This window comes from Chiloscyllium plagiosum, unplaced genomic scaffold (genome assembly GCF_037043375.1).
Source record: "Chiloscyllium plagiosum isolate Xiang-an unplaced genomic scaffold, Cpla_swu_hap1 HiC_scaffold_122, whole genome shotgun sequence".
NCBI classification, from domain to species: domain Eukaryota; kingdom Metazoa; phylum Chordata; class Chondrichthyes; order Orectolobiformes; family Hemiscylliidae; genus Chiloscyllium; species Chiloscyllium plagiosum.
The window spans coordinates 15,647-87,735 of record NW_028270261.1 but is presented as its reverse complement, the minus strand read 5'-3'; the positions used below and the strand labels follow the sequence as shown (position 1 = coordinate 87,735).

The 72,089-nt window shown below is 41.1% G+C and overlaps 1 gene segment (V, D, J or C); it reads right to left on the bottom strand.

Annotated features, from left to right (window-relative positions):
* Positions 1 to 18,820: 18,820 nt before the first annotated feature.
* Positions 18,821 to 41,789, bottom strand: LOC122547013 (Ig heavy chain C region, membrane-bound form-like). The segment is given in 9 exon segments: positions 18,821 to 19,265; positions 19,406 to 19,533; positions 22,365 to 22,694; positions 23,150 to 23,458; positions 25,400 to 25,711; positions 28,793 to 29,098; positions 39,992 to 40,082; positions 41,178 to 41,561; positions 41,689 to 41,789. Coding segments are annotated over 7 exon segments (1,413 nt in total).
* Between the last annotated feature and the right edge of the window lie 30,300 nt (positions 41,790 to 72,089).

The following is a 72,089-nucleotide window of genomic DNA, read 5'->3' as shown; positions in this document are numbered from 1 at the left end:
TTCAGGAAACATCACACAGCAGCGCAGGGAACACCACTCCAGGCAAGAGCATTTGCATTACTGTCTCTCTGTTATCTGCATTAGAATTAGGGCTTCAGAATTTTGGTTCAAAAATATTGTATTAGGAGAGGACATCAAAGACACTTCATTATAAGTTTGCTTTCATTTTGTTATTGAAGTTTCCAAACTCTGAATATGAATACATTCAAGAACTTGATATCCCCTTTCTGTCGCTAATCGTTATCACTAGCAACAAAGGTTTTTAAGAACAAATTCACCATCTATTGCAGTCACCCATCTGGAGTGTGGCCAGTTTCACTCAAACGGCTGAATGCAGGCTGCAGTCCTGAATCCAGAATCTTCAGTCTTTCCAACAGCTGGCACACAATTGTGGGATGGAGCCAAATGCTCATTTGAATAACTTCATTTATCTTTTATGACCAATTGCAGGCATGGTAAGTGCGACAATCCAAACTGCGATGGAAATGAAACCTATAGTTCGTCAGGAACAACTGAAGAAATTAAAGAGTCAGTTTGATCCAAAGTGCAATTTAATTACTGATTAATATTGTATTTGGAATAAAGGTTATTGCTGGAGAACCAGCGATTCCCGTGAAGTTATGTAGATATTTCCTTCTGCATACATCCGAGAACAATGTAAAATACGCTATTCCAGGCCATAGTTAGCACATGACAGAAACTGCTGGGCTCTGCCTCCCAAGTGTGTATTTTTTCTAGAAGTTAGATTGTGGTGGTTTTTCTTAAACACAAGCCATTTGCAGTAATAATGTTGTGAATTGTGGTGGAGCCCTGCTGCTTGGACTGAGAGCTGGACCCAGCGCTGCTGTGAATGATGGTACCACTAATGTTGGCATGCTGCTGATGTGGACTGTTGCGGGGTCACTATCCCAAGAAGGAAACGGCCAAATCTAAAGAGCTGATGGATCAATTGGAGCAATAGCAGAGTGGCAAACCTTTCTGTGCCACTATTAATGTTTGCAATTGCTGAGCCAATACCCATTGATGAGGAAAGGTCGATCCTGTATGTAGAACCAGAATCCAAAGCTCTTAAATGGAGAAATTGGACAGTTAGTTGCCCTTCTCTAATTGCCCTAAGCTCTTTATTTGAGACTCTTCTAGACTGTGCAACACGTGTAAAGTATTGATGAAATGGGTTTGTCACATCCTTCATTTCCATGTTCCAGCCCACTGTCAGTGGCTTGAAATCCTGACACTCCTATTAAAGTTTCTAAAAATATTTTTATTCTGAACGTAAATGTTTGCTTCAATTGACTTAATGGCACTTGATGACCATTTGCAGCTCTGAAAACATTAACTGCTGAAAGTGCAAGGGAGCTGGTGTTTCTGCTTCTCCAGAAACTAAGAAGGTCATTGAAAAGTAAGCTGAACACAATGTGTGACTGTCTACTAACAGCAAGCAGATCTGGCTGCATTTGTGGAGTGAAAGCAGAGTTAATGTTTTTCGTTGAATGACTCATGTTCACAACTTCAGATCTCTCTGAAGAAGGTTCACTTGACTCCAGGTGAACTCTGCTTTCTCTCCGCAGATGCTGCAAAATATGTTGAGTTTCTCCAGCAACTTCTGTATTTCTTTCAGATTGTCAACTTCCACAGTTTGTTATTTTACATTAAAGAAATTATTGACTGGCATATAATCTTTGCTCTATCGTTAGTCTTGTAAAAAAACATTTTAGGTGAAGCTTGCAGTGAATGCTGCAGACCTGATGCTGGGACTGAAACCTGGAGGTTTAGGCGTATGTTAAGGATGGTATATTGCCAGCAGTGACCAATGAAGAGATTCTTCATTGATGAAGGGCTTTTGCCCGAAACGGCGATTTTCCTGCTTCTCAGATGCTGCCTGATCTGCTGTCCTTTTCCAGCTCCATTTTAATCTAAAATGAAGAGATTCTTGCCAGGGTTACTCATCAGTTGACAGCGCAGCTTAGTTTCAAGAGTTGCTACTCCAGTAAGAGGGAGGACAGATCAACACATTTCTGAGACCTACTGTTCATACTGATCATTGCTGAGGCTGCAAAGGTGGGCACAATCAGGGAAATGAGGGAGGAAGGCTTGAGAGATCATGGAGAGTCAAGATGTCAAAGAGAACTGGTCTATGTCAGCATGGCTTAGCAATGAGAATGTGCCAGAGTCCCTACCTGCCATTTTCTAAATCCTACCACCTCCCAGTTCAAAGCCAGTGAATAATTGAGCATGCATTCACACAAAGTCGTTCAATAATCATTTCCAGACCTTCAATGTTCAGGCCTTCAGTTGTTCACTTCTAAGCACTGGACTGTGCAATGAGGCTAAACATATTGAAAACACATTGACTACCTAACTCTCTGCTTCCCAATACTATAACATCGGCCACCTCCCCTCATCCCCATCTCTTCAAAAAGAACTGACCATGGTGTCCTGTAAACCTCTGTGCAAGTTGAAAATAAGGCAACATATATTGCAGTCATAGCTTTTGAAAGTGGCCTTTTTTAAGAGAATGTAATGTGAACAGGAATTTCTGGAAAGCAGGAATTTCTGTAAGATTCCTCTTGACAACATCTCCCAGTGTTATAGCAAACACCCCCATTCCAGACTACAGTCCCTCCCAATATTTGCATTACTCCTGGTGAGTAGAGTGATTCCTCTTTTTTTAAAAAAAATGTTGTATCAGCTCAATAGAGCCTTTTGATCTTCAGGGTTTATTTCCAAATGTTTGCAAATTGTTTATAGGTGTAAGCCTTTTGCTTCATTTGTGCTTCATGATGACTTGTGACTGGGGACGTTTTGACAGACCAGATTGTCAGGAGGATGGGAATCAAAGTTTGCCAGACGTGAGGGCAACCATGAGGAAGCAAGTTTGATTTGATCTGATTTTGATGTGGTTTAATTATGCTTCATTTGGAATACAACAATGTGAAAAGGGAATGTTGGAGAACCACTGATTCCTTTAAAATGTTTTGTGCAATGCGACAAATGCCAGTTCAGACAACAGCAGCTACATTAAAGAGGCTGCTAGACTGCCTCCCAAGGAATTTAATATTAGTGACAGAGTTGTCTTAAACAGTAGTACCACCACCCTAAATGCTGAGACAGGAAATTACTTGCTGATCAATATTGAGTTTCTGTCTCTGGCCATTGGAGCTATAGTGAAAATACTGAAGAATTGGGTTCCTCTCCTTCACCCCACCTCATCGCTTCTCTTTGTTTCTCTTTCCTGCTCATCCTCACTCCCCCACCCACCATTCCACACTCCCTCCAAAATCATTGCCATGGCCTCCAGACTTTGGTGAAATATGGCTATGGATTGGGACCAGCTCCTGGTCTCCTCGCCTTGTCTATCTCCCATACAATGTCGCCATTGAATGCTTCGCACTTTTTATAATTTAAGTTGACCAGAGGCCATGTGTATCCACGGAGTCAGGCACATTCCCTAGTAATAGTTATTTGTTTGAATCAAGCTTATAAAGTGCTTTCATGGTGAATTCAATACAGGCAGCATCACATCCACACCATTTCACTGATGGCATCAATTAATCGAAGCCTAAATACTGAGGTCATTACACTGCTCTGGGTCAGAGACCTGTAATTATTTCTGGGTTCATTATGGTCAGATCTTGCAGTAAACTCCGAATGGATGAAGGAGCAGGAAAGGAAAAGGAATAAAATTGTCTTTTCAACAATACAGCCAATACTGACTAAAATGACATGAACCTTCAGTGAATTTGAAAAATGAGAAATTACTATATTCGGATTCTGAATCAAACATTGAGTTACAAATTGTGCTTGTAAGGGTTAAATTAGCAATAGTATGTGAAGAGCTTGAGTTTCTTTTTCAAAGATCAGGAAGTTAAACTTAAATCCTTGCATTTGGGATGTTTTCCCTCTGTCCCAGTGCAGAAAGTCTTTATTTGACCTCTTTACTCCCCAACCACCAGCTCCTGCCCTCACAGCCAAAACTCTCGATGTTGATAAGAAGTGCCAAATATTAACTTGGTGATCATGCACATATTTAAAATGATCTAACTGGTACTTTATGATGAGTTGCGGCTGTGAAAATGTTGAAACCTCAAACTGTGAATTAGGTGGAAACCGAAGTTTGTCAGAAACAAAAGGAAATAGATTGGCAAGTAAGTATGGTATAATGTCAGATTTAAAACTGCTATGTTAGGGATCCAATATTGCGAAAGGGAAGTGCTGGCAGTTGTTGTAAGATTATGTCAGGGTTGCCTCACGAAGGCATCCAATGGCAGTGTGGTGAACACTAACACAGATGAGAACAATCACAGAAAACAACTGCTTGACTGGTTCAGAAATGCTTGGCTTATTTTGAGAGACCAATCTTGAATCAGCATAAAACATCCAAAGTTTTTCAATGGTCGGTTGAATTTTGCTTGTTTTTTAGTATGAAGGTCTTGCATAGCCCAGAAATGGCTATAAACAATGGTGACATACTAAATAAATGGTTTTCTCTTCTTTTCACCCTGTACTGACTCTTCCATACCCCGACCCCAGCATTCCCTCATTGTGGTGTACTGTAGACATCCTGTGGAAGTCAAAAGAACCACATACCAACACGACCACGATGGTTCATGATGCATCTTGAAAACAAATAAAGTCCCAGCAACATTTTCCAGATCATAGGACAGCATTGCCAATACACTCCAGGGGGATGGGTGGTGATAGCAGCAAAACTAATAACATTAGAAAGATTACAAGACTGGGATTCAGGGTATACTGCTTTGTCATTACCCCCTCATTAAATTCATCCTTACAAGGGTAAAATCGGGAGCATTGGAATCTTCACTGCTCACCTGGTAATTGGTTTAATTGCAACAATAGTCAAGAAGCTCAATATGATCAAAGAGATTGGCTGGCAAAAGAACTAACATAACTAATTTCCACTCCCTTCACCATCACTGAGCTACAATGTTGGGCTACCTAGCACTTGCACTCCACGGAATGGACTACAGCAACTCATTAGACTTACACTGAAAGGATATTTCCTGTCTATAATCTCTATTTCTGAAGAGAACAACGATCAGCTAAAGGCCTGTTACACCTGATTCTGACTTTGCATGGATATCTCTGTTCTTTTATTATCACTATGGCAAATAATGCGATTTATTAAAATTGCACAGTCATTGACTAACTTAAGAAAACTAGTCGATCAGGCTTGGAATATTGAATCTCAAGTCTGCGATTTTTTTTGTTAAATTGCTTTGGACTTGATTCTGGATAAGGTTACTGATGTTAAATGACTGAATTTGTGCTCTTTGATGAATTGCAGTTCTGGAAACATTGTCAGTGCGAACAGTGAGGGAAATGGGAATGCAGGTTCTCCTGGATCAAGTGAAGTAATTGCAAAGTAAGTTTAGTTGCAGGCATGACTAAGTTAGTCATTATATCAGAATATGACAAACCATTAGGAAATAACTGGTGAGCTGGTAGTTTGTGCAATGTTATACAACGATCAATGGTAACAGATCGGACACAATGATTTAATCAGCTCTCAAAGAGGAACTTGCCTATGTTCACTCCCAAGTCCGTTTACTATGTGATACTGCAAAACCTCTCCTTATGGAAATTGTAGATTCCTTTTGAAGACCTCAGTTGAAGCTGCCTCCTCCACTATACCATTAGGCAGAACATTCCAGTTTCCGATCTATGCTGTTTTTTGTTTAAAGGTTTCCTTGTCACCATTGATTTATTTTGTTGATCATCTTAAATCAGTATCCTTTTCTTCTCAAGCCTTTTTTAAATAGAATTCCCACAGTATGGAAACAGGCCACATGACCCAATAAGTCCACACCAACCCTCCACAGAGTAACAAATCCAGATGCATTCTCCTACCCTTTTACTCTACTCTATGCAAATCCCTCTTGATTTTGAACACTTGTAAAATGTCTTATTTATCTTCAGTTCTCCAAAAAGAGCAGCCCGAGCTTCTTCAAACTATTCAAATAGTTGCCCAGTTGCTCATCTCTGGTACCAATTTTGTGTACCTTTTGTGCACCATCGCAAATCCCTTCCTGAAGCGTGCTGCATAAATACTAGACATGAGGGAAAAGCAGGACTGTTTATAACCATTTGGCATTATTTCGTTATTTTGCATGCCACGGTCCTATTTATAATGTTCATAATCCTAATGATATCTTCAATCTGCACTGCCAACTTCATAATTTGTGTGCATACACACAATATGTATAAAATGCATTAAATATTAGACTGCGATCATTTAAGGAAGCATTGATACTTGTATAGAAAGAATTTAGCTTGTGTATAAAATGAACAAGGAACAATCCAGAATAATTCTGAGCTGGAGGAGAGCTGAATTCAATGGGCCAAGAGGGCATTTGAGCACAAATCTGGGCAATGTTCAGCTTCAGCTGTACAGTACAGCTTAACATTTCCACAAGCAGGAAATGGTGGCAAAAACAATACTCTAATTCCCTGCATGATGTTGCAAAGAATATGGATTATTGTTAACCCCAGTGAGAATCATACTAAATATAGACACTTCAGAGGAGAAATAAAGAGTAAGGGAGACTGGCAGCTAACTTTAAAACGGAATCTAAAAGTCATCATTAGTCACAAACAGTGAAAGGGTGGCAAAAGAATGAGTGGGGCCAATGATCATGAATCCCCTGTTTAAAATTCACAGGTGCAGGGGCCTGGCTGTGGTATTATGAAGAGGAAGTTCATGCCCAGTTCATGGCGAAAAAAAGTAGTTGAGACTTGGATGAGATGAAGTTTGACAGAATTTTAGTAAGGCTAAAATAAAGCAAAATTGCAGATGCTGGAAATCTGAAACAAAAATGAAACTGCTGGAGTATCTCAGCAGGTTTGGCAGCATCTGTGGCGGGAAAGCAGCGTTAATGTTTTTGAGTCCTGTGACACTTGAGCATCTCCAGCTGTTTCTGCTTCATTTAGAAAGGCTGATTGTCATTGAGTGTTGGTAACTGACAACAACTGAATTGGAGCCACCTGAGGGTACAGAGAAGAGGAGCATTTAAGCTGCAGCGGTAATATCCACAACAACCTAATCCTGTCCAAATAGAGGCATGGAATCAGAGACTGGAGAATCACAACATTTAAAATATTTTTGTTCAAAATTGTCTGGATAAATCCAGCAACCAGATTCATCTTAGTGGTGGGAAAGCTTCTAATGAACTGTAATCTCAGCCTCAAGCAACAATACTGGGAGATCATATGGACTAACTTTATATGCTGACTAGAAAATCTAATGTGTAACCTGTTTACCTAAATCATCTGATGACGGCTTATAATTCTGAATCTTCAGTTTTCTTGGATATTTAAGCCGGTTTAGAAACGTAGAAAATAGGAGCAGGAGGAGGCCATGCAATCTTTCGAGCTTGCTCTGCCGTTCATCATGATCATGGCTGATTGTCCAACTCAATAGCCTAATCATGCTTTCTCCCCATGACATTCGATCCCATTTGCCCCAAGTGCTATATCAATCTGCCGCTTTAATTGTAGTTGAAAGTGCTTGCTTGAAGTGTCTTAATTTGTCCTTACGTTCAATTGAAGCTGAGAAACAAACATGGAGTCCAAACTCTGTCCAAAGTCTGAGGAAGTTGACAATTTAAGTTCACGAGAAAAGACAGTGACAGTCAAAAAGTAAGTTTGATCCAATGTACGACCATGTTATGCTTCAGCATGTGTTCAGTCTCTTTCTGAACCTGTGCCAATCTTCAAAGTTTAAGTCCGTAGGATGTTGCTTGATTGGAACAGCATTTCCTCAATCAATATTATGTGTAGTGAGATTAGCAATTCCCAGGTTATTCCCACATATCTCCCCATGTGATTATACCAACTCTGTCAGGTCATTTCGATTTTCATCTGGAAGTAACTCAGCAGTTTATCCCAGTTTTCCAGAACTTCCTCATTGTTCAATTTAATTTGAGGAATGTCTAATTCACAATCATCTTGATTAGCTTTTGAAACAAAATCCATCTCTTCAAGCCACAGAATGGTCACAGAAATAGGTGGAGCAGTAAGCCATTCAGCCCCTTAAGCATGCGCTGCTGTTCAAAATGATGATGGCTGATTATCCAACTCAGTACTCTGTTCTATCATTCTTTGATCCCTTTAGTCCGAAAAAAAATCTATTATGTTTTGGACTCAATCAATTTCTATGACACTGAATTCTAAAGTGTCACCACTGTCAGGGTGAAGAAATATATCCTCATCTCAGTCCAAAATGCCCGAGCCAGTCTCCTTAGACCGTGAGCCCTGGTTCGGGACTCCCCAGCCATGGAGAACATCCTTCCTGGTTATCTAATTCTGGACAGAAACACTGGCTTGTGCTGCATTTTGTGATCTTCGCCTGGGTCATGTATGGGGAGGGTTGTTCTCTGTATTGCCACACTTTGACAGTGCAAGTTAACCTCTTGCTGATAGCAGGCTGGAAGCAGGGTAGCCATTTGTTGCTAAAAAAGAGATAGGACTGAGTGCTCACTGCCCATATTCAAAAAGGAAGAATGACCTACTGAGGAGAGATATTACAGAACTTTTTGTAGCTTTAACGGGTGGACACTGATAGAAATTACTGACTCCAGTAGAACACACAGGGAATCAGCAAAGGTGACCCAAAGTACTGATTCCTAATTACACATGTTGCACTTTCCAAATGACAACAGCCCATTTTCCTTTTTTAAAAATTAAAATGTTCAGCGATGTATGACACACCTCTGGAGTAGGTGGGACAGGAATCCAAATCTACTAAATCTAATTTAGGAACTTAAGCCTACTGACCAAGGGTAGGGAGACTATCATTCTATCATCAGAGGTCTGTTTTGCATCTCATACAGAATTGATGCAATTGCCCTTAATTGCTTCATTAATCCCTGGGGATGTAAATAATAAGCCACTTGTCAGAGCATTGTCTGTTGCTCAGGTGCCACTGAGTATAATGCTGATCTTTGAGTCGGAGGGTTCAAGATCTACCCTCGGGGTTAGAATACACCAACTGATACTGCCACTGAAGTGCAATCCTGAGATAATCCTGCACATCAAACATGTATGAGGCATTAAACCAAAGCAACTCTGCCCTCTAATGGGACCCTTGTTATTTTGAATTAAAGTGAGATTATATCTGGTGTCCCGGCCAATATTTATCGCTCAATCCCGATGAGCAGACCATCTGGTCATCATCTCCTTTCTTCTTTTCTCACGGTACACAAATTAGATATCACATTTCTGACATGTGACTACATGATCAAAAGTACTTCGGTTGTTGTATAGAACATCTCTGATTGAGAATTGGCTTTGTCAGAACCTGCATGTATTATTACTGAACTTGTCCGTTCATTTTTCACTCTCTTGACCCTCTGTTGTAAGAAAGCACTCCTTTCCAACTTCCACCAAAGGAGAATGAGACAAAGCTCAGTGCTGTAATATTCCACTTTATACTAACATCTGGATCAAACTGAAATACCATTCAATGCAAATATAAAACGAACTGAACCAGTTTTAAAGGATTAAAACAAATCATATTTGTCACCAAAGGAGTGTATTGAAATATTTCAATAGTTCTCATTGTGTCAAGTACAAGCAAACAGTGGAGTCTGTTGCAATCTATTTTATCTTGTCTAAAGAATAGGCTGAGGAAAAGCATTGCAAGCTCTTTAAATTCGAGAATGAGGAAAGGAATACAGTGTGGAACAGTGACTAACAACAGGAAAATTATTCTTCAGATTAGAATAGATATGTAGTAGAATATACTAAAATGATAGAATGAGAGAAGCTAAAGTGGGATATTGTCAGCGGAATGTTTTATAAGCTTGTTAATATCGGGTCAGTGAGGATCTTATTGAATGGTGGAACAGGCTCGAAGCGCCAAGTGACATATTCTCATTTACTGTTCATACCTCGAAAAAATTTTGTTAGTTACTCGAACGGATGTGTTAAACACATTTTAAACTGTTACATGGGCACATGCTGATATTTCCGTCTATGATTCCTTGGGTTTGATAGTATGTAGTTGACAGTGTCCCCAGGGGTTCTGCACTTGTTTCAGAGATCTGGAAAGAGATGTTTAGGATACTCTGAGGTGGCATTAAGATGTTATATAAATGCGCAACTTTTCTACTCTGCTAGGGTAGAGAGGATTTTGCTCTCTATCAAACCTGTGCATCATTTGACTTCAATCTGCTTTTCTTTGTTGCATTATTGTATGGAGTTTATTCTCTTAAGTCAATAGCCTGGGATTTGCCAAAGTTTAAGAGATTTTTACTCACATTGGTGAGTTTATGTATCCCATGAGGTAGATTCATTGCAATCAGTAATGGGAAATATAGCAGATCAAATATAATGTTGTTAATTATTATTACATCTTTTAACATGGATAACTATGTGCTGTTCCATGAACCTCAAGATTTAAAAGCCTTTTCAGTGGAGCCACTGCTGATTTAACCAATGCGCTATACTGGTGAACTCACTGATGCTGAAACATCTCTCATCTGGGACAATGATGAAATAGAAACTGACTGGAACTGCAACTTATCAAGAAAACTAGGGATCAGCGAGAGGTTGGGGCCGAAGCTCAGAATACAGAGGCACTGCAAACCCAAACACCCACTGACACAGTTTCTCAAGGTGAATTATGATGTGGTTCTGCACTATTCGGTTCTGATCTCTGTGGTTTGTGGAAAAAAATGATATCTGCTAGAAGACAACTACAAAGCTCTCTTGCGATAATGTGACACAGAATCAAGTCAAATTTGGAGTTCCCCTTATGGGGCTTCTTTCATTCTTTCAAGTGGCAGCTGAATTTGGTGATCAGGTATCAGTTACTATCAAATTGTATGAAATCTTGATAGTGATTCCTTTATTTACATTTCCCTATCTCTGAGGTTTGCCCCATTTCTTTATTAAAGAGACAATGGGGGTGAAATCTCTTTAGTGCTGTCCATAGGATAGCCGTGCTCCTGCCACTGTGCAACTTCATATTGATATCTGCCTTTAAAAACAATCTGAATCTATGGTCAAATACTGGTGTCGGAACTAACCAGGGTTCATAATAGAATGACTAATTATTCAACTGCTGCAAACCAATATGGGCTAGATTTTCAAACTGTCATTATCACAAAGGTGATTTTAGTGCTACATTCAGTATTCAGAATGACAATTAGGTTTTCTGTCAGTGCAGATTTCTCGCTATTACTTTAAATAATAGTGTGCTGTGTGTATGTGCATTTATTTATTCTGTTTCTATTTATTTCTGTTCCTCAATGGCTTTGAAATTGTTGTTGTATAGTATCAAAGGCAAAGTAATGTCTCCACAAGGACATTGTTGCTGGTTTTCCTCTGAGACCAGTGCAGAACTTTACCAGTTTATTGTAGGCCTGTTACATTATAGTTAAGTTTCACCTCTGCCAGCTGGTACAACATGGAAATGTGAGTATTGATGAAAATAAAGTTTTTTTAATTTTAGTCTTTAATATTGTACTTAGCAGGACACTCTCAAGAATTCCAATGGGAAGGGAGAAAGCATTTAATCTGTCTGGGTAATGAGTGCTGATTGATAAAGGCATGGAGAGTGGACCAGGTGATGGTTGGCAGTTAACTGCCAATGCTTGTTGTGATTCGACTAAATTGGTGATGGCCATTCTCTGCCTCATTTGGCATGACATTACCGTGACCACTCAGGCAACCTGCCAATTGAAAACATAACAGAGTTCAGTTGTCAACGTCCATCACCATCTGACCAGGCCATTTTTCCATTGGGAACATCTCGATCAATTATTGTGCACTTTCCAAAGCATCAGAACTCTTTTCTTGTTCAGTTTAAAATGTTGTTTCCCTTTATGTCAAAATATTTCTGTATTTGCAAACAATTGTTTGAATTTGGGAAACTTTTGTTAATGGAGTATCCAACATCCAGCTGATATGATTAAAATAGAATCTAGTTTTTGAATTTGAAATGATTTAACCCCCTGACAAGCCCACTTTGTTCATGAAGATCCTCTTTGTATATTGTATCAGTCTGGTTGTTGAAAGACAGCTTTTGAAAGTTGTTTACTTCGGTCAATTTCTATTTAATGAATTGCTGAAATGGTGCAAAATGCATTCTATTGCATTTACAAAACTAAGATATCTTGTGAAAGCAGGAGATGTGCACAGTGCAAATAAAAATCCCATTTACTGCTGGCCTGGACAAGACTGATAAACTTAAACTTGTGATCATAGAGAAAGGACTGAGATCTTCACAGGCTCATTATTATCTAATGTATTGAGTTTAAACTTATGTCGATCTCTAAATTCTTCAAAGCCTTGATCCACGCTGTCTCTTGTACCCCTTATATACACAATCTGTTCTTTGGTTCTCTGATTGCTTCATATCTTTTTGTCCATGAGTATGGCCAAGCCCCCTTAATTAGCTGTACTTTACTGATAAACTTCCTCAGATGCCATCTGGTACTGATTCCCTCTTTGAAAGCTTGCTTAAAAGCCGAATTCATGTTTTTGGTCTTGGTCCTAACTCTTCTGATACATGCCAATAAACTTCTCCTGTTTGTCATTTGGTGCATCCTTTTCTAGTTTGGAAGGTCGAACTCGAATAAATATAAGGCTAAAGACAGGATTCTTGTGGAGTGACAGAGGGATTTGGGTGTGCAGTACATATATCCCTCAAAGTTACCACCAAATGGATGGGTTGTTAAGAAAGCATTTGGTGTTTTGGCTTTCATTAACAGGGGGATCGAGTTTGAGAGCCGTGAGGGTTTGCGACAGCTCTACAAGTCCCTGGTGAGACCACACTTGGAATATTGTGTCCAGTTCTGGTCGCCCCACTATAAGAAAGATGTAGAGGCTTTGGAGACCATGCATAGAAGGTTTACCAGGATTCTGCCTGGACTGGAGGGCTTGCCTTATGAAGGAAGGCTGAATAAGCTCAGAAGTTTCTCTCTGGAGAGAAGGAGGAAAAGAGGAGACCTGATTGAGGTATACAAGATAATGAGAGGAGTAGATAAAGTCAATAGCTAGACACTTTTCCCCAGGGCAGGATTGACTGGTACAAGGGGTCATATTTTTAAGATATTAGTAGAAAGGTATAGAGGAGACGTCAGAGGTAGGTTCTTTCCGTAGAGAGTTGTGAATGCATGGAACGCATTGCCAGTGGTGGTGGTGGAAGCAGAGTCATTAGGGACTTTTAAGCGACTGCTGGACATGCACATGTTTAGCAGTGAATTGAGGGGTGTGTAGGTTGTTATTATATTTTACATTAGGATTAAACCTTGGCCAAAGGGCCTGTTCTGTGCTGTACTTTTCTATGTTCTATGTTAAAGCATCTCATAAATGTGAGTATTTAATGTCCACTTTGGCAGATTTAATTGATTCTAATTGGAATGTATCTGCCAAAGCTTTAGCAAAACTGAATCAGCAAACAGCTTCAAACTGTGCACACATCCATCATATAACATTGCTGCTCCACATTAACGTTTCAAATGCACTGCTCCATTCCAAATAGCGGACCACCCGTTCCCTTCATAGAAATGTGTTTCTGATGGATGGAAGTGGTTGTTTCGGTACTTCTGCCATTTTTATGGAACTCATCTCAATTTACACTTTAGAATTTAACACTCAGGACAAGACTGTTTGTGTTAAGCTTTATCAATTTTGACCAGTTTGCCAGCTCGTCATGTTTTTGAATATTGGAATGGGATTGGGTTCTATGAGCCCTCTAGGGACAGGCTGCAAGGTCATTAGGTGGATAATAATAAGGGAAGGAAGGAGTTTCAGTGGCTCTCATATTTCCACCTCCGTAGTATTTTATTGATCCCAAATTAGGGAAAGGATGGCCACTCAGGTGGTCAATGTAGAGTCTGTTCCCGCCAATGCCGGCAGTTTGTTAGCAGTAGGTGGGTCCTCCATTGTGTGGGAGACCTCCTCCTGCATCCTAGAGACACGCCTGCAGGATGTCCCTCCTAATGAAGTACCTTATGGCTCATAACAGGGTATCCCATCTGCATACTGGAACAGTCTCCTGTCCATGGTGGCGATCATTACGGGAACTGGAAATCAGAGTAAGTGAGTGAAAGAAGCTGTGAGGGCTAGAGTGTTCACAACATTCCCAGGACCAGGTTGGCAGGTCCTACTGAGACCATTAATAAGTCATTAAGATCCCCCAATTGGTGCATGGACACTGGGTTACTCCTACTCCTAGTAAGAGTACTGTGATTACTGCTGTTTCAGTGCTAGCAAGCAAATAGTGAAGTGTGGCCATGTGATAAAATCATTTATATTCAATGCTGAATATTTGAGACTTTTTTGTGAGAAACTTTATAATTCTTCTCGATGTTCTTAATACACTTTTTGTTTCATATAATGGTGATTTTCTACATAGGATTACAGAGGAAATACAGACCATTTGGCACAATCAGTTCATGCCAGCGCTTATGTTCCACTCAAGGTGTTTCACATCTTTTCTCATCTAAATCGCCCATTGTAATTCTCGATTCCCATCCCTTCCAAGTGCTTGCCTAGTTTCCTTGAAATACATCTCAACTATTGATTTCAACTATTCCGTCTGGTCACATATTCCCCATTCTCATCATTCTTTCAGTGAAGAGGTCTCTTCTGAATTCCCACTTGGATTTCTTGAGGTACCGTCTTATATTGACAACCTCTTGTTATGTTCTACACCATACTGAAATGTTTTCTCTGTACCTTCTCTTTTCAAAATCTTTCATAATTTTAGAACTGTCATCCTTCTTTTCAAGAGAGAAGTGAACAGCACAACAATTCTTCCTTGATATACACAGCCAGAAACTTGTGTAGCATTCTTATAAATCTTCTCTTCACTCTCTCTCATACATTCTATAATATGTCAACTCGAACTGCAGGCAATACTCTTAATTATAGTCAACCAAATTTCTATAGTGACCCTACTTTCAAATCTATCCCTTTAGAGATAAAGCTTAGAGCCTTGTTTGCAGTTTTATGGCCTTTGGAACCTGTGGTGAAATTGTTAGTGACTGATGTAATTGGCTGAAATCCCTTTGTTTGTCTCCCTCACTTAGACGTGCATCTTTGAATAAATGACCTGCATATTATTCCTACCAAGATCTAACACATTTCGTTTATCTGTATGGTTCTTCATTTGCTAATTATTTGAACATACCGTAAATTAATTAATGATCTCTTGCAACTTCTTGTAGTCCTCAGAATTGGCTACATTTCAGCATTCCTTTCCAATTTGGTGTCATTGAATTGCTAATTTTTTTTTCGTAATTAGATGCAATATTAGTTTGCAGTTTTACTTTATTTTGTTTTGAATTTTTAGAGAGGTGCAGTAATCCACACGGTAACTATAACAACTAAATGTAGAATGACAGATAGATGAAAATTATTACACACACAGGACTAATTCATAGACTCTATTAACTTCAAGGTCAAAGCAGGGAATTATTTTTTACACGAATGATATGGTGAGATTATCCGTCGTGCAATCATTTTTGTCCATTTCTTTTTTGTTGCAGTTTATTTCCCCAGGTCGTTCTGTGCTACTGATATGAAATTGAAAAGGCACCCATCCTCCATTTTAAACTAAACGATAATAAAAAAAAAACAGCGTTTATATAAAATGTAACATGATTTATGAAACCATCCCTCCAGGCTTTTCCATATTCACAGCCATGTAGAGTTATATAGCGAGAGGCTGAATGAGCTGGGGCTGATTTCCCTGGAGCGTTGGAGGCTGAGGGTGACTTTATAAGGGTTTATAAAATCATCAGAGGCATGGATACAGTGAATAGACAAGGTATTTTTCCCTGGGGTGGGTGGAGTCTCGTCTAAACCTATACTCGTGAGTATAGGTTTAGAGTGAGAGGGGAAAAAGTTGAAAGTACCTAAGGAGTAACTTTTTCATGCAGAGGATAGTGTGTATGGAATGAACTGTCACAGGAAGCAGTGGAGGCTGGTGCAATTTCAACATTTAAAAGGAATCTGAGTGTGTAGACGAATAGGAGGGTTCAGAGGGATATGGGCCCAGTACCAGCAAATGGGACTAGATTAGTTTAGGATATCTGGTCAGCATGGGCGAGTGAGACTGAAAGATCTGTTTCCAAGTTGTACATCTCTATGACTGTAAGATCTCCCCCTTTGCTCTTAATGTACGAGTCGAATCTCTTTGGATTATCTTTAACATTATCTCATTTTCCTTTCTTGCCCTCCTCATTTCCCTCTTTACAATGTCCCTGCACCTCTTGTACTCTTCGGGATTCACTTGATCCCATTTCTCTATATCGAATATACGATTCATTCTTAATCTGAACCAGAGCCTCAATACCTTTATTCCTCCAGTGTTCCCTCGTCTTACCAGCCTTATCTTCACACTAACGGAACATCATGCCTCCGAACTCTCGTTATCTCACTTCTGAAAGCTTCACTCTTGCCGGCCGTCCCTTGAGCTGCAAACAGTCTACTCCAATCAACCCTTGAAAATTTTTGTCTCATACTATCAAAATTTGCCCTCGTCCAATTAAGAACTTTAACTTATATATAATGCCAATCCTTTCCATAAATATTTTACAACTAATCGAATTATGACCCCGGCCCCAAAAAGCTCCCCTACTAACCATTCAGTCACTTGCCCTGCCTTATATCAGAAGAGTAGGTCAGGTTTGCTCCTTCTGTGATAGTTACATCTGCATATTAATGAAGAAAATTGACTTTAGCACTTTCCAAATTCCTCACCATCCAAGCTCTTAAGACCATGGCTGTCCCACTTTATGTTTGGAAGGTTAAAATTTGCTATTACTACAATCCTATTATTCTTACATATAAATAAGATCTTTCGACATATTTGCTACTCAATTTCACTCTGAGGGGGGACTATTACAATCGCATCAAAGTAATCATGCTTTTCTTATTCCTGAGTTCCATCCACATAGCTTCACTAGACCATCCCTCAGAAATGCCTTGTGTTAGAACAGTAGTAATGTTTCACCACAAGAAAAATTGATTCCAATCTCCTTCTAGCTCCTCCTACTTCTGCCGTACCTTTGATGATGGAAGGGGCTTTGAACATAAATTATTCAACTTACTGGTGATGGTTAGTAGCTGAAAATAAAGATACAATGGGTGACTTGGGTGATGGGAAATAAAAGGTTACATTGTGTGGAAGGAAAATTCTGGATAGAAACAAGAATTTTAAAAGAACGAACTCCATTCTGTCTGCCCAGGTTTGCCTACACCGCTATACCTCCAGAGTACTTTCCTTTTATTTTGATGAGTTCAAGTTAATCTCGGCCGCTGTTTTGTACTTGTTAACCATTTGTTAACGGGTGTTTGCCGTTTCAGAATGTAGATTGCCTTATTATGTACGTTCTCAGAGTTCAGTGTTTGGAGTCCTTGTTGGTTCAACCTGTGCTTTGGTCTATAATGCTAAATTACAGAAAAATATTAATAGCAATTTAAAATAAAATGTTAGGATATTGGAAGAACAGCTAAGAGCTTCAAAGCGTGACAGAGGGGTTGTGGGAAAGGACATGGACAGCAGCAGGGTTTCCAGAACTTCTAATCTCTGCCTTCCCTGATCGAAATCAACCTGTGATTTATAATTGTTGAGGATTGTTATTCATTAATATCGGTGTGTCAGATAGATCTCAGTCTCAGGGAGGTGTCACGTGCTTCTTTGTTTTGTGATGAACTCAGGGGAACATACAATAGTAAGGGTGTAAACCCAAAGGGGTGAAGGAGCAGAGGTTCATCCGCGTGTATGTGCACAAATCAGGAAATGTACCATGAAACATGGACAGAAGAGCAAATAAACCCAGCTTCATCACCCTACGCTGTAGAGAACAAACACAAAGCAATTATGTTAAACTGAAATAAAACAGTCTCTTGTCTCACCTGGAATGTTGCATCTAGCTTCAGGTGCCAAGTTTTTGAAAAGAAATGCAAATTTATGAGATTGGGTGCGTGACTGATTCACAACACTATTCCCGGGATGATACACCTCACCAACTCTGAGAAATTGAGAATGTTCTCCTCTGCTGATAGTTTCCAGACTCTGTGAACAGTTGCTATGATTGGTTCTCAATTCCGTCTTGCGTTATATGGATCTCAATGGCCTAATATTTCAAGTACTCATGAGCTGTGCCTTGCCTGATCACAGCCACCTCTGATTTATTATTTTTGAGGTTTGCTGTTCAGTAATATGTCTGTATCAGACGGATCTCAGTCTCATTCCCTGGGATCTGACAGGTGTGGTGTGTCAAGTAGATCCCAGGAATTGTGGTCCATGAGATTTATGTGTGAGAAAAACTCCAGTTCTGAGAATCCGCCCTTGGATTGTGCAAGTGTTGTTGTCTGAATACCTAACAGAACGTTGACATTTTTGGCTGATGAATGTTTCGTCGGGCGCTTTAGGTGGCGATTTCTGCATTACTAACCCAGGCTGCCCTGACATTGGGAGTACTTTTAGGTTAGACAGTGCAGAGTAAACTTTCAAACTCCGTTGTCTGCCTTTTTTCGGCTTCTGGTGGAGCCTATAAAATTATCATGAGTTGACCCGAGGCCGTGACCCTTGGTGCATAAGCGGAAATGTTCTCTAATCATTCTGCCTCTGGAGTGTTCCATCAGGCATATCGTGTGAAAGATGTATTTACATTAGTGGGCTGCATGGTAGCGCAGCATTAAACTAAATGACTGGATGAAACACAACCAAACAGAACAAGTGAAAGTATTTGGCTGGGAAAGGAGTAGAATGTGGGAAAATGTATTATTACTGACTGGCCTTGAAGAAAGAATTAAGCAAACTCAAGGTTAGTGCATATTCATTCGAGGTTTATTAACTATTTCATAAAACATCTTTCTCCAAAAGATTGATGTAAAAGCTAACAGAAGTGAATATAATGGCTGGATGCCACATTGAGACGAGAACACATGCGCTGTGAGCTGGAAATTTTCTGTACATCAGTAACAGTCACAAGAAAGGGAATACAAAGGCTCATCAGAAAGGGTAGGCAACCATTCTGAGTAAGGAACAAATAAAAACAAAACAAATGGGCTTCAAACAACTGGGAAGCTACAAATTCTTCCAACCACAACCATCTCAAAGATATCAAAGTAAAAAGGAAAATCCATCAATAATTGTCTCAGTTACAGGCTGATAAACTGAAGTCATCTCACTGTTAGAGTCAGCAACAGGACAGATTGGGAATTCAGAGACCTTGATAAGCAGATCAGGAAAATCAAAGGGGTCCACAACTCATTCACTTAATCTGGAAAAAGAGAGAGAAAGCAATGACGCAGATATTTATGCTCAGGGACTTTCAGATTTAATGTTTATTCAATGGCACACTTAGAGATTTCACAAAACATATTGGGCTGCTTGGCATGAGAAAGATGTGATTATTCTCACATTCTCCAGACTGACGGCAGCGCTGTAGAAAATACTCAGGAAGAACAAGGTGATGAACGTGGAAGCAGTTGTCCAGATGTTGCTGTTATCATCCTCATAGTCTTCAATCCAAGTGTGATCTATTGAATCTATGAATATAAAGCCGAGAGAGCGCATTTAGATTGTGTATTGATCCAGATCAATCTATCTGCATCCAAGTCATGTAATTGGAGACCATCACATCTTCATAAAGCAGTCAGGTATTTCTCAAGTGTGACTCTTATCTGTATCTATTAGTGCATTATTGACTCAGCAAGAAATTACAAATACCAACTACACATGTTCTTTCTTCATTGTCCATGTCAGAACGTTTTAAATTATTTTTCTTTTCATCTATTATTTAAGGATATTATTATTTAAGGAATGCTTATTACGAATGATGATTTTAATTATATCATTGTATTATAAATATAGGCTGTGACAGCACTTTAGTTGAAAATTGTAGCCATCACTGAATAAAAGTTCAAATGTGATTCTCATCTTTTATATTGGTGACCAATTGCTTGGCAAATCATGAATATAAGTGACTTCACAGTCAGGACATTGCTTCACATTTTAGTTTGTAGGATCTGTATATTTAGGAATAAGTTTTAGTACGTGTGTCCCTTAATTTATTTGATCTACTGCTTGGTGTGTTTGTTTTCCCTTTAATGTTTGTGTATGTGGTTATAAGAGTCTCTTACTTCACTCTAGCCCATGTTGGAGTCTGTGCATGAATAAACATATTTCTGTTCCTTTACTACTGGTGTGCTCATGTGTTTGTGCACCTAAATTTTGGTCTTTTCCCAGTGTGTAAGCATCATCATGCTAATATGCAATTTCGTTGCTGCCTATGCTTATCTTGTAATGTCTTTGTGAGTGTTCACTTTTCATTAGTGCTATCTAAAATGTGTGCTTATGTGTCTGTTTCAGATCCTACCTACACTGGGTTATTTTCATGTTTATGCTTAATAAATGTTAGCATGCAATGTTATGTTTTGATGGATGGTTGTATTTATATGATGATGATTGCTTGTGTGGCAATCTTTCCCAAACTATCTCCTGATAAGCTTGTTTGTGCTATTGTTTGTGGATACTTGCTGATCCTTGTGCCCATTACCCTTATTGAATAAACACTCCTCTATTTGTTCATCTATGCACTTGTGTGTCTGCATGTGAGACTCTGAATTTGTGTCTGCGTGTGATATTGTATACATGCTGATCAATGTGGTTTAAAAAATAACTAATTAAGCTGCCTCTGACATCGTATGTTTGTGATTCTGAAAATGGGAAAATAATGATATTAATGTTTATCTCTGTGCACTTACGTGCCTGTGTGAGTTGACATGTGGGAGGACATTTTTCGGAATTTGTACCTGTGTGTTCATGTGTGTATGTCTGTACGCATTGTGCTGTATGAATGTATATGTATTCATGCCCATTTGTGTGTTACCGTGTGTCGATGTTTCTCATGGTTATGTGTGAGTACTCCTGTTCATTTGTGCAAATGATTTTCTTTCGGTGTATGTGAGTTTTTGTATGAGCTTAGGTGGGTGTTCAAGTACCACTTGCATGTGTGGCTCTGTGTGAGTATGTGTGTGTGACATCTTATCTATATGCACATTTGAGTGTGCACATAAATATGTGTCTTTAGGTGAGAGCCCGTATATGTGACATTACGTGTGTATTTGCGATCATCTCTCTGTATCTGTTCTTATACCAGACTGCAATCTTTATTATTCTAATTTATTGTTCTAATTTTAATGCATTGCCCATAATTGGATTTGACCTTGGTGTTGCAGGAAACATTTCCCATCGTCGTGCAGAGATAAGCGTTTTATGAGCAACTCTTCTGTTGCAGTGAGAGAACTTCTGTCTCTGAGAGAAAAGGCGTGAGTTCAAATCCCCACAGCCCCAGAGATAACATTTCTGAATATGTTTATTAGAAAATGTCTACTTGTGTTCTGTATGTGAAACAAAATGATATCAGGTATTCGAATACCAGAATTGATCCCATGTGCTCCAGAAAACTGAGACAAAACTATGGAATTCAAATTGGGACGATGCAAACATCAGTTTTGGATTATGGGAATCAATGTTAATCATTTGTTAACAGAGCCAAGTGTGTCTAACATGCTTCAAAGGTATTGTTTTGCATGGAAATGTTAAACCTTTGGACAGTAAGCAAGAAGCTGACTGTTCCTGTTAGTAACTGGGTTACATTACAGAGGACATCCACCATGAAAACTCTGCACAGGGAGCAAGAGGACAGACCATTCATCGTTCCCCTCCCCTCTGCTCCACAACAACTTATCTGTTGATTCTTGTTGGTGTGAAAGTGAAGATACATTCTGTCAACTCATGCGCTGGCGCAAGATCCCTGGCAGTTCCCCAGAAACAAAGGTTGCATTCAAACTGTTCGGCACTATTTACGATTGGTATGTTCCAATCAAATTTAATTTTAAAGTGTCTTAAATTTACATTTCCAATTGGTGTAATTTGGCAGTTTAAAACTGGCATGAATTTTGTTAGAATGTCCAATTGGGGGAATCAAAAACACCAAGTTCAAAACTCGTGCCCTACCCTTGACATAAAATGGACATTGTCAGATTTTGTCACAGAGGGATTTAGGATGAATAAGGTACTTGGTGGAATCCTGCAATGAGTGAGCTTTACTCTGTCACTGACCCAGGGTGTATCTGAGCAGAGAACATTAACTGCACAAGACACTCATCCTAGACCTGCTAATAATCCACTTTAACTACACAGATGGAATGTAAGTCAGAGTGAGAAACAACTAATTCAGTATTTAACTCACAACTGGAGGAAAAAAAAACTTCATTACTTCTGTTAAATTAATAAATGCAACTTTGAGATTTTTATTGACATGAATTAACAGTGTCCATCAGTGCAAGTGAAATGTTTACAAAACTCGGTTTACCGCTGGATTTATCGACTGTTCTGTTGATGATCTTCAATGGAATCGCTTCATGTCCCACCACACAGGAGTAAGAAGCACCGCTGGTCCACTCCTCCACTGTAATGGATAACAGGCTGCAGATGAAGAAGGAGGTGTTGTCGCTCTCCGCCATCACCTCAGTGTTCTTGTAGTTACTGGGATTCACCGGCTTGTCATTGCTTGTCCATTTGACGAAGATCTCTCGGGGGGAGAAACCTCTCACTAAACAGGTGAGGGAGAGAAACCTCTGAGCGGAGATTTCTTCTGTTGGTGGCAGGAGGACCGACACTGACGGCTCCAGCGGATTAATCACTGCAGAATATTTGAGACAAATATAAATCAACCAAAAAAATCCTGAACCAATATCAAAATTTCACTAAATATTAAAATACGCCATGTTTAATTTGAGATTTATTCACTTTTTTTTTGTAAAGGAGCAGTATGTTACACATTCTGTTCAGTAAAAAAAGGAAAGTTTAATGTGAAAGTTGCCTCCATGTTTCCATCCCACAACGAGGACATTCTGGCAATTTGTCATTGCTGATGATGACGTCACAACCCAGGTTTCTTCCCACTATATCTGACTTAATCAGAATACAATATCCTTTGGTCCATCTTTTCCTTAATCAACTACTTAGCTATCCTGCCTTCAGATGCATCATTAATGCTCCCAACGGTGTTGGTTCATTTCCAATCAAAGCCTGCCATTGATGTAACTGGATCTGGATTACACATGGGATCCTTTGTGCTTTAATCTCACCGCTCACCTTTCTCCTTGTGGATGGAGTCTCTCAGCGGAGTCGGTAGATTCTGATGGTACACCACACATTCAAAAGTAACGCCACTCAGCCAGGCTTCAGTAGAAATGTCTAATTTGCTGATCACACTGTCGGGATTCTGTCCAGCCTGCTCAGCAAACTCTGATTTCAGAGGCTTCTTTTCTTGTCTCCAGGTCACATTGACTCCAGAAGGAAGATTGGACACAACGCAGGTTACCGTCACCGTCGCCTCCAGTAAGACTTGTTCTACTGGCGGTGGGAGGATTTTCACGGTGTTAGGGTGGCACTCGGTATCTTCTATGAAACAAAAATCAAAGTCAATGAAAAATGCCCCTTTCTGATACAAACAGCCAATCTTCAGATTACTCCTTCACAGGGTGAAGACACCACCTTCAAAATGGCAACTCCAACTATTGCTGAAACGATGCTTACTATTGTTGATGTATTTGATCTGTGAAACATTTGTGATTACCTATAACATACCCTGTGTAATTATTCCTAAAGAACACTGGCTTTGTAACAAGTGAAACCTGTGAAAAAAGTAAAATCATCGAAGATACCATCATGTAACCCATGGAATTATCTTTCTTTCGGAGTTTGTCTCTCACTTAAGACCATCCATTGATACTTGTGACAAGAGTAATCTGAATATAATGAGTTCATTTCCATGTTCATAACCTTTAGGTGCAAGTGCTGCTGGTCACACTGACTGCCAAATCACATCCCAAATTTTGGACAGATTATAATAAATAATAATTATTCTCTTTGCAGAGTTCTAAAGTGTTACAGGAGCAGTGAACAGCCATGGGTATTCTGTTCATTATATTTAACATGATTAAAAATACTTTGCGTTATTGGTGTGATGTCATTCTCTAAGTTATGTCATTGTTCCTCGTGGGCTGTGTTTGGAATAGATCTGAAAACAAGACATTGAGTACAGCATTGGATATCGAGAAGGACACCCATCTCCTTAAGTCTTTCCCTCCATTCAGTTAGTTCATAACTGGTCTGTCCTTTCACTTTATTTACCAAGCTGCACTTTTTAATTTCTTCATAGAGCAGGGGAGGAAAAAAACAAACAAAAGAGTCTTAAATTAATCTACAAACGCGATGGAAATGTCACTAATTTTATAGACATCCACTACTCACTGTGTAAACATCGCCACCCCAAACAGGCTAAATCAGCCTGTCTCGAGTTCCGAGTTCATTCATCCCTATTGGAGCATTCCCACCAGAATTTATTCTCCTGCCTCATCCACTAATTACAGAGAGCATCTTAAAGAAGCTCAGTGAGGTCACATTTATCCCAGTTCATCAAATGTGACAGCCACTTGGTCTGTGGTCTGATCCCATAAATGAAGTTAAAGATCTCAGTACCAGATAAAAATCGATGTCATACAATGTCCAACCAACAGGTCATTCCTGAGCAGGGAATGAAGCATTGAACGCATTTTGATTTATTTTCAAGTAAGGGTCACTGCATATGTTAACCATGTCAGTTTGATAGAGCATCAGAATAAGGCTGTTCAGCCAATCCAGAGTTTAGATCAGAATGATGCTGGAAAAGCACAGCAGGTCAGGCAGAATCCGACGAGCAGGAAAATCGACATTTCAGGCTAAAGCCATTCTCCTGCCTTCTCCCCGTACTAAACAAGAGCCGATCTATCTCTGGCTTGAGTACACACAATGGCCTGGCCCCCACAGCCCCCTGCAGCAACATGTTCCACAGACTCATCACCCTCTGGCTGAAGAAACCCTCCCATCTCAGTTCTAAACGGTGCCCCTTTGACCCTGAGACTGTGCCCTTGGGTCCTAGTCTCGCCTACCAGTCAAAGCATCTATTCCACATTCACTCGACCTCAGTCTCTCAGTATTTTCTATGTTTCAATCAGATATCTCTCCAATATCCCCCTCCAACCCAAACTTATCCTTGAAGCAGCTACCAGGCAAGCATTCAGCACTCTGAATGCCTCTCCCAGCATGGTCAGGCAACAAACTATTTAACAAAGCTCACTGTCGAGATATCTATCTTCAATAGAGAGGAAACATGCTTTTCTGACTTGCCTAAAGGTTGAATTATGAGCAATGCTAATGTATCACTCAAACTGAAATGAGATACGTGGCATGTTGGGAAACGAGAAGCTGTACTGTGCTGTTTACTCCGCCTGATAAATTAGTGTGTTTGATTCACATCCGAGTTCAGAATGATTTGTAGCTCTCTCAGTCTGTGTCTCTTACCCTGGAGTGCGGTGATGTTTTTACTTTGAGTGTTCTCTCCACGAGTGACCTGGCAGGTATAGACTGCGCTGTTGAACCATTCACCATAAGGGACCATCAGCCGACTCGTCACCGAGAAGTTCCCGTTCGCCTCACACACGGGAGACGTGAAGAAGGCAGAATCCAAGGGTCGGCCATTTTTCAACCAACTCACGGAGATTGACTTCGGATGGAACTCGATGATTGAACAGACGACGGTTGCAAACTTGCTGCTTGCGATGTCTTCGCTGGAGCTCACAGTTAGGAGAAGAGTTGGTTGCAGAATATCTGGACCTTTAGGAAACACATCGCATACATTATCCGACGAATTTCATAACAAATACAATCAGTTCTCATATATCAAGGTTTCTCGTGGTTAATGTATACAAGAATCATAATTGTGCAGAGTGCTGGAGAAGCTGGGATCCACACAGAAAGATCAGGGCAATGTGAAAGGCTAAACTTAGAGGACACAGCAAGGGAGTCAAGGAGGCATAGAAACTATAGGCCGGTAACATCAGAAGGGAGATAGCAACGTTGGATGGTATTCGTTTTAATGACAGAGTCTGATGAACAAGGCAGACGAATTACTGGCATAAATGAAGAAATGATGCCGTTGCTATCACTGAGACATATTGAGAGCCGGGCAGGAGTGGCTATTCAATATTCCAGGATTTAGTGCCTTCAGGCAAGACAGGGAAAGATAGAAAATGATGGGGGTGGGGGTATGCGGTACAGAATGTTGTTTCTGTTGCAATTCTGACAAGAGTATTTTAGGCTGTAAAGAGAAATGAAATCATGGATACCTCCTTGAACAAAGGCAAATGGACAGTACTTCAAAACCAAAACACAGCAAACATAACTATTGGGAGAGCACGATAGACCTTACTATTGGTCCAAAATACCAAGTGCAAATACATGGGCAAATTTCAGAGACATGTAAATTAAATAGGGGAATGAGAAAAGAGGTTTTTAACTTCCTCAGCATAGGCTTGGATATTCATTTTATCAAAGATTTAGAGGGAGCACAATTCTGAAAATGCCTCCAGGAGAATATTTGAACAAAGTATGTGTTTAATACAGAGAATTTTAATCCAGACCTTGCAAGAGAGGGGTGAACCTGAACTTAACTTTAGGGAATGAAGTCGACCCAGTGAGTAAAACACCAATGGTGGAGCACTTTGCAGACAGTGATCGGAAATCAGTTGGATTTCAGATTGTACTGCAAAGGAATAGAAATTGGCCCAAAGTTCTGAAAAGGGGAAGGACAGTTTTAGTAAGATCAGGTAATGACTTGACCAGAGTGGACTGGAAGCTGACACTTATTGGTAAATCTGAGTTAGAGCAGTGTGACACATTTAAGAAAGTGATAGGAAAATCACAGGGAGGGCATTTCCCAGGAAGCCACTGCGTGGGACCAAGAATGCAGCGGGCTCTGGACACCAAAGGGCATGGAGGGGGAGATAAAGAGAAACAAGGGAGGCTTCCGGTCTACACTGAAATCTCAAAACAATAGAAACTAATATGGAGTACAGAACGTGCAAGGGGGAGTTTGAAAGACAAAGGAATTAGAAGAGCAAAAGAGACCATGAGAAAATAATAGCAGTCAAAATAAAGGAAAATATTTTTAAAAGTTACAGACTCATTCATAATAAAAGAATTATTCGGGAAACAGTATTGCCCATTAAGTGTTATTATTGGAGTGGAGCCGGAGGATTAGTTTGTGGTCAAAACGAATGTGTTGTGTCAGTGTTCACTAGTAAGAGTGACAATGTGGGGACAGAAATCATGGAGGGGTGTTGTGATGGACTTTCAGAAATTAGGACACATGACGTGATGTTCTGTGTTGTCTTGCTGAATGAAAAGTGGTTGTATTTCCAGGGCAGATGAAAAATATACCAAGCGGTTGAGCAATGCAAAGGATGAAATAGTTGGGTCGCTGACAATAATTTAGAATTCCTGTCTGGCCACAGCAGTTGTGCCGAGTGAGTGCAGATCAGCCAACGTTGCACTGTTATGCAGGACGAAGGAAGGGATAAATAATGAAAACACAGATCTGTCAAGCTAGTCTCAGTGGTAAGGAAACTATTGAGAAGTGAAATTAGTCTTCATTTGCAAGATAAATCAACAATTTTCAGCACGATTTTATTGAGAGGAAGTCATGTGTAACAATTTGATAGTAGTTTTCATAGAGATAACTCGATGTCCAGATGATAGCAATAATCAGAGCCAATGGGATCCGAGTTAATTTGGCAGATTGGATCTAGAACTGGCTGAGTGATGGGAGCTGGCGATAATAGTCATCGGGTGTCTGCGTGACAGGAAATCTATGTCTCCTGGTGTTCTGTAGGGATTGGTGTTGATTTCCTTGCTATTTCTCTTACATACCAATGATGGAGACTCAAATTTAGGAGGATTAACCAGGGAATTCACAGATGAAATGAAAACTGTCATGTTGGTAAGTCATGAGCACAATGGCTTTAGATTGCAGGAGGATATGAAAGAGTTGGTTGTATGTGAAGAGAAAAGTTACAAATGGAAATTATTCTGAATAAATGTAAGGTGATGTAATTCGGCAGAAGAATCTGTGAGGTATGACGTTTTGAATGGTGGAACCATGGAAAGGCCTGAGGATCTTTGGTGCATGTACCCACCGATCCCCTATAGTACTGTGTCGTCTGGATAAAGAGGCTAAGAAAGTGGGAGGATATTTGCTTTTATTAGCCTTGACATTGACAATGAAGGGTGGTGAGATGATACTGGAACTTAATAAAACACTGGTTAGGCCATACGGAAGCGTTGTGTGCATGTTATCGAAGGAATGTGATTACACTGAAGGCAGTATTGATGAGATTTGCCAGGGTCTTGCCTGGGTTGGAGGGTTTTAGTTAAGAAACTAGTTTAGATAGACAGGGGTTTTCCTTGGAGCAGAGGAGAATTAGGGAGAAGATTATCATGATATCTAGAATTATTTTAGGCATAGACAGGGTAAACTGGATGAAACCTTTCCCCTTGATGGAGAGATCAATGCCTCAGGGGCACAAGGTGAAGGTAAGGCCAAGAGGTTCCAAGTGGATCTCATGGGAAAACAAAATCAAACAGAGGGTGGTGTTAGCCTGGAGCTCAGCACCTACAAGTCATGGAGAGACTGAGCCCCTCATTATAAGTAGGAAGTATCCTTGCAAGGGCAAGTCACACAAGGCAATGGATCGTGTGCTGGCACATGAGACTGGAATAGTTAGGTGGCTGTTATTGATAGATGTGAATTGGATGGATCAAAGGGCCTATTTCCTGTGCTATATAAGGTGATTCTGTGAAAACCTTCTTCATGTTAATCACAGATGATCTGTTTATCTCAGTTCCCACAACACTTACCTGGACATGGCATTACTTTTCTCTTGTGTGTCCCGCTGTGTTGATCCTCACAGGAGATTTTGCTGGGGCAATCCACCGCTGACCCGGGCAGGGTTAACTGGCTGCTCAGGGTATAGGTTCCCTTCTTGTTTCTCACTGATGGGTAAGTCTTCAATCCAGTCGTGATTAGCTCCCCACCTTTCTTCCAGGTTACCTTGGTGACGTCAGGGGAATAGTCCATCGCCAAACAACCAAAGATCACAGAACCGGTGTTGTGCTCCTGACAGGAGGAGACCAGGCCATAAAGCGTGGGGGGAGACGGTGTCTCTACAACAGAATGACCAATTGAGCATGTTAGTTTCTGTTAATTTGACCTTACCAGTTACTCAAATGTATCCTCAGCTGTAAACGTTTGCCAGTACGCTCCCGCTGAAGTCGACAGCATAACTGGGGTTTATTTTTGTTTCCTATCAGTTGCTGATCATGATCATTGGTTCCCTCTTTAGAAACATGCCCTCGACCTTGACCATTGCCATATAATTTCGGAAGAAGAACATCCTGATGCCACCCCAGTAATTGTTTGAAGATCTCACCAACTGACACTTTCACTGGATTGCTGTGAAGAGCAGAGACATTTCACAAAATACAAACCAAGGAAATGCAGATTCATCGAATTTCTACAGTGTGTGCAAACAGGCCATTTGGCCCAACAACTCCACACCCACCCTCTGAAAAGTAACGCATCCAGACCCATTCCCCTACCCTATTATGCTGCAGTTAACCCTGACTAATGCACCTAAACTCCCAATCACTGAACACAACATTTGCAATTCCCAGAACTTGCACATCTTTGGAGTGTGGGAGGAAACACACACAGACATGGGGAGAAAGTGCCAACTCCACACAGACAGTCACCCGAGGCTGGAATGGAACCTGAGTCCCTCGCACTGTGAGGCAGCAGCACAAACCACGGAATCAACTTCTGCTCCACGAGGTGCCGTGCTGCTGGAAATACCCAACAGCTGGTAGTACCCCCGGAGAGAAGTCAGAGTGAATCATAGAACATAGAACATGACAGCGCAGTACAGGCCCTTCGGCCCTCGATGTTGCGCTGCCCTGTCATACTAATCTGAAGCCCATCCCACCTACACTATCCCATGTACGTCCATATGTTAGCCCAATGACGACTTAAATGTACTTAAACTTGGCGAATCTACTACTGTTGCAGGCAAAGCATTCCATACCCTTATTACTCAATGAGTAAAGAAACTACCTCTGACATCTGTCTTATACCTATCTCCCCTCACTTTAAAATTGTGTCTCCCCGTGTTTGCCGTCCCCATACTTGGAAATCAGGTCCAGTGAGCCTTCCTCACTTATCAATGCAAGGCAGAATGTTCTCTCTGGGAGGGAGGTCACTGCAGCAGCAGCACAGGCAGGAGCTGAGCACTGGGATTAGGAGGATGGCTGTCACGGCTGAACTCATGCCAATTGGCTGGAAGTTGAAACATCTCATTTACAATTATCTGAATTCTGGAGGCCTCTGAAAATTGGAGGACCATTAAGGTTCAGCGACTTTGGAGTGTTACAGCTGAGTATTTACGTAAATATGATTTGAGAAACGAACAAGTAATCTTTAGCTTTAATAACTATCAAACTGACACACAGTTCACCACCAAACCTCATGTCGCAGACTAACCACTGCACTTATTCTGTCTCGACCTAAATTCCCACTCACATTGACAAACCCTACCCTGCTATACACCCATTCATGCCCGGAACACACAACCCCTATCACACGAAACACATCCAAGGCAATCCATATTGGTAGTGTAGCTGAGCAGAGAGATCTCGGTGTCCATGTACATAGATCCCTAAAAGTTGCCAGCCAGTTTGATAGAGTTGTTAAGAAGGCATACTTTGTGTTGGCTTTCATCGATAGAGGGAATGAGTTTCAGAACCACGAGGTTAGGCTGCGGCTGTACAAAACTCTGGTGTGGCTGCACTTGGGAGTATTGTGTACTGTTCTGGTCACCACATTATAGGGAGAATGTGGAAGCTTTGCAAGAGTTCAGAGGAGGTTTACCAGGATGTTGCTTGGTATGGTGGGAAGGTTTAATGAGGAAAGGATGAGGGTCTTGAGGCTGTTTTTATTTGAGAGAAGAAGGTTGAGAGGTTACTTAATTGAGACATAAAAGATAAACAGAGGGTGGACAGTGAAAGTCTTTTTCCTAGAATAGTGATGGCTAGCAGGAGAGGACATAGATGACAGATGTCAGAGGTTGTTTCTTAACTCAGAGAGTAGTAGGGCCATGGAACGCACTGCCTGCAACAATAGTACACTCGCCAACTTTAAGGGCATTTAAAAGGTCATTGGATAAACATATGGATGAAAATGGAATCGTGTAGGATAGATAGGCTTCAGATTGGTTCCACAGGTCAGCGCAATATCGAGGGCTGAAGGGCCTGTACTGCACTGTAATGTTCTGTATTCTATGTTCCAGATGGACATATGATCACAATCCCTTTCACTCATTTACACTCCTGCCGCCCTGCACCTGGCCCATGGTGATTCTGGCCCTGACTGGATCTGGCACCATCATTTTCACAACCTCAGACAAAAGCCCACTACCCAAGACATGACCTCAGTCCATGATCACTGACCTCTCACCTTACCCAAGTCAACTTGTGCACATTGCATCCCAGCTCCTTTCACATCTGTCATTTACCACCCACCATTTTGCCAGACTCCGAGCTTTGCATTTTGACAACACGTCCCCCTGTCACTTCATTACAGTGACCTTCCACCCCCGAAACATCCTGGCACACTGCCCACCTCAACACTAACCAGCCTGGCACACTGCCCACCTCTACACTAACCAGCCCGGCACATTGCCCACCTCTACACTAACCAGCCCGGCACACTGCCCACCTCTACACTAACCAGCCTGGCACTCTGCCCACCTCTACACTAACCAGCCTGGCACTCTGCCCACCTCTACACTAACCAGCCCGGCACACTGCCCACCTCTGCACTAACCAGCCAGACACTCTGCCCACCTCAACACTAATCAGCCTGGCACTCTGCCCACCTCTGCACTAACCAGTCTGGCACTCTACCCACCTCTACACTAACCAGCCCGGCACACTGCCCACCTCTACACTAATCAGCCTGGCACTCTGCCCACCTCTGCACTAACCAGCCTGGCACTCTACCCACCTCTACACTAACCAGCCCGGCACACTGCCCACCTCTACACTAACCAGCCTGGTACACTGCCCACCTCTACACTAACCAGCCCGGCACACTGCCCACCTCGACACTAACCAGCCTGGCACACTGCCCACCTCTGCACTAACCAGTCCGGCACTCTACCCACCTCTACACTAAGCAGCCTGGCACTCTGCCCACCTCTACACTAACCAGCCTGGCACACTGCCCACCTCTGCACTAACCAGCCTGGCACTCTGCCCACCTCTACAATAACCAGCCTGGCACTCTGCCCACCTCTACACTAACCAGCCTGGCATCCTGCCCACATCTCCATAGACCAGCCTGGCAAAGACAGACCTCCCGCATTTCAGCTCAAACTACCCCTCACCTACCAAGCACAATTCGACCAAATTATCCTGCGACCATTACCATTTACCTTGATGCCACCTTGCCAGACAGAGTGCATGCAAGCTTACCCAGCAGCCAACACCTCACAGCCTACCAGCCCAAACTCTCCCACATGCCCAATCTAGCCCCTCACTTGCTCACCACCTTCCAACTTTGAGCCTACTCCACCATAATGTCAGTGAGTCATAAAGTCATACAGCACAGAAACAGTTCCCTTGGTCCAGCTCATCCATGCTGACCAGAGTTCCCAAATTAAACTAATTCCACTTGCCTGCCTTTGGCCCATATCCATCCAGAACTATCCAGTTCATGGAGCTGTTCAAATGTCTTCTAAATGTTGGACCTATCTCTGCATTTCCCACTTCCTCTGGCAGTTCATTCCAATGTTTTGGACAGTTACAACATGAAGCCCTAACTCCTGCACTCAGTGCTCTGACCAATGAAGGTACATGTGCCAAACACCTTCAACACACTAGCTACTTGAGACAACGCTTTCAAGAATCTATGAGTCTGCACCCTCAGGGTCCTCAGTTTTCAATATTACTACCCAGTGCCTTACCATGAACTCTGTAAGACTCTATGAGTCTGGACCCTCAGGGCCCTGTGTTCAACATCACTATCCAGTGCCCTACCATTAACTCTGTAAGTTGTGACCTGATTTGACTTCTCAAAAAGCAACACGTCGTATTCATTTAAATTACACTCCATCTGCCACTCCTCAGCCCATTGGCCCAGCTCAGCAAGATCTCATTGTACGTTTGGATAACTTTCACTGCCAATTATAACACCAATGTTGGTGTTACGTGCAAACTTACAAACCATGTCCCATTCAATATTTTCATGGCTTTCAACCAATATTGTACCCTGTTTGCCTTTCTCCATATATCCGGAGCATTTTTTTAAGGATTGAAGGAATCTATCTCCTTATTGAAATCATTTAATGTTTTGTCCTGAATCAATTTCTGTGGTGGAGAATTCCAAAGGTTCACCATTCTTTTGCTGAACAGCAAACAATCAGGTTCAATGTTATTGGTGTGTTGGGAAGACTGGTGAGCAGCATGATTAATGTTGATCCCATGATTGGAATAGCATTCTAGAGGGGCCGAGGGGCCTTCTTCAGCTTCCAGATTGCATGCCGACATGTCCCTTTGACAGCATGTTCCAAAGCTGTGATCCTTGAGGATAAGGCCGCACATGCATGTAAATGCTTCACCTGAAAGCTCTCCTCCAAATTAGACTTCAACTTGACTCTCAACTATTTCGCTGCCCGTTTCCTCTTCCTCAATCACAGCCATGGGACTCACTTCCTAACAGCGGTGTGAATGTGCTAATGCCACACAAACTTCAGCAATTCAAATAGGCTGATGATAACTGGTTTCTCAAGGCGATATAAAAAGTCTGACACTTCCACACCTGTCTAGAGATTCAAACAACCACTGGAAGAATTGAAAATTATGTGAGGCACTTGTGTGTCTGCACAAGATGACGTGGTTTCCTTTTGTGTGATTTGACTGTGTTTTCACTGAATGAACAGAGCTATTTCTTAATCATGTATTGGGAAGGAAGCTTCCCTCATTTTTAGCAAGGCAATCACACATTATATTTCTTTATTCCAGGGAAGTATAGTGTTAAGTTAATGAAATATGATGATTGGGATGTTTCAATTGGAAATTGTCAGAGATTGAAAGTTTACTTTCATGAGCAATTAATTCCAGCCTCATTGTGTCACAGTACTCACAGGAATGTCTTTCAGAAATGGTGTCTCCCTTTGTTGCGGGCAGTCAAATCAGTAAATCTGGGATAGTTTTTGCTTGTTAATAAAAGGGGTTGAAGAGTTTTAGCCAAAGGGAGACCTGTGGATTTAGCTCACAGATGCACCATGATCTAAGTAAGTGGTGGAACAGCTCGAGGGGCTGAGTGGCCTCCTCTTGCTCCTACCTTCCTATCATTGTGTCATTCATTAAGCTAGCACTGGTGGTGAACACTTTTTATTAAAATATTTCAACAAATTAATTGTTTCACACATGCTGCAAAAAAACGTTCTGTTGATTATTTGGAACGTGATCATTGACATTCTCTATCTGAGTGATCAAAATAACTTCCACCCAATTACAGCAGCCACTGCGCTCTGGAGTGTGTTGTTACTTCATCATAGTTTCTTGTGAAACTACAGCTCGAGATCAGGGCGCTCCAATTCAATGATTCTCTGATATTTAATATCTCTGAACATTCGCAATTTGTTCAAATGCATCTTTTCTCTGAAGAACGTGCTTCATCGAACACAACTTTTTTCAATGAAACAACAAACTTTAAATGCTAGAAAACGAAAATAAAGACAGAAACTTCTGAAGAAACTCAGCAGGTCTAGCAGCTCCTGGGGAGAGAAGGCAAGGTTAACCTTTCGCATCCAGAGACCCCCTCCCCCCCCCCTTCACCAAATTGTTTTCATGTTTTTGGCACAAGAGCTCACACCTGTTGAGATAAACAGTGATTACGTTGGCTTGACTCCTGTTGGAAAAAGAATTCTTAGCAGAGATACTGGATGGTCTGAGATAGCAATTGAAGACCAACTGAAAAGCTTTCACCATCTGCAGCAAGTGTTGGATTCAGCGGAACTCCCACCGTACTGAACAATCAAATTCAGCTCCAGCACTGGTTTAATATAAAGTAAAACAGCCGAAGCATAATCTCATCAAATATGCTGCGAAAATGATCTATTCTGGATTAGTTATAAATGATATTGTTCGAACAGCAAGTCAAAAGCTGGGATTTCTTTGAGCACTTACTCCATTAACACCATCTAGCGATGCCCAAAAGCTTGTGAACAAATATTGATCTGGAAAAAGCTGCTAACCACCAAACTTCTGTTTAATATCTAAGAGACACAAGTCAGGACAGCGATTGAATAGATTTCATTGGCCTCTGTGAGTGGAATTCCAACAAACACCCAGACATGTCAATCTGCTTTCTTGCACTGAAGTAACCTGATAAGAGATTGTGTTACATACCTCTCTAACAGGTTGTAAGTGAACACAGGCCACCTGGCACAGAATCAGGGACTCTACTACAACATCACAACAGACCTGAACACAATGAGCTTGACACTATCACGGAGAACACAGCCCACATGTTTTGACAGTACATAAACCATGTTAGTTATTATCACCTTCCAACAACCAGGGATTGCTCCAGAATGTTTTTACAATGAAAGTAACATTTCAACATTTATCGAAGAATGCTTTGACAGCAGCACCAAATTGTTCAAACTCTATGGGAACTACAGAGGAATAAATCTAGGAATTACATTGCCATCAATTCACTGTCACTGGATTCCAACCTAGAACTCCCTTCCTCTTTCCCCTGTGGATGTTGCTGCACCAGACGGTCTACTTAGTTTGGAAAAGATTAAAATGTTTTGAAGTGTAATATGACCGTTTCCAGTGACATTAAAAGCTGATAATAGGTTTTCAAATAATAAGATGCAAAAAAATTCTGATTCTACATTGTGCCTCGAAACATGTCCTGCATAACTGAGGCACAAAGAAAATATACAGCATATTTCCCTCTGCCTCTCTCAATCAAATATCTCTTGTTGCCAACAACCAATTTCAAAACTCTTGCTATCTGCCTGTTGTTCCTGAAACGTTCATTCTGATTGGAACAACTTAGTCAGGGCTCTCAATTCTGAGGCACCTAATCGAATATTGTATTTCTGGCAGATAAAAGTGGTTTTGAAGCTCAAGATAAAATTGAACTGTCTGAGATTCAGGTATCCGAACTGGACAATTTACAAATGGTCAGGACCATTGACAAGTTAGTCAGACATAGCACTGAAATAAACTGCACAACAGACTTAATCCTAGAGGATAGATTGCTCAACTCCTCACGTCAAATATATTCACTGTAATTGAACATTCATCAGAGGAACTAACCAGAGGATTAATGTGAACAAGAATGTGTTCACAATGAACATAAATAACCACTGAGTTAATAAACTTAATAAGTCATTGTATTTAACAAAATTATTGAGGTGGGAAATATCGCCAATTAAAGCACAGATCCGGAGGAAATGGATTATTCTCTAAATTGTTTTTACATATTCTTAAAACGTTCCTTGAACTGTGGAGATTTTGCATGCACTGCATAAAGTCAATACTGCATTCCAGTGTGGAAAGCATTTCTGTTGAAGGAATTAGGGCAAGGTCATTTTTTTGTTAACTCCTTTAATGAACGAAAATGTTTCAAAAGGTATGAATTGAAAACATGCTTCTGTCTGGAGTTGCCCGCTTTATCGGATGTCTAAGTAAATGTGGGCACTGCTGCCTCACAGATCCAGGTACCCAGGCTCGGTTCCAGCCTCGGGTGACTGCGTATGTGGAGTTTACACAATCTCCCCTGTGTCTGTGTGGATTTCCTCCCACAATCCAAAGATGTGCATGTCAGGTGAACTGGTCATGCTGTATCGTCCATAGTGTTAGGTGCATTAGTCAGGGGTAAATATAGGGAAGGGGAATGGGTCTGGGTGGGTTACTTTTCAGAGGGTCGGTGTGGACTTGTTGGGCCAAATGGCCCGATACATACTGCAGGAAATCTAATCTAAATGATTGTCACACTTAACTAATGTGAGCAGATTCCTTCCGATCGCGACATTGCAATAAATCGGTCAAGTATATTAATTAAAATAAATATTACTCTATTTTCAGTGTCTGAATAAACCATGTGCTCTGTTATCCACTAGTTCATGTCTTCTGCAAATTTGTGAACACTGCATCCGTCTGAACACATCGATGTAAAATGAATTCTCTGCGTTTGCAGCAAGCACTCCCATGGTTTTAAGAGTAGGGTTCCTACAGTATAGAAACAGGCCATTTGGCCCAACAATTCCACACTGACCCTCTGAACAATAAGTAGTCCAGCCAGACTCATTCCCCCTAATTTATATTTACCCCTGACTAATGCACCCTAACCTACACATCCCTGAACACTATGTGCAATTTAGCACAGCCAATCACCTGACCTGCACATCTTTTGGACTGTGGTAGGAAACCAGAGTGCCCGAAGGAAACCCACGCAGACACGGGGAGAATGTGCAAACTCCACACAGACAGTCACCCGAGGGTGGGATCGAATTTGGGTCCCTGACACTGTGAGGCAGCAGTGCCAACCACTGAGCCCCATGCTGCCCTGCGAGGTCATGAATGGATTATTTTAATTAATTTGAAATTTGGCCTTGGTCACATAATTCATTATAGCAGTTGCTCCGAAAGAATGACTCTTCAGTTGATATTTTGTTGTAAAATGTAACTATTTATTTAAAATGCACAGATTGGGAACACCTAAAGCACTGTGCAGATTAAATAATTCAATTAATGTTTTATTTTATCCAGTAAATCCAGTTTAATCAGGGACATAATTAATTAACTCAAGTTACATGTGAAACTGATCAAAGCAGTGAAACTGTCCTGTTCTTCATAGAATTGAGCAGAATTTCCAAATGGTCTTTGCCAATGATCTTTTCCAGCCAGAAAAATATGTATGTAGTGTACAGCGGAATTGAAAGGTGTGTGTTGATCAATTATAACACAGTCATGGCATTTTTGCTCAAGAGCAAGAACTATTAGAACATTAGACTTTTGGAATTCTATTTATATTTCTCTATGACTTGTAAACTGTTAAAAAACACACCTTGTGATTGAACTAGATAGTGGAGTTCTGAATTTGGATTGTAAAGCATGGATTAGATTAATCCTTAATTATTACTTTTAAGTAAAAATGGCGCCCGAAGGTATCTGTTTTCCTTTCATTTCTAAAACCTTTGCGATTTGACTTTCACTTAATAATAGGCTTTATGAAATTTCACCTCGCATGCTGATTGCATTGAATGAGGAACCTGGAGCGGTTCACTGTCACCAAACATGTTAACATTGCAAAAACAATGTAGAAACCAGAAACGGTTTCCCAATTATAACATATTTAATGTTACCCAAGCACAGTCCCTCCTCAACTGATCATCGATCACCAGATCACAACACGGTGTGTTTGCAGCAGAACTAGCTCTGCAAACATTTTCAACAGAACCAAGAACATGATGTAACCTCACAAAAAAAAATATAAATTGAAGTCTAACAAAGCTGCTCAGAATCCAGCAAACTAATGATTAAATTGAATAGAAATAGCAAGTCATAACAGCAGCCTTGTTTGTGAGGGGACTTAACACTTAAAGCTGTAACGTTTCTGGCAACAGTTCAATTTATTTCCAACCTGTACACACTTCTTGATCGTGACAATCTTGTGCAGCGCACAGTAGAGCGGTTGAAGGCATATATTGATTAATCACTTAATGATCAAAACAAAATTACTGAATGGACAAATATTACCACATTATAATTTTAAGTTAGTTTCAATTACATAATCTGATCAATTCTGCAGTTTCAGATTTTAGTCCCAAATTTTATTTTGAATGAGGCTACTCAAAACAAAATTCAGTTAGTTTACAATTAGAACTGAGTTTTTTTTAAAGTCAATGCATTAAAAACTCGTTTTTTTTTCATTTCTCACACTTCCGGGTTTCTGCCTTAAGTTGTTTTTCAGACCGTTACAAATGGATGTAATGTTTTCAATCAAGCAGAGAAAAATGTGTCATATAATTTTAACAAATGCAGAAATGATTCATGAAAAACCAAAGAACTTCACAAATATTGGTAATGAAAAGTAATCCAAAGAGTCAATCTCCTCACCAGAAAGAAAACACCGATTACAGAAAGCATGAAAACGCTGATCAATTTCACAAACTGAATAAGATCCAATCAACTCAATTCAACAGAATCAAGGAAAATAAAATCAGAATCCAATCAACTCAGAACAACAGATTTGAATGAAACATAATCAGAATCCAAACAATTCAATTCAACAGAATCAAATAAACAATTTCAAAAGCCAATCAACACAATTCAACAAAACCAAGTAATACCAAAGTCAGAATCCAATCAACACAGTTCAAACCGAATCAACTAAAACAAAGCCAAAATCCAATCAACTCAATTCAACAGAATCAAGTAAAACAAACTCAGAATCTAATCAACAGAATGCAATATAGCACCGCAAGAAAATTTTATGACAGTTTCTAACCTGCTTGTCATCAACAAAATTAACAAAATAAATGCGAAAATAAAAATAGGGTAAGAACATATATTCACGAAGTGAATAATGATATTTTAGCATATTTTAATCATGTTTAGTAATATCTCGAACATCTTTGAATTCTTAGCGTTTGTTGTTGATAATAAAACTCACAGTCAGGGTGTCACTGACATTAAACATTATTTATAGCTGACTGATTAAGAGACATTAGGTGTTTCAAGTAACCCAGCCACACAGAATGCCCATCTGATCAAAAAAAGCGATACAACGAGCAACTGACTCCATTATCCCCACTGTAACTATTTGCTGAGCCTTAACTGAAGTCCGTAATCAGTCTGAACAAAAATCAATCCGAACCAAACCAAACTCAGCACAGAATCTGAGTTTCATTTAATTCAGAAATTAGTAACATGAATAGAAAGTTTTTAAAAAGTCACTAAAAAGTTCAAGGGTCTTACCTGAAGTCACTGTCACCATGGTCCCTTGGCCCCAGTAATCAAGATAGTCACAGTGTTACATTCTCTGGACTGGGTCACACAATAACTAGCTCTGCATAAAACAAATCAAAAATCTGCCATCATTTTAAATTTTCAGAACCACAGGCAAAATAAAGTCACGATAAATCTTCATCACATAATTGCGCTAGTGAATTCTGATCATTCTTGATAAATTTTAATACTGTTTTATACTTCACAGAGTAACACATGAGCTGATTCTCAAAATCCCCAACTGGTGTATCAATAATTACCCAAACACTTTCACAAATTAAATAGTGATACTGGCATTAAACCGCACAGAACTAATACTGACTGCAAGTTAAGACGGTTTGTAGAAGTAATCACTGACTAGTTTCAAACAATGGAGGCTGAATAGGTTTTTGTATTGGTCATAATTGCAGTGTCACTCCAGCTATATCACTGTGAGACACGTTGTCTCAAATACTATGACAGACTGTAAACTGTAAAATGCAGAGAATTTCTTCACTTCCTAGAAAGCAGTGATTCAGACTCCTCTAAAAATGATTCAGTGTGTTATTCCAGCTTTTACGATCCATTGTATTTTGAAAGCTTGGAATACTTTTCCAGGTTTGGTCTGCATTGAACTTGACAATCAACACGAAGAAGGTAGAAAAATTATACATTTGTACAAACTAGCACTACTGGATTGCGATTAAATTGCATCTCACATTATTTCTCGCTCCTGCCATGGTAGAAATCACCAATTTGAGATAAACACTTGTCAGTGGTTTTTGTATGAGGATGTCGCTGTGCACAACACTGTGACCCACTGTAGTATCACAATGATGTAGACCAGTACACTCATTCTCTGTTCTTTACTCCAGGTCTCAATTTTCATTTGAAAGAGCCATTTAGTACTGATCATGTTTAGAATTGATGCCATAGTTGACATAACAATGAGCAGTGATTTCCTGAGCTGTCAGATATATTAAAAGGAACATTTTGTCCGAGCATTTAATTGATGGAAGTGTTAGCAGTACATATGACATGCCCAAAACATTGTCCCATTGTGTCACCAGTTTGCTAGTTTGAATGGTACATTTCCTCTTTGATAGTTTTGTAAGAGGCAGCCTGAGGTCTGCTTCAGATCGCAGTTGGTATAATTGCATTTAAAACTCGTACTGACCGTCAGTTTATGATGGAATTGACAAAATGTTCCCTCGAGCTGTTTTTGAACGGGTCCAGCCCTGGTTCCTCTCGCTGTGGTATCTTGCACAGTAATAGATGGCGGTGTCTTCGATCTTCAGGTTCCCCATGTCCAACGCGAAAATGTTGTTTGAAGTGTCTTTGGACGCAGTAAATCGACCCTTAATCGCTGGCGCATAGCTATTGTCCGATGAACGAGAGTACTACAGCAGCCACTCCAGACCCTGTCCGGGAACCTGTCGGACCCAGTGCATGTAGTAGCTGCCAAGATCGAACCCGCTGGTTTTACAGGTCAGTTTCAGGCTGCCTGCGGGACGGCTAGTCTCTGCCTCTGGCTGGGTCAAAACAACCTCCGACTGGACACCTTTAAAAAGAAAACAAACAAACCATGAGCATTAATGTTGGTGAAATGATGTCTGAGTCTTTTACATTCCTGCCGTAGACTAACATTGAGACAGTCACAAAGAGAGACTTGAACAACAAACACTCACATGATTAGAAAGTCAGTAACAAACTGAGAAAAAGTGTCGACACAATCATTCTGATAACTTGTGGGAAGCGGTTCTGCTAAGATCTTTCTAAACAGAGCCGACCCAGGAGTGTTGAATTACGGTCCAGTGCCCAGGATTTATATGGCCATCGGAAGGGGCAGGCTTACAGCTTCCGCAGGTTGGTTTCCTGCTGGAGGCTCAGACTGGATCCTGGTATCAGCTTGTACAGCCCGAACACATGGGGTCATGTCTTTACATGAGATTCTGCTTAAACATGGACACATACACATCTTGGGATATTGGTTTTGCTGAATAGCTTCTTTGGAAGTAAATTTGAGTAGCTTCAGGTCTGTTTCACATGATAGTTGCATGTATTTTGTTTAAAAAAAAAACAAATTCAACTGGAAGTTAGCTCAATTTATTTCTACATTCATTCACAAGCAGATAAAACTAAAATCAAAGTTCAAACATATAACTAGCTAATAAAACAGTTGAGCTTTTCTTCTCTGGATACTGCAAGTCTCTGTCGCACTCAAAATAACATGTAATTCATACTAAACATTTCAAAATTCAATTTAGGCAACGGAATACAGAGCGTGTCCAAAGTGATTATATTAAGAATATTCAATTAGAAGTTAACTCCCTTTAATCCTACATTCCACCACAAGCAGATAAAGCTAAAAAGAACTTCAATAATATTATTAGCCAACAAAATGAATGACTTTATTTTTGCTGTCACTCAAAGTCTCTCTCACATTACAAAATAACATACCATTTCTAATCTGCGTTTCTAAATTCAGTTTAGGCAACCTAATATGGAGCATGTCGATAGTGATTATGTTCAGAATGTGAGTGTATGTCACTAAACAGTTTGGACCCGGAGATTAGAAGCACCTCCTTACATTGCAGAATGTCTCTCCCTGCATCTATTTTTTCAAATTGCTCCGACACTAAAATGCACAGTAAAGGAAAGCTGTGTGCCTGAGAAACAAAATGTGAGTCCGCAGTGATACATAACACCGAGGTAAACTTTTGAAAGAGCATCTAATGAACTAGAACAAGACAGTCCATAAGTTTTTTTTTTAAAAATCCTCAACGTCTAAATCATTGCATGTAACAGTCTGGGTACATCAGGAATGTTTGGTTAAATTAGAGAGTATTACAGTAATAATTACCACGAATGTAGGTTATAAACAGTACATTTCTCTGCTCACTGATATCTCTGACAGGGCAGTTAACTCATAAAAATAAGCAAAAATTCACTGTTACACTATGGCAGTGTTAACCATGTATAAAGGGCCCACTCAGTTTTAATGAGATGCATGAATCAGGGAATGTAACAAGTGATGTGAGTTTGAACCAATTCAATTTTGTTAATTTACTTTGAGATGATAACAAATGTTACTGCAATGTGGGATTTTGGATCCATTAACTTCATTTTCAGGAGCTTTAAAGATACTCAATAAACAGACTGAACTAACCAGAACGTCACTGCATTCAATGTCCTGTTTTCTGATAGTCATACAGTGAATGCTGTATTCAGTGACTTTCCTTTTAAAGGGAGAAATACCAAGTGAAATGCATCCATTGTGAGTTAATGGGAAAATATAGTTTGTTTGGTAGGATTTTACTTTAGTTGATTCATTTTCCCTTTAATCGGCCGGATACAGTAGTTGGCAGCAATTAAGCTGACTACAGAAAAGGTCCTTGAGTTCCCAGTTTCATTTACTGGAAGCAGGTGGAGTTTCTGCAGTGGATCAAAGATATTTTGTCGCACGGTTGACCAGTTGGTGGAAAGCCAACTGCAAACTATGACCACCGCCTCTGCAGAAACAAAACAACTCAGCAACAATGCTGGAGAAAAGTTTATTTTCAGTTGTGTAACTTGGAGAACTAGTCACTCCTCTCATTGAAGGAAATATTCGCAGAGTCTCAGACACAACCGAAACATCAACAGTTCATTCAAGGATCACTACAGCACTGTTTAGTATTGAGAAAAACTGATCAATAGTCAGAGAGTCATGTAGTGATACAGCATGGAAACAGACCCCTCGGTCCACCCAGTCCATGCCAGCCCTCATCCCAAACTAAACTAATCCCACCTGTGTGTACTTGGCCCATATCCATCCAAACATTTGATATTCATTTACTTATCCAAATATCTTCTAAAGGTTGTAAGTATCCACCACCAAATCATCCCACACACAAACCATTCTCTGTGTCTCTGATATCCTTTTTAAAATTTTTCTCCTCTCATTTGAAAAACGTGTTCCCTATTGTTGAAATCCCCCACCATAGGGAAAATACACCAATGTCTGGGTCAAAAATTGAAAACAATCCCAGCTCCAAACATTTACAAAATATCACTGTTTATATTCCTCGAATCCAAAAAAGATTGTCCCCTTTGATCAATGATTTATAAAATTTACTCGTGTATCTACTGTGATAGACGTTTTCAAATAACGTCTTAGGTGCAATTTTTTTTTCACATCAATCGGATTAAAGTAACATTTCATGCGCTACGCCCACACACAAAAAAACAAGTTTGTTGACATAAATTGCTCTGAGGAAGTCTACGATGGATTCTTTTATCAAACAAAATCATTTCCAATGTTGTGAGAGCTCGTCTATCTTCTGTGCAATGGTCTGAATTTTAAGTTGTGTCTGACTGCAGATGAAATTGGCTGAAGTGGGTAAAAGTACAGTTTGTGCCTTTCACATTGTGAATGTATATTGCTGACTTTAGTTGAGTAAAGTGATGCTGTTCTGGCATCGTCTGGCACCATTAATTATACCATTAATTTCCACATCACTAACCGTAGGGTCAGGTGTAGTTTATTGATATGTGATATTTTTGAAACGAAAGCTTCGTACATTCCCAGTATGAATCATGTCAATTAGAGCCATTCACCTTTCCACTCATGGTTTTATAAACTTATATGAGGTCACCCCCCCCGCCACCCCGCCGAACTCTCACCCTCCAGTGAAACAAGTTTCAGTCTATCTGGATTTCCAACATGATTCTGTTCCCTCACATTCTGCTGTGAAAGATCCTCCTGCCACCCCAGATCCACAGACAGTGTCCCTTGTTACTAGTTCAAAGAAATGAAAGGAACTTCTCCCACCATATTCTTCAATTTTAGTTGGCTTCAAACACTATCACAAATAAATGTTCATGTCATTGCTGATTTTTGGGAGAATTCCGTGTACACAGTATCTGCTGAAATACCTGTAGTACCATCCTGAATCTGGTTCGCAGATTCATCTGTTGCTCACAAACGCAACCAGACATCAGGGAATAGCGAACATCGCCCACCCCCACCCCTCCACCCTTCCCCTCTGTACTTTGCACTTTGTGAAATTCGTGTTGTCAATAATCAGTTAAAAGAAAGTTTTTTCAAAACTTTCTTAATTCATGTTGCTGATCCTGGCTGAATAAAGGTATGTTGCTGTCAGCATTTCTGGGGAACATGTCTGCATTTTTTTCATGTCAGTTTACAATGATATTAAGTCAAGAATAGTCAAAACATCCTGAGAAACAACGTTTAGAAATGGGCCTATTAGCTCCTCAGGGCTGTACCAACTGTTTGAATATTGATACAGTTCTGCCCCTACCTTTTCCCCATAAGCCAGGATTTACAGCATTGGAGATCATATCGATGTTGATAATGGGTTAGACCCTACACAATGTTCCCGAATGTTTACAGTGCTATCACCTGCAGGGTTATGGACAACATACTATAAAGTGGGTGTTGGCTGGAAGGCTCTATCTTCACGTGATACAGGTGCGATGGGCGAAGTGATCTCTCTCTGTCGTGAAAACATCCTACTACTCGAAATTCACATTTCCTACTTTGTCTCCAGGACGTTGCCTGGAATGGAGAATAGGTCGCACGAGGATAGGTTGAGAGTGCTAGGCCACTTCTCATTGGAAAGGTGAAGGAAGAGGGGTGACTTGATAGAGGTTTATAAGATGATCAGGGGAATAGATAGAGTAGACAGTCAGAGAGTTTTTCCCCGAGTACAACTGAGTGTTACAAGGGGACATAAATTATAAGGTGAAGGGTGGAAGGTATAGGGGGGATGTCAGGGGTATGTTCTTTACCCAGAGAGTGGTGGGGGCATGGAATGTGCTGCCTGTGGGAGTAGCAGAGTCAGAATCATTGGTGACCTTTAAGTGGCAATTGGATAGGTACATGGATAGGTGCTTAAGCTAGGACAAATGTTCAGCACAACATCGTGGGCCAAAGGGCCTGTTCTGTGCTGTATTGTTCTATGTTCTATGTCTCGTTCAGAGGCTCCACTTCACATGATTCATACCGGAAATATTCCAAGCATTCGTTTCAATGAGATCAATACACCCCACCTGATAGTCTGGCTAGTGATGTGGAAATTAATGGTCTAATTAATGGTGCCAGACGATCCCTGGGACAACATCACGTTATTCAACTAAAGTCAGCAATATACATTAACAACGTGAAAGGCACAAACTGTACTTTTACCCAGATCAGCCAGTTTCATCTGCAGTCAGACACAAAATTCAGACCATTGCACAGAAGGTAGACGAGCCCTCACAACATTGGAAATGATTTTGTTTGATAAAACAGTCCATCATAGACTTGCTGAGAGCAACTCGTGAATATTGCTTGATTTCTTTTTGTGTGGGGTAACACATGAAATGTTACTGTAATCCGACTGATGTGAACCATTTGCACTTCAAGTTATTTGAAAACCTCCTTCACAACAGATATGTTAGTAAATTTTAGAAATCATTGATCAAAGGGACAATTTTTTTTGGATTCCAGGAAGATCCATAGTGATATTTTGTAAATGTGTGGAGCTGTGATTGCTTTAAATATTTAACTAAGACATTGGCATACAGTGCACAACTTCACAATTTGCTGTAACATGGAACTCGCAACCACTGTGAACCTGGAAGGCGATGGTTCAGAATTTAACAAGGACCTCGCAAGGTTCGTGGAATGGACCAACAAATGATTCATGAAATGATTTCTGAAATGATTAATTTAGCTAGGAAGAATGTCGAGACACAAATTCACATCTCTGTTTGCATTTCAATATACTATAAATTACCTTTCTATTATATCCTAAAATACTTGTGTCTTTGTTCATATTTAATACACTCTATCTTGTTCCGGAGCTAACACAATTTCTTTATTTATTTCACTCAAGACTGTATGCTGTATTTTTGCCTCAGTATTGACCAAACTCGGTTTGGTGCCAGCTTATACCACTTGAGCTGCTTTTTCAGGAAGTGAATCTCTCCACCTGTTTTGTCAAAATAATCTGTTCATGCTTAGATCAAAATAAATCCTGTTAATATCATCCCAAATTCAGGCTCGGTTATTTTGTATTTATTCATTGGAAATGAACAGAATATGACCGACCTGTTCTTGGTGGAGTGGGAGAGGGAGTTAAAGTGGTCAGCCACGGGGCCGTGGGGTTGGTTGGCACGGGTGTCCCAGAGATGTTCTCTGAAATGATCCGCAAGTTAGTGTCCTGTCTCCCTGATGTAGAGGAGACCACAGCAGGTGGAACAGACACAGTGGATGACATTTGTGGAAGTATAGACAAATTGCTCCGGGATATGGTAGGATCATTTGGGGCCTTGTCGGAGGTGAGGGGGGAGGTGTGGGCTGGTGGAGGGGCATGGACCTGATGAGGGAGTCACGGAGGGAATGGTGTCTCCGGAATGCATATAGGGGTAGGGAGGGAAATATACCCCGAGTGATGGGGTCTGTTTACAGGTGGTGGAAGCAGTGGAGGATGATATGATGCATGCAAGGTTGGTGCGATGGAAGATGAGGGCCAGGAGGGCTCCCTGTTGCGATTGGAGGGTTGGGGTTCAAGGGCATCGTCGACCACATCGGAGGGGAAATTGCAGTCTTTGAAAAAGGAGGTTATCCGGGATGTTTTATGGTGGAACTGGTCCTCCTGGGAGCAGGTGCAGTGGAGGCAGAGGTATTGACAATAAGGGATGGCATTTTTACAGGAGGTTGGGTGGGAGGAGTGTAGCCCAGGTAGCTGTGGGAGTCAGTGGGCTTGCAGTAAATGTTTAGTCGGTCACTGGAGATAGAGGTGGAGAGGTCTAGGAAAGGGAGGGAGGTGTCCAAGATGGTCCCTGTGAAGTTTAGGTCAGGGTGGAAGGCTTTAGTAAAGTTGATGAACTGTTCAATCTCCTTGTGCTAGCATGAGGTGGCGTTGATACAGTCATCAATGTAGCGGTGGTAAAGATGGGCAATGATACCGGTGCAGCTGTGGAAGATTGACTGTTCCACATATCTGACGAAGAGGCAGGCATAGCTGGGGTCCATACAGGTGTCCATGGCTACCCCTTTGGTTTGGAGGAAGTGGGAGGATTGAAAGGAAATGTAGTTGAGGTTGAGCATGTACTGCTTGGTTTGGCGTGACAGGAAGAAAAGGAGGGCTTCGAGGCCGACATCATGGCGTTTGGATGTGTACGGGGCCTGGACATTCTGTTCTCTCTGGGGCTTATCAATAGCTTGCAGTTATTATGGAACTGAAAGTGCAATGGCTGGGAACTCGGAGAAACCAATGCTTAAGACTTCTGCTTGAAGCACATTTTGACCAGAACATTTAAACACCACAAAGTTCACTGTAGGAAATGCCAGGGCTGCAACTTTTAATAATGTTTGAAACTTTGTTAAAAATAGGGATTTTTAGTCATAGTTTCTGAAATAATCAAGAAAAGAATTAACCGTTAGAACAAGCTCTTTCAAAGAGAGAGGATTTGCAAAGATTGAAACCATACAGTGCTGTGCTTTATTTGAATTCAATGTCAGTCAGAGTTCGATACAGCCAAGGTGATCTCTCCGTATATTGGTTCTGTTAATCTGACACACCAACATACCTGTCTGTACAAAACTGTATTATTTGTTTAGTTGATCAAAATTTAGGAAACAGATCAAACAGAATGTATTCGGCTGGGAAGGTGATGGATACAGAAGACAGAATCAAAAACTGGGAACATTAAATCTGAAAAGAGAGTAACAAGTAGTACAAGATCAAATTCATGACAAGGTGCATGTCGATATGTCCCAGACCTTAGTGAATCGAATGAGCTTGTTAGATGGTCGAGAGACTCGTCCAATGATGTCCTGGAATCAGACCGTGAAACAGAGATCAAAAGGTCAATTTGCAAATGTCACTTCAATGTAATCACTTCATACTCTGTGTCCTGATATAGGCCACATTGGCAGATGTTTCCGCTAGATTGCATCCCCCGGGTTTATTTTCTGATCAGAAGTGAGATGTGTAGCTTACTGCTGGCACATAGAAACAGGAAGTTGTGTGCCAGCTGAGAATGATACATCAGGCGCTACTTTCCGTATTATCAGCACAAAGTCTTCCTGCCTCTGAGGGGAAACACACACTGACAGTGTCAAGAACAAACGGATAGATTGCTGTTGGTTTCAACACTGTATTCAATTCCATTCCCATTTCCCAGAATGAAACAGAAGAGACACAAGATTATTTCAGCGAGAGTAAATTATCTGTCAGAGAGATAAGAAGAGTTGTCATCGGGTGAAAGGAGCTAAGTGACAATGTGTAGTTTCACTCATAAACCTATGTTTAAAAGTAGAAATCTTGAGGGAAGTTAATAAGTAAATCTAAGAGACAGCATTCATTAAAAGTTGGAATTGTAAGGTTTAAGCAATGAAATTCAGCATGGCTTTGGTGGAAGTGATATCAAATCGGAAGTGGTTGATTCTGTTTTCCGGAGAGGCAATGAGATGTAACATCGGGTGTAAAAAGTGGATGTAATGCTTCTAGACTTCAATCAGGTTTTTGACCAGATCTTGCATCTTTAATATGGTAAGGGTTCATGGGAGCTGGTGCAGTTTGGCAAATGATTCGAAGGTTTATTTGTTGGCAGAAGGTAATGGTCGAAGGTAGTCATTGTGAAGACATCTTGTGTCCAGTGGCTTACGACATGACTGGTTGCTGGATCCTTTGATGTTTGCAGCGTATATGAATGGTCTAGTCAAGAATGTAGCAATTTTCATCAGTAAGTTCAAAGATGAGGTGAAAAACGTTTGGTTTTGCAATTAGTGAGGAAGAAAGCCAGTGTGACATCGATGACCTTGTCTGTCGGAGAGAAGAATTGAAAACAGAACATTATATCCTAAAGTCTGTGAAGTAAAGCATTTTCGAGACTAACAATTTAAGCGAATATACGATGCATTGTTGGAATCTACACAATACAAAGGATAAGCAATCTTCTGTTGTGAATATCCACATTATGGAGTGGGGGTTGGAATTATAGTCTGGAGATATTGTGCCTAGACCATTCTTTCAGGAAACAGGGGTCTGAGCCCACAGTGCTGCCACATCAAGACATGAATTAAAGTTGATAATTAAACAACTCATTGAAGGAATAAGCTCCACAGATATTTCCTTGCTCTGCTTTGGAGAGCACAACACATCAGCACAAAAGTTAAGGCTGAAGCATTCACAGCAATCTTCAGCTAGAAGTGCCAATTGTGTGATCCATCTCGGCATTTTTCATAGATCACCAATATCACAGCTACCTGTCAGCAGGGAATTCGCCTCTCTCCATGTGAAATCAAGACACTGTTGGCCGGTGAGGGGGGGAGGGGGGGGGGGGGGGGCAGGGATTACTGCAAATGCTATGGAGCCTGACAAAATTCTGGCAATAATACTGATGACTTGTGCTAGCCAAGCAATCCCGGTACAGCTTAAACACTGGCATGGACAATGTGGAAAATAGGCCAGGCACGTCCTGTGCACAGAAAAGAGGTCAAACCACCCTGGCGAATTACTGCCCCATCAGTCCTTGCTCAATCATGAGTTAGATGTAGGGAGGTGCTATCAAGCAGCACTAGCTCAGCAATAACCTGTGTAAATGTGGGTTACGCAAGGCCTACTCAGCTCATGTCTGAATTACAGATTTGATTTAAACATGGACAAAGAACTGAATTCCAGAAATGAGGGGAGAGTGACAGCCCTTCACATTAAGGTCACATTCGACAGAGGGTGATATTATGGAGCCTCGCAAAACTGGATTCAATGGGTATCAGGTGACAACCTCCCTGCTGCCTGCAGTCATACCTCACACATTGAAAGATGGCTTTTCTTGTTAGAGGGCAGTCGTCTCAGCCAAAGCAAATCCCTGTTGGAGTTCCTGAAGAAAGTGTCCTTGGCACAATCATGTTCAGCTGCTTCAGCAATGACCTTCCCTCCATCAGAAGGTCAGAAGTGAAATCTGCATTAATCTCGCACTTTTTAGTGACTCCTCAGTCCACATTCAAACACAACAAAATTTGGACAATTTCCAGACTTGAGCTGACAAGTGGCACATAGCATTCACACCACAAAGCTGCGAGACAATGACCATTGACAATAAGAGACAACCTAACCAAAACCCCTTGACATTCAATAGTGTTACCATCACTGAATCCCTCACCATCGACACCCTGGGTTTTATTGTTCATTAGAAATTGAGCTGGACACTCCATATAAATACAATGGTTGTACGAGCAGGCTGGAGGCTAGGAATACTGCAGCGAGTAACTCACCCTCCTGACTCGCAAAGCCAATTGACTGTCTAAGAGACAGAGGTCAGGAGGCTAATAGCACTGCTCGCCCCTTGACTGGATAGGAGCAGCTTCAACTGCACTCAAGAAGCTTGGCATTGTCCAGGACAAAGCATCCCACGTGATCAGTAGCACATCCACAAGCGTCCATTGCCTCCAAATCTGATTCTTAGTACCTGCCATATGCACTATCTAAAATCCTACACTGCAGTAACTTAGCCACTTCCTTAGACAGTACCTTCCCACTACCACTTGCATCTCGAAGGACAGGAGCAGCAGATACATGGGAACAGCACCACTGTAAGCTCCTCTCTAAAACACTCGGCATCCTGACATGGAAATATGTCACCGATCCTTTACTGTAATTGGGTCAAAATCTGGAATTCCCTTCCTCAGGCCATTTTGGAACATGTTATTTCAGAAAGGCAGCTTACTGCCATCTGCTGAACGACAACTACGGACAACTAAAAGCAACCACCATGTTTCAGGAGTCAATAAAAAAATCATTGAAGCTAACATGACAGTTTGATAAAGTGGTTGAGGAGGCATTATGAGTATGTAATAAGCAATCAAAAGGTTTGAAGTAAAGTTCCAGAATCAGTCCCTACCATGGTAACTTCAATTAATAAAAGTGTATGAAATGAAAATGCTGGAATAATGAACGATAATCACAGACCTACCAAAGGTTTGAAGCATGTTACATGGTTCAGTATTGTCCTTCAGAGGAGGTCGTCTGACTTTCCTACCTGGCCTGCACTACCCGTTCAACAATAAGGTGATGGTCCTTTCCTGTGCCGAACCTGACTAAGAAACCCATCAGGAGAAAGTGATGACTGCAGGTGCTGGAGATCAGAGTTGAGAGTGTAGTGCTGGAAAAGCACAGCAGATCAGGCAGCATCCGAGGAGCAGGAAAATCAACGTTCCAGGCATAACCCCTTCATCAGGTTTCCTAATGAAGGCCTCATGCCCGAAACGTTGATTCTCCTGCTCCTCGAACGCTGCCTGACCTGCTGTACTTTTCCAGCACTACAGTCTCGACTGAGAAGCCATTTGGCTGTAATAAAGCTTCTTAAGAAAGATCAACCATAATTAGCCGAGCAAGATGGCAGGCCTACAAAAAGGTAGCTGATGACCACCTTCTTGGGATATGTGACTAACCTTTTCATAAGTCAGTGAAGAATTCAAAAAATGCAAATTATGGTGAGTCAGGCTCTTCAGACAGAGTCCGGTACACAGTTTAGATTGATGACTGGATGCAAAGTCTCCTGTGATGTTGCTGTGAACAGCAGAAGAGTTCTTGCCAGTATTGCACTCCAATATTTGTTCATGAGGTAAAGTGTCAGATTTATTGCATTTCTGTTTGTGACCGCTTTCTGTGCATTCCCAATATTAGGATCACAGCGGTGACACCACGACACCAGTATTCCCAAACTCCAGTTTGATGCTGAATGGACGGGGTTTGGAATACCATCGTTTGCCCAGGGTGAAATTTGAATTCAAAGAAAGCCTGGAATCGGAAAGAAAGCCAAATGGTGACCATGTAACCCGAGTCAATGGAAAAAATACAAAAACAGCTGGTTCACGAATGACAAGGTATCTGTCACCTTCCATGGTCTGGCCGACATGGGATTCCAGACCCATTGGGAAGTAATTGACTGTGTTCTGAGTGGCTTTACCAAGCTATTCAAAGGGCAATTGGGGATAGGGACTCATTGCTGACCCTAACCAGAAAGTAATACATGTAAAAAAACCTCACAACAACTACATCAACTAAATGTAATTGTTGCGGCAGTTCCTGATGTCATTTCAAGTATTTCACGTAAATATTCTAAAATGCACTTTGATGATGTTGCACCGTCTAAACAGAATACAATGTAACTCAGTGGGACATTCAGAGTAGATCCAGTTCAACATTGAAGTTTAATTGCAGAATTTTCAGCACTGAATATTTAACCTAAATAAAAGTTTCAAATTGTGTTTATCGTCCAGAAATAAATAAACTCTGATGCAATTCGTCTTCATAAATTTGTATTCACTTATGAAAAAAGTCAACATTCTTAAAATAAACTTGTTTCGATTTGAATCTTACCAACAAATCATTTCTTTCATCTGGCTTTGCTGTCACCATCACTTCTTTGAAACCAATTAAGCATTTATGTAAATAAACACAGAAATAGAATTCTCAGAATAAATTACAGAACAACAAAACCCCAATTTATATTTCCCCACAAACACAGCAGACGAATTGTAGAAAAAATGCAAATAACTCAATGGATTCCAATAGTAATTGATGTTAGGACTTTTTAATACATAGGTTGTATGATTGTTGAATGACAGAGGTATCAATTGTCATGTTTAATAAAAAAAAACTATAATTAAGAGGTACATTGGCACAGCTAATATTTCTGTTTCTCTTTTTCTCTCTTCCCCTCCTGCCTTCCCGCCATTTTTCTTTATATCTGATGCCTTGTTTTACCTCTCCACAATCAGACAATGTTTTCCTTAATAACATGAAGCCAACACCTCACCAACATGTGGTCTCAGCCAAATTCATCCATTTCTTTCGAGAGATTTAAGTCAGTACAGCCAGATTTTCTCAAAAATCTGTCTGAGTATTGAGTGATCTGGAAATGCTTGATCGGAATGAGGCTGCAAGACTTTACTGTGATAGTGTTTTCATTGTAACTCAGCAGTATTATTCTTGGCTGAGGAATGTTTAATGGTTCAGTGCAATGCATATTTAGTCTATAATTAACTTTTGCTGCACATCTCATGGAATGTTTAATATTGTAGAGGATGATTTATTCTGTGTCGACTCTGTGTTGTACCTGCTCCGGGAGGGTTTTTTTTAGGGAACCCTGGATGCAGCTCTACACTGTGTCTGAACCAAAATGTATTTGACATGTTTGCATTGGACAGCACAATATAGAGGGATATTTACCTAGCACATTTCATGAGCTGTACAATCACATTTGATATAGCCGTGTAAAGGGGCTTGAACTCCTACCCACTGTCTTTCTGATTTTGAAATGCTTGATACCAGAATAAAAAGGGAACAACACTATGCATCGAAACTTTGTTATACAAGTAGATTATCATTTAAAGGCACAGACATACATACACACATAAGGACTTCATTTATGAACAACCCTTGCAGTGTTTAATGGATGAGTGCTGAGAGAGCTTTAATATGCAATGTGTGTATTCCATGCAATGCATACTGACAATGTGTTTGATATGGTAGTTGAAATGTAGTTTTGATCTGTCTTTAATCTTTTCTGTGACAGCCGTCATTGTGTTTGACAAATATTCAACAGAACTGGAGGACTATAAATTGCAGTCACTGCATTAGAGGCAGAATGCAATGCCATCAAACAGGGAGAAAGGCGATCCCTGTCTTTTTTCATGATGAGGAGGGATTGAAGCAGCTGGGCTTCAAACATGAAGTGGAGGTTAATTTAAATGAGGCCTATATAATTCTGAAAAGACTAACTTAGTGCAAAGGTCAATGATAGGGAACCAGAAGCAGCCTGTTCAGCCAATGGGTTTTGGTCTTCCAAACAATGACATCATGGCTGAACTGATAATCCTCACCTACACTTTCCAGCGTTTTAACTGTAAGCACTGATTCAATTACAAATCAAATTCTGTCCATTTCAGCCTTCAAAGTACTGAATGTCCCATCCTCGACAGTGTTCACAACATTCTGGGAGACAAAATTCTGTTCTGCCTGAAATTTGTGACCTCTAATTCAGAGATTCTACTCCCTGGTCCGAAACTCTCCCACAAGGGGAAACAACATTTCTGCATTTACACCATCACGTTTCCTGAAAATAATAGATGTTTCAGAATGTCACCACTGAATCGTCTATGTTCCATTGAGTATAGGCCCAAACGACTCAATCTCTACTTTCAACACAGTCCCTCCATCCTCAGGATCAGTCGATTAAACCTCATGTGGATTGTTTCACATTCCAGTGTACCTTTTCTTTGATATGAGTCCAAAGAATAATTCACAATATTCCAGCTGTGGTAAGAACAGAGTTTTTTTTTCAGTTTTAACAAACATTATAGTCATACAAATATCCAGCATAGAAACAGACCCTTCGGTCCAACTGCACTGACTACATATCCCAATCTGACTGAGTACCATTTGCCAAACATTTGGCCAATCTTCCTCTAAATGTGACCTGTTCATACACCCATCCAGGTGCCTTTTAAACGCAGTAATTGAACCCGCCTCCACCACTACCGCTGGCAGCTTTCTCCATACATACACGTGAAAAGGTTACCCCTCAGGTTCTTTTCAAACGTTTCTCCTCTCACCTTAATCCGCTATCCTCTAGTTTTGGACTCTCCCACTTGAGGCAAAAGGCCTTGGCTATTCACCATATCAATGCCCCACATGATTTTATAAGTCTTGTTCAGGCCACTCCTCAGCCTCCTTTCCTCTCACTGCAGGGAAAAGAAAAGCCTCAGCCTATTCAGCCTCACCTTATACCTTTTACACTCCAGGTCCAGCATCATTCTTGGAAATCTTTTCTACACCGTCTCAAGTTTCACAAAATCCCTCATAGAAATGGTCAGCCAGATTTGTCTATAATAATTCTAAATGTGGCCTCACAAATGTTCTGTACAGCTGAGACATGACATCTCGACTCCTACACTTAATGTTATGACCGATGAAGGAAAGCATGCCAAAAACCTTCTTCCCCACCCTGTCTCCCTGGAACTCCACTTTCAAGGAATGATGCATCTGCACCCTTTGGTTTCTTTGCTCAGCAACACTCCCCAAAGCCCAGCCATTAATTGTATAAGTCCTGCCCTGGTTTGCCTTACAAAAATGTAACACCTACATTTATTTAATGAAGCATGGGTTCATGAAAGGCAGGTCATGTTTAACTGATTTATTGGAATTCTTTGAGGTTATAACGAGCGTGGTAGACAATGGCGAACTGGTGAACGTGGTGCACCTAGATTTCCAAAAGGCATTCAGCAAGGTGCTGCACTGCTGCATAAGATAAAGATGCACAGTGTTAAGGGCAATACATTAGCATGGACAGAAGAATGGTTAACTAACAGAATGCAAAAAATGGGGATAAATGGGTGTTTTTCTGGTTGACAATCAGTGGCTAGTGATGTGTCCCAGGGATCAGCGTTGAGACAGCATTTATTTACAATTGTTGGGACTGCAATAGTTTACAATTCAGACAGATTGTTTCGAGTTAGACACCAAGTGTAGTGTGTTGTAGTTCACAGAAGCCACTTAAATGAGTGATAGAGCAAAGTGTGCAGAAGGATATAGACAGGCTAAGTGAGTGTGCAAGGCTCTGGCAGATGGAGTACAATGTTAGTAAACGTGAGGTCATCCATTTTGGTAGGAATAATAACGAAGTGGTCTACATTAAAATGGTGAAAAGTTACAGAATGCTGCTGTGCAGGGGGACCTGGGTGTTCTTGTGCATGAAACACAAAAGTGTGGTTTGCGAGTCCAGTAGCTAATTAGGAAGGCAAATGGAATAATGTTCTTCATTGCCAGTGGGTGGAGTTTAAAATTAGGACTTTCTGCTGCAGCTATATGGGGCGCTGGTGTGGCCACGCCTGGAGTACTCTGTACACTTTTCATCGCCTTACATGAGATGGCACTGGGGTGGGGTTTGCTGAGGAGGTTGACTACGTTGATTCTGGAAATGAGGGGGTGGGTTTATGAGGAGAGATTGAGCAGTCTGGGATTATACTCATTGGAATTCAGAAGAATGGGGGAGGAGGTTTGTAAAATTATAAATGGGATAGATAAGACAGAAGCAGGGAGGCTCAAAGTATGTGAGAAGATTTATAGCTCGGGTGCTCGTTGTTGTGGTTCTGTTCGCCGACCTGGGAATTTGTGTTGCAAACGTTCCGTCCCCTGTGTTGGTGACATCCTAAGTGATTGGGAGCCTCCTGTGAAGCGCTTCTGTGATGTTTCGTCCGGCATTTATAGTGATTTGTATTTGCCGCTTCCAGTTGTCAGTTCCAGCTGTCTGCTGCAGTGGCCGGTATATCGGGTCCAGGTCGATGTGCTTATTGATTGAATCTGTGGATGAGTGCCATGCCTCTAGGAATTCCCTGGCTGTTCTCTGTTTGGCTTGTCTTATACGAGTGTTGTCCCAGTCGAACTCATGTTGATTGTCATCTGTGTGTGTAGTTACTAAGGATAGCTGGTCAAGCCAACGTCTTTACCCAAAGGGTTGTGAATCTGTGGAATCCCCTGCCCAGTGAAGCAGCTAAGTCTAACCTGTTGAATGTTTTAAAGGTGAAGATAGATTTGTGAACAGTAAAGGAATGAAGGGTTATAGTGAGGGGTGGGTAAGTGGAGTCTCAGTCCATTGACAGATGATCCACGATATTATTGAAAGCCAGAGCTAACTCATGGAGTCAGATGGCCTACTCCTGATTGTATTTCTTAAGTTCGGATGTTGTTATGTTCCAACAGGCCTCCAATTCAAAAAGTAATACTCGTTAACTACTAAATAAAAACTGAAAGAACTGTGGATGCTGTGTATCAGAAACAAAAGCAGAAACTGCTGGAAATGCTGAGAAGGTCTGGCAGCATCTCTGGCGTGGAAGGCTCAACAGTTTATGGTTCCGTAGCTTTTCCATACAACTTTCGTCAATAATGCTGCCACATTAGTACTCTCCAGTCTTCTGGCATCTCATCTATGATTATCAACAATACAAATATCTCAGCAAGGGGTCCAGGAATCTCTTCCCTAGCTTCCCACAAGGTTCTGGGAAATACCTAATCAGGTCTCCAGGATTTATTTCCATTTTTCTACTTTAACTCCTCCAACACCTCCTTTTCTGTAAAATGAACTCATTTTAAGATCACATTATTTATTTCCCAAGTTTCTTAGCTTCCATGCTCCTGTTTACTGTAAATATTGATACAAAGTATTTGCTTAGTGTCTCTGCCATCTCCTGTGGTTCCATGCATGGAAAGCTATGCTGATCTTTAAGGGCTGTATTCTCTACTTAGTTACTTATTTAACCTTACAATAATTTTAGAATCTTTTCGGATTCTCCTTAATTCTATTTGCCAAAGCAATTTGATGTCCCTTTTTTTCCCTCATGATTTCCTGTTTAAGTATACTCCTACTGCCCTTATACCCTTCTCAGGATTCACTCAATCCCAGCTGTCTATATCTGATGAATGCTCCCTTCTTCTTCTGGACAGGATTTGCAATTTTCCTCATCATTGAGCTTTTCCCATGCCTTGCCCTTCACACAAACAGAAACATACCATCACTGAGCTCTCATTATCTCATTCTTAAAGGCCTCCCACTTATCAGCCGTCCCTTTACCTGTGAATAACCTCCCCCAACCAACTTCTCAAGGTCTAATACCACCGAAACTGGCCACACTCTAATTTGAAACTTTCATTTTTAAATCAATTCTATCCTTTCTCATCATTATTATTAAACCAATAGAATTATGATCACTTTCCCTGAAGCGTGCCCCTATGAACACCTCAGTCACTTGCCCTGCCTTGGTTCCAAACAGAAGGTCAAGTATTGCGAACTGTCTCGTAGGTGCATCCACATATTGAATAGCAACGTTTTCTTGTACACACTTAACCAATTTCTCCACATTCCAAGATCTTAACACTACCCCAAACTCTGTTTGGAAAGTTAAAATTCGCTACCAATATCCGGTTTTCTTACAGATAGCATAATCGCTTGTAAATTTCCTACTGACTATTAGGAGGCCAATTTTACAAGAGGTAAAATCACCTCTTTCTTATTTTTAAGTTTCATCCATATAACTTCACTGGGACTGGGCAATCTCCAAGAAATATCCTCTCTACATCCAGCTGTAATGTTCTTTCTAACCAAAAACACCACTCCATCTCCTCTCTTGCTCCTCTGTCTTTACATTCTATAGCATCTATATCCTGGAACATTAAACTGCCAGTCCTGTTCATCCCTGAGCCACATTTCTGTAATGGTAATGATATCCTTGCCCCACATTCCCATCTCTGCCCCATGTTCATCTGTCTCACATGTCATGCCTCTTACATGAAAGAAAATGCAGTTTAGCAGTCTTACCTCGGTCTTGCCAAACTGTTGTCTGCCTTGACCCCTAGAATTGCTCACTGCATCTCACCTCAAACATTTTTCTTTTCTCAGTATCTTGTTGGTTCCCACCATCCCCCTTACTAGTTTAAAACCTTCAGCATACTGCTAGCAAATTTCCCCACAAGAATATCGGTCCCCTTCCAATTCAGGTCCCTCTTATACAGGTCATTTCTATCCCTGAAGAGATCCCAATGATTGAAAAATGGGAATCCTAACCCCTGCAGCAGCTCCTCAGCCACACATTAGCTGCTCTATCTGACTGTTCCTAATCTCAATATTCCATTAGTTTGTAAACAAACCCCAACATGACATTTGCCATCTTTATTGACAGCTGAAATTAAAAACTAACTTTTTGTGGTTCGGAGATGCGGACTCCCTGTAAATTTCTGAATTCAATCTCTATCTTGCCTGTTAAAATGCATAACTTCACTGTTTCTGTCTGATTTCATTTATTTAATCCACATTAAATTATTATGCAAAGCTCCTTGTTCACTCTCTTGTCCTATCTGTATTCCTCCGCAAACTTCTTTTTGTGTCATACTCACCACTTGTCTCCGCTCCAATTTTTGAGTCATTCGCAAACTTGCCTACAGTATATTCACTTTCCTCATCTTCAGTCATCAAAATACTTTGTAATATTTTTTTGTCCCCAGAACAGATTTATGTGTTACTCCACAGATTGACATCCTGTAAAATAAAACACTTAATCAAACATTTCTGATTGGGATTTCAAAAATCCTCTCTCCATTTTAATACAGTACCTCCAGAGCCAAAGCTCCTTTCTTATTCAGTAATCTTATGCATGGGTGCTATCAAACATCTTCAGAAAATCAAAACATGTTACAATCACGGTTTCCTCCATTTCTCAAAGAATTCCGATATTTTTTCAGGCAAGATTTCCATTTTGAAAAGCCATTCTCAGTTTTCTGCTGTAACATCCTTTTTTAAAGACTCCACCATTTTTTCTATAATTGATGTTCAACTAAATGGCCTCAGTCAATCTTTTCTGTGCCTTGACTTTTTTTGAGTGAAGGTGTTGGTTGAAGGATCTATTATCAGCCGTCACTTCCACCTGCTGGAGAAGCACTGTCTTTGCATCTACTGTGAAAATCTCAACAAAATGTATCTGATGTTCATCTACTGAGAAAGCAACTCCACAAATGTTCTCGCTCATCATCTTCTGCTGGTGGTCCCAGATTTTACGAAGCAAGTCGACAAGGCTAATTAGCATCAAGTAAAGATCAATATTTGAGCAAAAATATCTCAATTTCTGGTCACGTATTTTTGTTAATCTCTTTTTAGGATATTAGCGTTGACAATATGGATTCTGTGTGGGTGGAGCTGTGAAATACCAATAGAGAAAAAACATCAGTGGGTGTCATACAGAGACCCCCAGACTGTAGTGGTCATGTTGGAATAGTATTAAATAGGAAATTAGCCAAGCTAATGATATGGAGACATCTGTGATCATGGGTAATTTTAATCTGCATCCAGATTGGACAAATCAAATTAGCCGCAATGTCTCCGGGGGGGAATTCCTGGCCTACATATGGGATGGTTTTCTTAACCAACATGTGGATGAGCCAACTAGAGAGCTTAGATTGGATACTGAGTAATGAGAAGGGAATCATTGCCAATCTAGCTGCATGAGACTCCTTGGAGATGAGTGACCATGACATAATACAACTTTTTTATCAGGATGGAAAGTGAGCCAGCTATTTTGGAGACTAGAGAGCTGAATGTTATTCAGGAAACTATGAAGATATATAAGGCATGATTTGGCGTTGATAGATTAGTGAAAGTTACTTAAAGGTGTGACAGTACATAGGCATTGGCAAATACCCAAGGAAATCATGGGGGAACTGCAACAACTACTTATTCCTGTCTGGTACAAAAGCAAAATGGGTCACAGGGCCAATCCATGGCTTATAAAGGAAATTAGATAGTATCCAATTGAAGGAAAAATCATAGAGAATGGCCAAGAAAATAATAGGTCTGATGTTTGAGAGCAGTTTCGATTCAGCAAAGAAGGACCAAGGGTTTGATTAAGATGGGAAAAATACAGTACAAAAGGAAGTAAGCTTGCAGGGAACATGAAGACTGACACTACAAGGTTATACAGTATGTGAAGAGAAAGATATTGATGAAGACAAATGTAGGTCTCTACAGATGGAAATGGGGAAATGTATAACAAAGGACAAAGAAACAGCTGAGCAACTGAATACATACTTTAGTTCTGTCTTCACAAAAAAGGACTGTTGTACAGGAGGTTGGTGAGGCTGCAGTTGGAGCATGTGTTCTGTTTTGGACACCTTGCTCGAGGAAGGATGTTATTAAACTGGAAAGTATGCGGGAAAAAATTATCAGGATGTTACTAGGACTCAATGATCTGAGTTATAAGGAGAAGCTGAACAAGCTCGAACTTCTTTTCTCGGCAGTCTAGGCAATCATGAGAGACATGCACACTTTTTTTTAGCCAGGGTCAAGGAATCGAGGATTAAATGTCATTAGTTTAAGGTTTGAGGTGAAAAGCATAAAAGGGAACCTGAGGGGCATTTTTTTTACACAGAGGCTGGTACGTGTATGGAACGAGCTGCCAGCGGAATTGGTTCAGGTGCGTACGTTAACAACATTTAAAGGCATTTTGACAAATACATGGATCGGATGTCGACCAAATGCAGGGAAATGGGGTTAGCATGGTTGGACATTTTGGTCAGTATGGACCAGTTTGGACCAAATGACCTGTCTCTGTGCTGTAGGACTCTCTGACTCGAAGAAACAAATCAAGTACCAGAAATCCTGGGGTGTGCAAAATTTAGTGAGAGGGAAGAACTGAGGGAGGTCAATATTAGTAGAGAAATGGCGCTGGGAAATTGAGGCGATTAAACCCAATAAATCCTCAGGACCTGATAAATCTAGATCCCAGAGTACTTAAAGAAGCGGTTCTAGAAATCATGGATGCTTTAGTTGTCAGGATTCTTTAGATTTTGGTACAGTCCTTGCAGATTGGAGGTCAGCTACTGCCACTCCAAAATTCAGAAAGAGAGGTACAGAGAAACCAGGGAATTATAGACCAGTAAGATTCAGATCGGTTAGTGGGGAACATTCTCAATTTATCAAGTAGTTTATGGCAGAGCATTGAGAAAGCCGCGGTAGGATCAAACAGAGATAGCATGGATTTATGGAGAGGAAATCATGCTTGTCAAATCTATTGGAATTCTGTGAAAATGTAACTATCAGAGTTGACAAAGCGGAACTAGTAAATATGGTATATTTGTACTTGGAGAAAGTGTTTGACAATGCCCCATTTAAGAGATCACTGTACAAGATTAAAGTGCATGGGATTGGCGTAAGTGCACTGAGATAAATAGAAAACTGATTGGCAGAGATAAAACAGAGTAGGTCCTAAGGGGTCCGTTTCAAATTGGTAGACAGTAACTAGTGGGTTGCCACAGGGTCCCCAACTATTAACAATACATATTAATGATTTGGATGAAGGAATAAAATGTAATATCTCAAGGTTTGCAGATGATACCAAGTTGGGTGGGATGGTAAACTGTGACGAGGATGCAGAGATCCTATGGCATGATCTGGACAGATTGGGTGAGCGGGCCAATCAATGACAGATGCAGTTTATTTTGGATAAATGTCAAATTATTCACTTTGGAGACAAAAGCAAGGTGGTGAATTACTACCTGACTGGCTGTAAATTGGGAGTGGGGAGAGTGCTGCAGGGCCTACTTGTCCTTGTGCACCAGTCGCTGAAGGTAAGCACGCAGGTGCAGCAAGCAGTAAAGAAGGCAAATGCTATATTGGATTTCATTGTGAGATGATTCGAGTACAGGAGCAGTGATGTGTTGTTGCAGTTAGACAGGGCTTTGGCGAGGCCACACCTCAAACAATGTGTGCAGTTCTGGTCTCCTTTTCTGAGGAAGGATGCTTTTGCTCTGGAGGGAATACAGCGACGGTTTACCTGAATGATTCCGAGGATAGTGGAAGTAACGTATGAGGACAGGTTGTCTAGGTTAGGATTGTTTTTGCTGGAGTTTAAACGAATGGGAGGGGACCTCAATCTAACAGGACGAGACAGGGTAGATGCAGGGAGGATGCTCCTGATGGTGGAGGTGTCCAGAATCAAGGGACACAGACTGAAGATTCGGGGTGTATCATGTAGGATGGAGATGAAGAGACATTTCTTCACCCAAAGAGTGATGACCCTGCGGAATTCATTACCACAGGAATTAGTTGATGCCAAAGCACTGAGTGTATTGAAGACGCAGCTAGATGTAGCATGTAGGGCAAATGGGAGCAAAAGTAATGGGGAGTAAACAGGACGAGGCTATTGAGCTGGATGATGAGCCATGATCATGATGAATGGCACAGCAGGCTCCAAGGGCGGAATGGCCTCCCCCTGTTCCTACCTTCAATGTTTAAGAGGATATTGCCCTGAGAAAACCATGGACATTCTTCGTGCTTTCCCATTTACCTCAAAATATCACTCATCACCCCACCCGAAAAATAATGTGGAGACATAACATCTCAAATTTCAATGACACAGCTCCTCCCAAAGTCAAGATGTGATGGTTGAAGTGCAGCTTTGTTAATTCTTAACACAAGATGTCATTTTCTTCTGTGATTGCTTGTGTATGTTTGTATTTCTATGTGTGTGCGCGCATGTGTATTTGTGCATGTGTGCATGTGTCTGTGTGTGTGTGCATGTGTCTCTGTGTGCGTGTCTGTGTCTGAGTGTCTGTGTGTGTCTGTGTCTGTGTCTGTGTGTGTCTGTGTCTGTGCATATCCATGGCTATGCGTCTGTCTCTGTGAAGATGTAAGTGTGTGTGAGTGTCTGTGTGTGTGTCTGCATCTGTGTGTGTGTGTGTGTATGTGTGTGTGTGTGTGTGTCTGTGCCTGTGCATAGCCATGGCTATGTGTCTGTCTCTGTGTAGGTGTAAGTGTATGTGAGTGTCTGTGTCTGCGTCTGTATCTGTGTGTGTGCACGCGCGGGTGTACGTTTCTGTGTCTGTGGCATTTTGAAGCACATCATATTTCGTTGAAACCACTTTCTTTGTCAGAGGCCACCAGCATGCTCCAGTTGCTGGAAGGTGCTCGAATGTATTTCAGATTGCGTGCCTCCATGCAATGTAACTTTCCTGCTTGACGAAGAGACTAATTCATAACAGTTAGTGTTTACCACCAATTTCTCACTAACAATTACAGAGTGCAATTATGAGTTATTGCCTTTAATTTTAGCGTCTAAGGTGATGTCTGGTCACCCTAACAGCTCACATCAAACCAATGGAAATCTCCCATTCATTTCTCTCAGCCAATAGGGACTCTCTCCATGGAGAGTCGATGTTCAGGGCTGTCATACCATTCTTCAGCATTTCTGAAGCGGATCCTTTGGTCCATCACTAGCTGCCTGCCTGTAGGAATCTTACCATGCAGGAAGTAAGTTCACAAGTCACATGCTTCCATTCTGTCGACATGCCCAAGACACACTTGTTAGATGATTTAGGGACTCTCCATTTGAGAGTACACAGAATTCAAGAATTTGTCATGTCACTTCCAAATCTCAGCGTTCCAAAGGGGATACCCTCGCCCACCTCTCAATCAACCCAACAACTCCTCCAAGTCTCCATACAACAGCCTTTTCACTCCTCCCTCTTCATGTTTCAGGGCCACAAACTCCTTGCAAGGGCATCTGTACCTCTCAGATTATTCCAGACAAGACCATCGAGGGAAAAGGAGAAAGAGAGGACTGCAGATCAGAGTCAAAAAGTGTGGTGCTGGAAAAGCACAGCGGGTCAGACAGCATATTGAAGTAGAAGAGTCAGCGTTTAAGGCTTTCATGGAGATTCCTGCCCAAAACACAGACTTGTCGGTCAGAAGTGAAGACTATTGTTGTGACAAGGTCTGCTGTTGGAATTTTTGAAGAGAAAATGAGGTCTGCAGATGCTGGAGATCAGAGAAAGAAATGTGTTGCTGGAGAAGCGCAGCAGGTCAGGTAGCATCTAGGGAACAGGAGAATCGACGTTTCGGGCATTAGCCCTGCTGTTGGAATTGCGCAGTGAAAATCAATAACTTCATCATCATTCTAATAGAGGGCAATAATTCAACATACTTGTGGATGGATTATCTCATGTTCGAAATAAATACAATGATAATCATTGTTATATGAATCGTGAAGGGATTGGACAACATTAACAGATTATTAACAGGGTCTCAAAGCACCCCCCCCCCCCCCCCAGTTAACACAGGCGAAGAAAATAAAGAGGACAGGTAAGCAAATTAAAACAAAATTATCAGAGACCACATTTGATTGAACGGCTCAGACAAAACAAGAACAGATTGAGAACTAATGGATATTTTTAGTTCAGAGAAATTAACTCAGTTACAACAGAAAGATGAAAAACTGAAGGAATAGCATTTAGGAGCAAACACAGAAGAAGCATCTGAGTGCATTCCCAACTGTTATTAACTTGAAAAGGATGTCTTGATGAGACATTCAGGCAGATGGGAAAGTGGGAGAAATTCATTACCGGGGGCTTATAGAAAGGAGGTTTGGCAGGTAGCACATGAGTCACCGGTGGATCATTGTGGGAGTGAGAAGAACTCCCACCAAAATACAGAAACATTTTTCCTGGCCTGGGCTGCATAAATTTGGAGTTGAAAATTGCCAGAAATGTCATACTTGTTATGTAACTGGAAAACCTTAGGCAGTAATAAAACCAGCACCTTTTAAACCCATCCCTGCATTTGAGGAATCTTCTACAAGGGTCTTACTTGATTGAGTAGGACTCCTACAAAAACAAAACGTGGGAATTAGTATTTGTTAACTATAATTGATTAGTCCTTTCGATATCCAGAAGCCATTCTATGTGTGCAATACCACTGCTAGAAGGTTTGTGGAAGAATTATACCAATGTTTAACTCGATAAAGAACACGCACAGAGATACAATACAATGGTCAAATTTTACATTAGATTTATGCATGGCAGTTATGGGTAGCTTACCCACTGCTTAACAACAAGGATGGCAAGGGAGTGTAAGAAAGATGGGGTCAAACTTCAAACATCATTAGTGAGCATAGAGAAGACCATGTTGAGAGCTTATCGTCAAGAGAATCCAAACGACTGGATAAAGGTATTCCATTTGTACATCTTACCAGACAGGATGCACCAAATGAACCTACCACATTCAGTCCATTTGAATGAGTGTTGGAGCATGAGCTGAAAGGATCACTGAAATTAAATAAGGAGCAATTAGTGAGTCAGAGATCAGCGACCACATACTTAAACTGTGTGTCAAATTTTAGGGAATGATAAATTGAGTAGGGGAGTTGACTCCAATTAAGCAATATCCTTACAGACTTACGCCAAAGAAAGTTGACGTATGTTCGAAGACAGACTGAACACATGTTCCAAAAACAACAGCATCAAAGTGAGTTGCAGCAACTGGAGCTCAGCCATAGTAATGGTGCCAAAGCCAGATGGTACCCATGGTTGTGTGCAGACAGTTGCAAAGTTAATGCGGTTGCAGAGTCTGATTCATATCCGAGTCCAAATTGGGAAGACTGTATTGAAAAGGTAGGACAAGCAACTTAGATTTATAATTTGGACTTGCTCAGAGGTTACAGGCAGGTACCTTTATCCGAAGGAGTGAAGACTATTTTGGCTTTTGTAACACTGAACGGACTTTACCAATTTGAAGTCATGCCAGTTGGTATGGAAAATATGCCAGCCACATTTCACAGGATAACCAATAAAGTCATTTCTGGGTTATCCAATTGCAAGGTGTACATCATCAACCTTGTGATCTTTTAGTCACACACGGGTAGAACATTTGCAGCATTTGTTGAAACTATTCAATTGACTTTGGGAGGCAGGCTGGTGAGAAACCTGGCTAAGTGTGAATTCGCTAAAGTTTGAGTCATGTCCCTCGGCCAAGTTGTCAGGCATGGAACAGATGGCCCGGACCATAACTTTGATAAAGACAGCAGGACTATGACTCCTGGCAGGGAACAGGTTTCACAAAAGTTTGTACCAAATTGTCGTTGTGTGGTTGCTCCACTGACTGACTAATTGAAGAAGTGCGGATATTTTAGTGGACAGTAGAATGTCAGAAGGCATTTGCCAGCCTGAAAGCTATGTTACCCACTGCCCCAGTCTCCCCTTTAATTGTACGATATTCCCCAAGGGTAATGAACCTGGAGAGCGCATCCATTAGAAATTTGAGGCGGTGTGCTGGGGGCAATATTATACAAGGTCCCATATTCCTCTCCATGTATTAAAGACTTAAGGATCTGAAACCACTCACATTCGCCCTTAATTTGGTCAAACAACTGAAGTGGAAGGTTTGTATGAAAAAGTGAAGCTACTCCTCTACTTTTCCAAATAAAGGATGAAATAAAAAGCGGGCCTAATCTTACCTGCTGTAACTTGAAGTGCTCCTTATCAGTTAGATGTGTTTCTTGCAGCAAGGCTACATCGACCCCTTCCTTTCTGAGGCTTGAAAGTATCTTTTTCTCTTAATTGGTGAGTGACTCTCCTTAACGTTCCACGTGCACCATTTAAACGAGCGGTTAGCCATAGCAATCTGAAGCAGCCCATGACCCACTGGGAGAAGAACCCCACTTTTAGTGCGTCAAGTGAAAGCAGTAAACAGTTCATACAAACTTGAACATATAACTACAATAACAACCAAGTCAAAACTTCTAACAACTATTTCTACAACGAACCAACATCTAACATAAATAAGTGGAGACTTTCCGCCTTCCTGCAGAGGGTGTTCATATTACCCACTAATCCCCATGGCTCCTCCTAGCTGAAGCCGCTCCCCAAACCCAGGCAAAACAAAGTTTTAAAAAGTTGCACGCGTCTTACAATAAGAAAATTAAAAGTGGGCATTCAATCCGTCCCATCCATACTTTGATCCGAGGCAGTCCTGGTGAAACAAAATGTAACCAACCCCACCATCTCCAAACCCCCTTTCGCATTCCGAGCTAAGTGAGAGAAACGAAAAGCAAATGATAGAAAAACAAAGGATAATGGGAGTTTAGGAAGAAAGGAGAAGAAAGAGAAAAGAGAAAAAAAGGACTTTCACATACTAAAAAAAAGCGTGGTAAACCAGGCAAACGCCAGAGAACATAATTGTCCATATTCTTTCAACCAGCCAGTCTATTTTTAGATATACAGGAAGTCCTTTGAGTTTTCTGGTGAGTAAAAATTAAACACAGACCCTCCATGGCTGAAACAGAATATTGCCGGATATCCTACCAGAATATTCACATCCCTCAGCCTCCTTTTTATCTTACCAAAGGAATGCCTCTTGCGGATTACAGCCAGAGAAAGATCTTCGAAAAACATAATTCCTAATCCTTTATAGATCAGAACCTACGGATCCTTCCCAGAAGCTCGAGAAGCTTTCAGCACTTTTTTTCTCTATCGTGCTGGAGTTGCACGAGGACCGAGTGGGGGCGCTGCTCTGATCCCAATGGGCACACTCGACCCGCACCCATTCGGCCCTGACTTCCAGCTTCAAAAATTGTATGAGCCATTTCTCCAAGAAGCTGACGAGCTGGCCTTCTTCTTCCTGTTCCGGAAGCCCGACCAGACTGATGTTCTTCTGATGGTTCCGATTTTTGAGGTCGTCGACCTACTCTACTAAGGCCCTTACCTAACATTCCAGGACTTGGACACGACCCGCCGAGGATTCTGCCATGGTTTCCGAAGCTGCGGTCCGCTGTTCCACCTCGATGATGCGCGGCCCTAGACGCTGGGTCTCCTGCTCCTGCTTCTGCAGCTTTGTTGAAATCAGTTCCAGCCTGGTTCGGGTCTCCTCCAATGCTGAATCAATCTTCTCTTGCACGCTCTGAACTCCGAGACCAGGCACTACTCCACATATAAGTCCACTGGGGCGTTCGCAGAGTCCGTCTTCACAGCCGCGGGCGTATCCATCGCTGCAGTGCCCTGCTGGTTGTGATCCTCATGGTTCTTTTCCCTTAGTCATTTTCCTTTCTCACTTAAAATGGCATAGAGCAACACTGGGGATCAAAAACGACCGATTTTACCTCAAGAGGGAAGAAAGAGAGGGTGAATACATCACTTTGTCTGGGTACTAGTGCAGAGCTCAGTACAGCAGACCAACTTGATCGCCGCCATCGTGGATCTCACCCGTATAATCACTGTTAACAAACTTTTTTTGAAATGGTTTGAAGATGTTTCTTGTAGGGGGAGACAATGGAGAACTATTGGATATGATGTAGTTAGATATTCAGGTGGATGTTTAAGAGTTCAGAAAGTGAATAGTAAATAAAATTGAACCAATGTGGTTCAGGGGCGACTTTTGGAAATTGAAAGGTAAAAGTGAAGTTGGCCTTCAGTTAAGGGAAATTGGAAAATCGAAGTAAAAGCGTTGGCACAGACTGCATGCAGTGTGGACGAGATTACACCTGTGTTTTGTACTGTTTCAAAGAATGAGAGGTGATCTCAGGGAAACTTAAAAACAATCACCCACAGCTGACTGACTAATACAGGGGCATGGAGAAGTGCAGCAGGCAAAGTTAGGGGGAACCCAAGATTTTCTACAAAAACATCAAGCTGAACAGAATAACCAGATAAAAATTAGGACCGATTTCGAAACAAAGGGGGTAATCAGTATGTGAAACTGGGGAACATTGATAGACTGTAACATGAGAGCTTCACATCTGTTTTAGTTGGGAGTTGGAAGATGCATGTACAGAATTCAAGAAGATGGACTGGGAAGATCTCGAACAGATTCATATAAGATGCAAGTTGGGATTGTTGGTTTTGGATGATGTAAAGTCCAGATGAGTTGTATCGCAGGATGCTGTTGGAGACAAGAGAGGAAATATCCTGTCCTAAATGTTTAAGTCGAATTTGACCACATAAGGGAGGTGTTAGAGGACTGGAGAACAGCTATGTGGTCCCAAGTTACTGGAAAGGTGGTAGAGATAGACCAGTGTCTGGTGGTGTACCACAGCGAGCAGTGCAGTTGTATTATTTGTGGTATTCATACATGATGTAAATATGAATGTGGAGGGGGTGGTGGGGGGTGGGGGCTAAGCGTAATAAGTAATTTTGTGTTTGACACAAAGATTGGCCAGGTGGTTGGCAGTGAGGAGGAAGGCCTTATGTTACAGGAAGATACAGGTGGAATGGTCAGATGGTCATATCACTGGCAGATGGAATGGAACCCTGGTAAATATGAGGTGATGCACTTTGGAAGAAGGAGCCAGACAGGGGAGAATTCAATGAATAGCAGAACACTAGTGACGTCAGAAGGTGTTTCTCCACACATCCCTGAATGTGATTGGACAGTGTAATAGCCAGTTCAGAAATCACACGGGACTGTAGGCATCGTGTTCATTCATCGAGGCGATATAATATAAGTTAAACATGCCATTGGTTAGGCCATAGATAGAATACTGTGTGCAGTTCTGGCAGACACATTACAGGAAGTGTTTGGTTTTCTCAATAACATCAGAAGCTATTGGGGTCTCCACAGAGTTGGAAGCTTCAGGGGAAGTCTCCTGGCTGCAACTCACTCTAAGTTTTCACTTGATTTGTTTTTCCTCCTAGATTAGAGAACTGTACCTGAGAATCTGTGTCTGATCTTTCCTTTTTGCCAAGTACATGTATCAGAACACTTAATTATTAATAGATTCTCGGCCAATGCCTTCAAATATTTTTGAGGAGCTCTGCTGTCGTCCATAACACGTGACTCCTTCTCTTCCTGTGTAATTGGTAGGAGGCACTAAATGAGCTATCTCTACACTTCTCCAATAATTTCATTGAGCTGAATGCCTTCCTCATATTCCTGTGAAGCTACCGTGAGGAGCTGAATAATCTCCTCCTTTTAACTGTGGAAATGTGCAGTGTCCAGCAGCACTGTTACATGAATGTTACCAATACTTACAACAGCACAAGCCTGAATGTTGTCCAGGTCTTGATGCACATGGACGCAGACTAGTTCAGGAGCTGAAGGGGGACGTTTTTCCTGAATATTGTATGATCTTCAGTGAATACCCCCACTTCTAATCTTATGGTGTGGGCAAGACATTTATGAAGCAGCTGAAGATGTTTGTGCTGAGGAAGCTACGTTGAGGATGTTTTGCGGACATGTCCAGGACTGAATGGAGTTTTGTACACAAACCACAGTCATTGTGCGTTATGCTTTCTATCACGCTAACCAGGGAAGTTTACAACTCATTCGCATTATGTGCAATCCTGCTCAGGTTCTTTGAGACCGTCCTTAGTTAAAATATGCCTTGATGTCAGGGCCACTCACTCTTCCCTGAGCCCTTGTATTCACGTCTTTTGCTCATATCAATAGGTCAAGTGGTGGGGGGGGGGGGGGGGCAGGGAGTGCTTTTTGACCAGTCAGAGTTGAGGGCTGTGAAGAATTGGACATGAAAGAGGATATTAGACCTTATGATCTTGTTGTGGGTGAAGACATGCTTGCGGGGATGGGGGCGGAGCATGTGGATGACTGACATACTCCTGTTTGTGGGATCCTCACATTCTATTATTGGAAAGAAGAGGGTGTTATTTTCCTGGAAGCTATGTTATTGAATGTTGCCAGATTGTCTGGACATCTCTGGTTGAGGTATAGGGGCTGTATTCACAGTGCATTTGGGTCTACAAAATGACCAACAAATGAAGCACAA